Source organism: Phaseolus vulgaris, chromosome 2, assembly GCF_051622355.1.
Source record: "Phaseolus vulgaris cultivar YP4 chromosome 2, ASM5162235v1, whole genome shotgun sequence".
NCBI lineage: Eukaryota > Viridiplantae > Streptophyta > Magnoliopsida > Fabales > Fabaceae > Phaseolus > Phaseolus vulgaris.
The window spans coordinates 20,060,460-20,132,123 of NC_143499.1; the positions used below are offsets into that span (position 1 = coordinate 20,060,460).

Genomic DNA, 71,664 nt, shown 5'->3' on the forward strand with positions numbered 1-71,664 from the left:
CTTTTTTTTATTTATTTTCAAATGATTTTATTAAAATGAGCCACTTCGATTCATGCGGTTCCCTCTTATAAGAACGGTTAGTCCATTACTCTGCACACAATCGCGTCTCTCTAGCTTCTTTTCTTTCACTCTCAAACCCTCCTCCTCTTCTTCTTCTCCATCGGTACGCTCTTTCTCTTCCCTTCTCACTCATCATCGCTTCCTCATCAGAGCATTCTCTATTTGTTACGTTTTCAACAATGCTATCTTTTTTTCATTGCGACATTTCATCTGTTGTTCTTTATTTTATATATTTATCGTATCATTTTTATCATGCGTTTGTGGATATTCTTCCGCAGTTCTTCGTGTTCCGATCAGACTATACAGTTGTTGTTGTTGTTTGTTTAACAGGATTTTATTTTATTTATTTTTGTTTAGAAACGAAAAACTAGAAAAAAAAAATTAGGTCTGGTTGGTTTGATCATATTGGATATATTTTGTTGTGATGGAAGCGAATGTGCATGTGCCTCGTTCTTCTTTTAAGTATTATCAAATAGATTGCTGGTTAGTTCTTAAGGAGGAGTTTATTGTGTGTCGATCATTGTAATTTTAACTGTAGAGTTTGACAGTTATGGTTGTCATTTGAACTTTCTAAATACTGGTTGATGTATGAAGTTTAAAACGCTTTTGTTATGTGTGACTATATTTACACAATGCAGACACTGCTGTTTATTTTCTAATGTGACAGCGTAGTATAGTAAACATATATTCTCATGGGATTGAACAATAAGCGCAACAATGCTGATGGGAAAGACCCGGATTTTGGAGTAATCTTTATTTCAAATAGTGAGACTAAAATAGAATGCTTCAAGAAGGGAATATTTGGCCTCCCATCAACTGAAATCCAGTTTGTAGAGCAGATTAAAGCTGGAATGATTTTATTCTTATATGAGTATGACAAGAGACAACTTCATGGTGTGTTCAAGGCTTCCTGTGATGGAGGTATCAATATTATACCTAATGCCTTTGCGAAAGCCGGGAATCGATTTCCTGCTCAGGTAACAATTCAATAACCTCATTTTATAAATTTCTCCTTGCACCAGCAATGAACAATGCATTGTTCTGATTCTGAGTGCGCCAGTTAATTTTTTCTTACTTTGATTAATGATCGATATGATGGCCACACTTTCTCAATGATCTGATGTAGGTTAAGTTTGATCCAATTTGGTTCTGTAAGCCACTTCCAGAGAAATTATTCCGTGATGCAATCAGAGAAAATTACTTTTCAGCTAACAAGTTTAACTTTGGGCTATCTGAAAATCAGGTCTGCTCTTGGTTGAACATGATTAGTTTTAAAAATAATGAGGATGATTTGCTTAAAAATTTTCAATCAATCTTTTGTGTAGGTCTATAAACTTATATATTTGTTCAGCAAGAGAAAGATAGAACCAGAGCCCCCTGGGAGACAGTTGGGCAGAACTGAAAGGTCCCCTTTAGGCAATGTTGGAAGATCTATTGATCATGGAATGCAATTTGAAAGAGATCAAAGTGGGCAAGGTTTGGGTGGTAACATATCACCTGTCATAATGCATAAACACCAAGGTAATTTGGATTACAATGGTGAATTTGAATATACTGGATTAAATGCAAGTATTAAGCGAGGAAGGGCTGCTCAGTTTGCTGCAGTGGATAATGCAACTGAGTATGTTTGTGACTATTCGGGATTAAAGGATGAACGTAGGTTTATTGCATATGAGAATGAGGATTATATGGATATCTGTCCCAGGCCAAACATCATTGGTGGATACCCCAAAAGTCTATGTGATGAAATTAGAATTCATGGTGAGGGAAACTTGTCAATTAGTGATAGACTCATGAATAATTCCCTTCCAGAGACGGATCAGAGGATGGTATTTTCAAATGATGTTCCTGGTCTACATAATTCCCATATCAACCCGTCTGGTTTTTACAGCAAGCCTATTTTGGAGCATAGTTCTTCGGTTCAAAATCAGCTTAGGCCAACTTCAACTATGATTCACCCAATGGCGACACAGCTCTTAAATAATACATGTGCAACACAAGGAAGTGCTAATTCTAAGAGGACATCCCTTCTATATGATCAAGATGTTCCTGGTTTAAATTTTAGCCAGGCATCATCTTTTGGAGTTAGTGATGGTTCTGAGCCAATAATAGAAAGGATTACTCCGTCAAACAACTTCGGAAGGAATTCCCTGAGCAGTCAACCGTATCTCATCCATAATAATGAACTGAAAGGCATGAACAGGTGGCACCCTGTTGACCTTCAAAATTCTGTTTTGTATAGTAGCAACAGGGATTACATACCTCTCAACACGGTTCAAAATTCTGACCAGTTGGCAGCAGAATCTGTTGTTTCTGAGGCTTGCAATGACGTTCCCTCCTTGAAGTCTTTGTCATCCCCTATCCCTCCAGATACTCGAAAGAGTAGCTGCAGTCTACATGAGCCCTTTTCTTCCTTGTTCCATAATCACCAGCCAATGTTAGGCAACAAATTTCATTCCACAACTTTGCAAGAAAACCCAAATCATGAGATAACACTACAGAAAAGCAACGAAACATTTACTCATGATATTTCATGGGCAATTGAGGGTCATTTCGAAGAGGGTGATCCACTAGTCTATGAATATGATATTGGAAGTTATGGCGGTACTCAAAATAATAATTCTGGTTATCCAAAACAAAAAAGTAGTGTTTTTTCTCGATTATCTTTTATGCAGGATATCAACAAACAAGATGGACACAATGATTTCCATACTTCAGTTGATGAAGTGATGGAAAGGGTTCGGCAGAGTCACAACAAGTGGATGACAAAAAGAAAGCTCAAGTGCCACAAAGCTGAAAGTTTGAGAATGAAAGAGGGTGATTTCTTTGAAAATACCTTGAATGATCGAATTATGGATTTAACTGATGCAACTGCAGGCAATACTATCAAAACAGCCGAAAACACATGTTTTGTGGATTTCAAGCGGCGTAGCAAAGTCAGGAAACTTAATGCTGTAAATGAGAATTCGGTGCTTGGGCAACAAAGGAGAAGAAAGTTGATCCGCCCAAATTTCAGCAAGAGTTTAACTTCTGGTGATAAGGGCATTGACCTCGATGCTTCTAAAAACTTACAACTTGGAAGTTGTAATGTCGAGGATGTTAAGGAAAGCTGCTGTGCATTGGTTCAAACTGAGGTTAACACTAAGGCAGATGCTGAACTAAGAAACATTATTAGTGAAACACATTCTGAAGACAAGAATAGTAGTCATGCTAGGGGATATGCCCACAGTGATGGAGGAGAAAGCGCATCCGATAGTGCACTTGCTGTATTTAATGATAAGTCAGAATGTCTGGATAGCATTAAAGATATTAATGTACAAAACATTATTAGTGGAACACATTCTGAAGATAAGAAAACTAGTCATGCCATGGGATATGTCTGCGGTGAAGGAGGAGAAAAATCCACCGATGGTGCTCTTACTGCATATAGTGATGAATCAAAATGTCTGGAGAACGTGACCCACAATGTTTTTGCTTCAGCCTCTTGCAAAGGCAATAGTTGTCAATATCAAGAAAGGTTTATGTAAGATGGATAGTATAAGTTCAGTATCTCTGAACTTAGAGTCTTCGCGTTCAATTTGTCAAGAGCATCACTTGCATAAGATTGTATGTGCTGGCAGAGGTACTAATACTGAGAAAGAAATGCGACAGGACTGCGGCTCCTCCTTTACTATTGAACTTAAAGATGGATCTGAAAAGCTTGTAATCGAAATTTCTGCTCCTATAAAGGAAGGTACAGACTCACTGCATTCAATATGTCAAGAGCATGATACTGGGAAGATCACATCCACTGGCAGAGGAAGTAATTGTAAAGAACAAATGTCAAAAGGTAGCAGCTCCTTTGTTGGTGGAGTTGAAGATGGATTTGACTGTTTACAGAACCCCAACCATGAAAATGGTTCAATTGTACCTTCTTTTTTCAAGGAAGGCTTATCTATGAGTGAGAGTCAAAAGTCAGTATGCTCAGAGTCAGAATCAGAATCAGAATCACTGCCTTCTATTTGTCTAGAATGTCGTGTTGACAAGGGAAGATGTGCTGGCAGGGCTATTAACACTGAAAATTGTAGATCCTCCGTTACTACTGAAGTTAAAGATGAATCGGACGGTTCACAGAAAGATGATTTGAGCCGATTGAAACCTCATTTCTAAGATGGGGCTCCTTCCTTCAGTGGGATTCATGTTTATAAGGAGTAAATCAAGTCGCTGATATTTTGTTGCATATCATGGTTTGAGTTTGCAAGCCATAGAGATGATCTTCTATGTTCCGGGACATTGAAGAGTTGGTTTTTGTTAGCTGAGACAGCGTTGGGAATTTTCTTTTCCATGCGTTTCTAGCTTTTCTTTTCAATTTCCGTTGTTCACCAAAAAAATGATGGCTTTAGTATCATCATTCACACGTACTATTCTCTATGATGGCAGTTTGTAAGTTCTGAAACATCTGTAGGATGTTCTGAGACTTACTGTAGACCTTATTTTGGGAAGCCTGCATTTAGAAAAGTCGAAGAGATATGCCTACGCTTTTGGTTTCCTTAAACAGATGTTGAAATATCAAAATTTCATTTTAGAACAATTTGCTTTTCGCCTTGGAATACATTAAATTTATGAGTTTTTATTAATCCAGAAACTAATTGGAATAATTAAAAAAAATTATAAATGGTTGTACATTACTTTTTATAAATTTAAGCACTTGTTTAAGATAAGTTGGGCGATAATTTTGCTATACCTTTTTAAAGCGTAACGATAGACATTAATGATCTGTATAGGAAGCTGCATCATCAAGAAACCTTCACAGCCAAGCCAGCATTCTTGTGAAGGTAGGAGATGGTTTTGCACCTTTCTTGTGGGAAAGAGATGTCTTTTTAATTAATGGTGAGCATGCTTTCTTGTTTAATTCTCCATTCTATCCCTTATTTCAGATTTTTGTCTTTCCTTCATCTCTGCAACCGGCGCTCCCCATCCGTCTTCATTCACTCTCTTTCACGGGCGATGTTAGGGTTTGCACAAAAATCTTTGAGCGACAGTCCACAAAATTGTAGAATCTTGAAGTTGTCAGCCAGGGGGGAAGAAAGAGCGTCCGTCGCTGAGTTTACGATGAAGAAGGAAAAAAGAAAAAGAATCTGAAACGGAAGGTAACTATAGAGATAAAAAAGAAGAAACATAACTGTTAATTCAAAAATATATATTCTAAACGTTTCCCCTTTTAAATTTAATAGAGAACCAATTTAAATGAAATTATGTTCAAATTATTTATAGTAATGAACGTTGCAAATTAAAAATAAAATAAATAATAATTATGTTTTCAACTTATTTTATAAAATCCTAACAAACTTTTAAACTACCAAATAACAATTTATTAGGTAGTTAACATTTTAAAAAGATTTTGTTAAAATTATTTAATTGCAGAATGCAATACAAAAAATCTATGGCAATAACATTTTTTTTACTTACTTTATAAAAGCTCTAAAATAGTTTTAACCCACCAATAATAATTATTAGGAAATTAGTATTATTTTAAAATTGTTAAAATTATTTAAAGTACCCGTTGGTTTATACTTAAAGGGAACTTTAGAATTTGATATTATGTACAACCAGGACAAAGAAGGATACCAGTTGGTTTATGCTGATAAAAAAAAAAAAACTTATTCAGAAAATGACTATATTGAAGATACTGATGGCATGAAAACACTTCAAGTATGTTTTCATGCTTACGTCAGGTGTTCTGTCATGGTCATGTAAAAAGAAATAAGAAGCAACCTGTTGACTTTATTCATTACAATATCAGGGAGAGTCCTTAAAGGAGTTCTTGAACAGGTTTGGAGTCCAGTTGGGGAGGCTCAAGCTCACAGATGAGGCCATGACGATGCACGCCTTCACTAAGGGAATGCTGTCAGGGCCGTTCAGTGAATCACTTTTCAGGTTCTACCCAAAGACGTTATGCGAGATCAGGCGTCGAGCGTTGGCGTACATCGTCGTAGAAGATCGAGTCACAGAAGCGTAGCTTCGTCAGTCCTGTCCGACCTCGAGCAGCAGGTTGACCTCAACCTATGAGGGTTGGAGCACGTGCGCGGAGAGACCCGCCCCTAAGCACAATTTTCATGTAGAGCTCAAGGAGCTGATCGCTATTCCTAACATAGCGGCAAGATTGAGGATGCCTCCGAAAACAGACAAAAAGATGGGGCCCAACAAGAACGCTTGGTGTGAATTCCATCAGACATATGGCCACTCTATACACAACTGCTTGGCCTTGGCACACCAAATGGACAAGCTAGTGAAAAACGGCTTCTTGAAGAACTACCTCCAGGAGCCGCAGGAAGATCAGGCATTGGTGGCTGTAGGAATAGATCAGGGGCACGAGGTGCCCATGGTGAAATCAACACCATCTCTGGAAGATTCTCAAGAGGAGGATGCTATGCCTCCCAACGGAAGAAGTACGAGCAAGAGGTGATGGCAGTAGAGGTGCATGAGGCAGATGACCTCGTCTTCACGATCGGCAGGATGTTGTCTCGCACGACAACAACCCAGTTGTGATTTCGGTAGTAACAGTAAAGAAGAGGGTGCATTGAGTCCTCGTGGACCAGGGAAGTTCAACCGATGTGATATTCTGGTCGACCTTCAACAAGTTACAGTTGTCTTCAGACCAGTTGAGGTCTTATATTGGTTGCTTGTATGGTTTTGCTGGAGACTAGGTGGAGGTGCGTGGACACATAGAGCTGAGAATGACCTTTACGGATGGCACAACCTCGCGTACTGTAAGCATCAAGTACCTCGTTGTTAACGCTCCATCAGCCTATAATATACTTTTGGGCAAACCTACTTTGAACAGGATTGGAGCGGTGGCCTCTACGAGGCACATGAAGATGAAGCTGTCTTCCCTTGAGGGTACGGTGATCACCATCAAGTCTGATTAGAAAGAGGCTAAGAAGTGTTACGAAAATAGTCTCAAGACGAAGAGAAGAGTGTTCGCCCTTACCACTCAGCCTCCAAGGGAAGAAGGGGTCACCCGTGCAGAGATCGCCCGAGAAAGACGACCCAAACCTGCCGAAGATGTGTTAGAGAGAGAGATCAGCAGGAAGATGTTCAAACTTGGCAAATCCTTAGGTCAGAAGACGCAGGATCAGATCACCAAGGTCATAGCGCGACACCTTGATGCTTTAGCATGGTCTGCCTCAGACATGCCTGACATAGATCCTGACTTGTGTCATCGTCTCGCAATGGACCCCCAGGTCCGACCTGTTCGCCAGAAAAGACGAAAGTTTAACGAAGAGAGGCGACAAGTCGTCAGAAAAGAGACAGAAAAACTACTAAAGGCCGGACACATAAGGGAGATTTAGTACCCTGAGTGGCTGGTAAATGTGGTGCTAGTAAAGAAGGTCAGTGAGAAATGGAGGATGTGCGTTGACTTCACAGACCTCAACAAGGCTTGTCCGAAAGACTCCTACCCGCTGTCCAGTATTGATGCTTTGATGGACAGTGCGTTTGGTTGCAGACTACTTAGTTTCCTGGATGCCTTTTCTGGTTACAACCAGATCATGATGCACCCCAGGAACAAGTGCAAGACAACGTTCATGACAGAGCTGTCTTGTTACTGTTATAAGGTGATACCCTTTAGGCTTAAAAATGCATGGGCGACGTACCAAAGGCTGATGGACAAAGTGTTAGCGCCCATGCTAGGGCGGATTCCAAGCGTATGTAGATGACATGGTGGTCACCTCCCAACAGAGAGAGCAGCATGTAACAGACCTTGAAGAGCTATTCACCACAATAACCAAGTACAAGTTGAAGCTGAACCCAAAGAATTGTGTGTTCAGGGTAGAGGCAGGCAAGTTCATGGGGTTCCTACTCACTGAGCGTGGGATATAGGCGAATCTTGAGAAGTGTGTTGCGATAATAGCAATGAGGAGCCCGATCTCAGTTAAGGAGGTGCAGCAGTTGACGGGGCGCATGGCCGCTCTGTCCAGATCCGTGTCGGCAGGAGGAGATAAGGGGCATCCTTATTTCCAGTGCCTGAAGAGAAACAGGTTCGTATGGACCAGAGAGTGCGAAGAGGCGTTCTTAAAACTAAAAGAGTACCTAGCCAATCCACCAGTGTTGTGCAAGCCACAACGGGGTACTCCACTCTGCCTGTACTTCGCGGTTACAGAAAAGGCGATTAGTTTGGTTCTGCTGCAAGAGCATAACCAGGTGCAGAAGCCGATCTTCTTTGTTAGCAAAGTATTGCAAGAGCCAGAGGTGAGATACCAGGCCATAGAGAAAGCAGTTCTGGCAGTAGTGTTCTCAGCGCGAAGACTTCGCCACTACTTCCAGAGCTTCACCGTAATAGTGATGACAAACCTTCCCATTCGCAAGGTCTTACAGAAGCCAGATGTGGCAGGAAGGATGGTACGATAGGTGGTAGAACTATCATAGTTTGATGTGCAGTTCGAGCCCAGAGGCCCTAATAAAGGCCAGGTTTATACTGACTTCATGGTAGAGCTCTCCTCGGCAGCCACACACCAAGAAGGAGCTGGTTTCAGATGGGTACTATTTGTAGATGGTTCCTCCAACCAACATGGTAGCGGGGCTGGAGTGATCTTGGAAGGGCCAGATGGGTTGCTAGTTGAGCAGGCCATGCGGTTCGCTTTCAAGGCCAGTAACAACCAGGCAGAGTATGAGGCCCTGATCGCTGGAATGCTGCTAGTTAAGGAGATGGGTGCGAAAGGTTTGCTGGCGAAAAGTGACTCCTTGTTAGTCACAGGACAGGTCAAGGGGAATACCATGCTAAAGACCCTCAGATGGCTGCATATCTAGAGTATGTCCAGGTTCTGAGGGAGATGTTTGAGGTGTTCGAGTTAGTCCACGTACCCAGATAACAGAATGCCGGAGCTGACTTACACAATTTCAAAGACTGAAACTACTTTATACACTTAGTGTTTCTTTGCCCTAATACTGACTTGAGCGTTGGAGTGCAAACGACCGTCAAGACGCCCTTTGTCTTTGCAGGTGAAAGATTCTTCGATCAAGGAAATTCGATTCTTAAGTGGAGATAGGAGGGCCAAAGGCTGCCGTTCGAGTCAACTGGCGAAGCGAGTCAACCGGCAGGAACAATAAACTAATTTCTTTATTTGTAATTTCAGTAGAGTAGAATACATTTAGCATAATAGGGAGTGTATTTATCAGTTTGGCTTGAGCCTAGGCCCTTTAGGGTAGGAATGTAACCCTACATTCTAGAAACCTAGCCAAGAGGTGGCATTGACCTAGGTCAACACGCTAGATTGCTCCTTTCATGTCTCTTTTCTACCCCTCCACCTTCTTGTTTTCCAAGGCACTTGCACCTATATATAGGGATGTTTGACTCATGCTTTGTAAGATCAATTTTATGAGTAAAATGCTGCCAAATATTGCAAGCTTCTATTCCCTTGTCTAGTCTCTCTAGGTTAGATACTTTGATCTCCAAGTGATATGATCACTCTCCATACGTTTCATGCACCTTCAAGAAACCCATAACTCTATATAAGCTCTCCTTGATCCATCACATCCATTGCTTCTGCCACCCTTTTCAAATCTCCAAGAAGAACAATCGGTCATGAAGTGCAAACCCATCATTTGGTATCAAGAGTTTTGGTTCTTCAAGAGATAAATGTTTTTCTCTTCATTTAATTTTTTTGTTTTCTTCATTTCCGTGTTGTCATATGCTGTCTTGAATGTCTTGCTATTTTTAGTTTCATTTTGAAGTTGTGTTGCTGTTTGGAAAATTTCAATTGATGCATTTGGTTCAACTTGATCTTGAACTTTCGTTTTCAAATTGTTATTAGGTTACATTGTGTTGGCTGTTTTGTTTTTCTTTTATTTCAGTTTTCTTGTGATTTTAATCCGTACAAAGTGTTTGTGGTTGAGTCATTTTGATTTTTGAATCCATACAAGTTTTGTGAAAGTCATGTTCATCCTACAATGTCATCAATTCTAAGTGGTACCTTTTGTTGTTGATTTGGTTGCTAGATTTTGTTTTGAGTTCAGTTTATAATCCTGTTTTGAAGCCTTGGTGCCTTTTATATTTTCAGATTTGAGTTCATACTTGTGTGTTAGCTCCATACAAGTTCATTTCCATCTAATTTCATTGTATTTTTGAAGTTTCATTATTTTTTTTTAATTCCAGTTTAGGATTTCTCTGTTTTCACTGGTTCTGTGCTGCTGGAATCGTTTTCAGAAATTATTTCTGTTGGTGAAAAATTATGAAATTCTAGATTTGAGTAGTTTGATGTGTTGAGAAAAAGTGAAAAAAGAAACATAGCAAAATTCAAAATATAAAAAAAAAGTGATAAATGAAATACGAATCGAGTGTAAAATTTCTGACTCTGAAAAAAAAAGTGAAGTGGCAGTGATCTTGAAAAAATTATTACAATTTTTTGGCTCACCAGTGCCTAGTTTTAGCTTAAACCTTGAAGTTTACGTGGTTAAAATTCCAAGTTCAATTTTGAAGTATTCTGGCCGACATAAATCTTACAAGTCATGAAAATTTACTAAAAAATAAAATAAAATTATGCAGTGTTGCTTTTGGTTTTATTCATCTATTCTAGTTCCATTCACTGGGATTCCACTTTGTGTGCTACCTTTTCTTGTGTGCCTTAATTTTTTGCTTGTCAATTTTATTGAATATTCTTTCAAGTCATGTCAAATATCAATTCCCTTTACTATACTCTTATTTTTTAAATTAAGTTTTGTTGTTTTAAACTTGTTTGACCTCTCTTTGGTGGAAGTGACCTAAAAGATGCTTTGGTGAGTAGTGGAGCTAAAATTTGTTTTGGTGAGAGCTATATCACTAAAGAGGAGTTGAATTAAAGATTTAAGGTTGAATAACCTAAGGAGACAAAGCAAGGAACAAGAACCACCTCTTTGCAAAAGCATACACAAATATACACAAAGGAGCTACAAGTGAAGGAGTGCATAGAAGAAGACTTTAATTTGTGCATCCAAATTTGTTGACCTAATTTTTTTTGTGATTCTTTGAGTTTTAATTTTGAATACTCTTATTAATTAGTGGATTAATGCGCTTTAGTCGGTGAGTGTGTATTCAAGGTTCAAAGTGTCAAGAAGCCTCACCTTAGGATTCGACTAGTTTACAAGCTTTCTAGTTAGTAATTTCTTTCAATTGCTCTATTGCTTTGCATAGTTTTCTTGCATAAAATTTTTTTGTTTTTATCTTTGATTGTGCTCTAAGTAAATTGCTTAGAGAAAGGTTTGTGAAAGTGTTGTGGGATAGTATCTACACATAAGTGATCTATCTCCCTTTTCTGGGAAATTACCTACTTCACTTCACCTATTTTTCTTATTGAAAATTACTTTTATCATATAACCCTAAACATGTCTACTCATTCTTCAAGTCATAGTGAAAGTGATAGAAAATCCACAAAATCTCTTTTGAAACAATTGGCTAGAGATTTTCAATCATTATCACTTAGACAATTACAACATGAGACTCAAATTTTGGAAGATTAAAAAGAAAGAGATGTTCATCTTGCCATTTTGGAAGAGGAGTTGAAGATTGTTAGAGCAAAAAATGAATACATTAGAAAATTAAAAAAACCACATGCATCACATGCATCTAGTTCTAGGTCGAGTGACTCACATGCTGAGGGGAGTCTGAGAGTTATGATTATTATCAACCTCGACCTAGAAGAACTAGAAGGGAATACCCAAAAGAGACTAGGGGAGACTTTACTTATTTTTATGGGAAGGAAAGTGTTGAAACCTATATAGATTGGGTATGAAGATAGATCAACTTTTTGTTTGCCATCATGTTAGTAAAGAGAGAAAAGTACCCTTAGCCACCTTAAGTTTCCAAGGAAATGCTATGTATTGGTGGACAACCTTAGAGAGAGATAAGCGCCTCCACAAGGACCCTCCCATAGAATATTGGAATGACCTTAGGGGAGACTTAAGACGCCGCCATATTCCTTCATATTACAATAGGGATTTAATGAACAAGCTTCAAAGACTTCAACAAAAGAGCATGAATGTAGAGGAGTATAGGCAGAAAATGGAGTTGTACATGATGAAAGCCTTTATTAGGGAGGAAGAAACCACAACCATAGGTAGGTTCCTAAGTGGTCTTAATCTTGAGATAAGGGAAAAAGTGGAACTCTTGCCTTATAGGGACTTGAATGACTTGATCCAACTTTGTGTAAAAGTTGAGCAACAAAATTTGAGAAAGGGATCAAGTCGCAAGAAAAGTTCTTACTCTAACTCTTATCCCAAGAAAGAGTATAGAAGAGAAAGGGAGGATAGTCTTTCAAAAGATAAACCCAAAGAAACTTTCAAAAGTGTAGGAAAAGATGTGTCAACCTCACAACCCCGCACTAGAGATATATAGTGCTTTAAGTGTCTTGGTAGAGGCCATATAACATCCCAATGCTCAAATAGGTAAACCATGATCTTAAGAGGGAGGGATGAGTATAACAACCAAGATGAAGAGTCTAGTGGAGAAGAAGAGAAAGAAGATAGTGAGGGGGCAAATCCTTGTGAGGGAGAACTAATGATGATCAGAAGAACCCTCAACAATCACCCTAGTGTGAACCGTGAAACAAAAAGAGAACATATTTCATACAAGATGCAAAATTTTAGAAAACACTTGTTCTCTCATTGTGGATAGTGGTTCTTGCTGCAATTGCTGTAGCACTAGGATGGTTGAAAAGCTTAATCTACAATTAATACCTCATTTAAAACCTTACAAACTTCAATGGATCAATGAAGATGGAGAACTAACTATAGACAAGCGAGTAAAAGTCAGTCTTTTGGTGGGGAACTATAAAGACGAGATTTTATGTGATGTAGTACCCATAAAAACCTGTCATATATTATTGGGAAGACCATGACAATTTGATAAAAAAGTTATGCATAATGGTTTTTCCAACGAGATTACTTTTTCTCGTAAGAAAATAAGTTTGTACTTTATCCTTTAACACGCTCATAAGTGGTAAAAGACCAAGTACAAATGAAACAAAAAAGAGAAAACGAGAAAAAAAAAGAAAATAGAAAAACCAGAAAAATACCTTAGAGAGAAAGCTGAGGCGTGGGAGAAGAGTGTTCCTTCCCACAAGGTCATTCAGAAAGAAGAAAAAATTGAAAATAAAATTGAAAATATACTTCTATCTGAACAACCTTTAGGCCTCCTTCTTTGTAAAGGAACATTTGCATGCACTGCCACACTTTCTGAAGTTTGTGAGCTACCTCCTCAAGTCCAAAAACTTTTAAAAGAATTTGGTGATGTGTTCCCTAAAGAAGGACCCATTGGACTTCCACCTTTTAGGGGTGTAAAACACCAAATAGATTTAGTTCCGGGAGCTGCTAGTCTACTAAATAGTCCGACTTATAGAACTAATCCTGAGGAGACTAAGAAGATATAGTCACAAGTTCAGGAATGTTTGGAGAAATGCTGGGTTCAAAAGAATCTAAGTCCTTGTGTTGTACCTGTCTTGTTGATGCCAAAGAAAGAGGGCAAGTGGAGAGTATGTTGTGATTGTAGGACCATCAACAATATCACCATCAAATACGGGCATCCAATTCCTAGACTTGATGATAACCTTGATGAATTGCATGGGTCCATTATATTTTATAAAATTGATCTTAAAAGCGAATATTACCAAATAAGAATCAAGGAGGGTGATGAGTGAAAAACTGCTTTTAAGACCAAATTTGGATTATATGAGTGGTTAGTGATGCCTTTTGGACTCACTAATGCACCTAGCACTTTCATGAGGCTTATGAATCATGTCCGTAGGGATTGCATAGGTTAATATGTAGTAGTTTATTTTGATGATATATTAGTATATAGTCAAAGTCTAGGGTCCCACCTAAGTCACCTTAAGGAGGTTCTTTTAGTTCTTAGGAAAAATAGTTTGTTTGTTAATATAGATAAGTGCACGTTTTGTGTAGATAATGTAGTGTTTTTAGGTTTTATAGTAAACAAAAATGGGGTAGATGTTGACCCCGAGAAAATCAAAGCCATCCAAGAGTAGCCAACCCCACAAAATGTAGGAGATGTTAAGAGCTTTCATGATCTAGCAAGTTTCTATAGGAGATTTGTTCCTAACTTCTCAAGTTTAGCTTCACCACTCAATGAGTTAGTGAAGAAAGACACTCCATTTTGTTGGACAGAGTGATCATGAGTCTTTGAAATATTTGGGTCAACACAAGTTGAACAAAAGACATGCAAAGTGGATGAAATTTCTTGAGCAATTTCAATATGTTATCAAATACAAGAAGGACAATACAAATATTGTGGCAGATGCTCTATCAAAGAGACATGCCCTCTTTTCTAAACTTGGAGCCCAAATTTTTGGATTTGAAAACATACCTGAACTTTATAAAGAAGATCAAGATTTTGCACCCACTTTTGCTGAGTGCCAACACAGAGCACAAGGAGGTTTTTATATTTCCGAGGGGTATTTATTTAAAGAAGGAAAACTTTACATATCCCAAAGAACACGTAGAAAACTCTTTGTTAAAGAAGCACATGAAGGAGGAGTCATGGGCCATTTTGGAGTTGATAAAACTAATGAGCTTTTTAAAAAGAAAATTCTTTTGGTCACACATGAGGAAAGATGTCCAAAGACATTTTCATAGATGCATTTCATGTTTAATAGCTAAGTCTAAGACAATACCTCACGTACTCTACACTCCTTTACCTTTTGCAAGTGCTCATTGGAAATATATAAGCATTAATTTCATATTAGGACTTCTTAGGACATAAAGAGGTTTTGATTCCATCTTTGTGGTAGTGAATAGGTTTAGTAAGATGGGTCATTTCATACCTTGCCATAAAGTGGATGATGCTAGCAACATCTCTAAGCTCTTCTTTAGAGAAATGGTTAGACTACATGGTTTACCTAAGACCATAGTTTCAGATAGAGATCCTAAATTTGTAAGCTATTTCTGGAGAACTCTTTGGGAAAGGCTTGGAACTAAGTTGAATTTCTCAACTTCTTGTCATCCTCAAACGAATGGACAAACTGAAGTTGTAAATATATCTCTTTCCACTATGCTTAGGTCAATCATGAAAGGAAACCACAAATCTTGCGATGAGTGCCTTTCTCATATTGAATTTGCATATAATAGAGTAGTTCATAAAACTACTAACATTTCTCCATTTGAGGCTGTGTATGAGTTCAATCCTCTTACTCTTTTGAATTTGTTACCTCTACCTAATCCACAAGATTTTGTGCACAAGGAAGGAGTAACAAAGGCTGAATTTGTAAAGAAAATGCATAAGAGGATTAAGAACAAAATAAAGCAACAAATAGAGAAATACATGGAACATAACAATAAGGGGAAGAAAGAGGCGATTTTTTAGGAGGGAGATTGGGTTTGACTTCACCTTAGAAAAGACAGATTCCCTAATCAGAGGAAGATAAATTCCCTAATGGTTAGAACGAACAAGGAGGGCTCTAATGGAGCTATGGTTTCCTTGAAAGTGCATGATTGGTAAGGAGAGTGATTGGTTAGGCTATATCACTTGGAGAAGGAGAAGGAGAAGAAGAAGATTAAGGTGTTATCCTAAAGAGGCAAGACAAGAGAGTGAAATAGCATGTAATCTTGGCAACAATTCACTCATTCATTAATCTTGAAATTTCATGAGCCAAGAAACTCTTTATATATAGTCTAGAGGTCAGACCATTGTACAAAGAAATTGGTGGGAAATTGAAATGCAACGGGTTTGGATATTGGCGCCTATTTTGGAGTCACAAGGCAAGCATGATCAAGGTGTGCTTCATGTGCCGTTTTTTAGGTTTAGAACAGGCCTAGGTTAATTTAGGAGTCTTCTAGAAATCCCAATTTAACATAAGTTGGTTTTTAGGTGCCTAATCCAACCTTAATTACAATTAATAAAAAATACAAGTAAAATAAATTCTAGTCTACACTAGGTTTATGGCATTTGAAGCTCAGACACTCCTCTTATATGGCGTGTCGGTGTCCGATTATCGGACACTGACACTCGTACCTGTAGGACATGTATTTGTGAAGTGTCCAATTCAAAAAATATTTGTTAGATTTCTGATAATTCTAATACGGTTCTAACACAATTTTAAAAAAGAAAAATACATTAATTTTCTAAAAATTCAAACTTTATTGTATAAATTGTTATTATGATTATAGAAATAAGAAACAAATCCTTGTGAACCAGTCATGAAAAACATATTTCTGCTCCAAAAAATAATATGGAAAATACTTGTGCACATAAATCTTTATGGTCAATTTATATAATTCATAATTATATAATATATAAATTTGTGTCCCCGTGTCCAACATTTTAGAGATTTTATGTATCTCCGTGTCCGTGTCCATGTCGTATCAATGTCCGTGTCAGTGTTTGTGCCATTAGTAGCAGAGTTCCAGTCTTCTTGTATCTTCCTTGCAATGGACCTAGTAGTTGGGCCTGAACTTGGCCTTCTTCCATCATCCCCTCCCTCTTGATGAAGATTTGTCTTCAAAGCACATGCTTCTGCCTCTTCATCTTCATTACCTGCAAAAAGTGTTAGATCCATAACATTGAAGGTAGTATGTACTCCGTATTCCTTAGGCAGGTCAATTTGATATGCATTATTATTAATTCTTTTGAGGACTTGGAAATGACCATCTCCCCAGGGACTAAGCTTAGACTTCCTTTGATTAGGGAATCTATCTTTTCTAAGGAGAAGCCAAACCCAGTCTACCTCCTAAAAAATCACCTTTCTCTTCCTCGTATTGCTATGTTTCATGTATTTTTTTGTTTATTGCTGTATTTGATTTTTAATCCTCTCATGCATTTTCTTTACAAATACGGCTTTTGTTACTCCTTCCTTATGCACAAATTCTTGTAGATTAGGTAGAGGTAACAAATCCAAAGGAGTAAGAGGATTAAATCCATACACAACCTCAAATGGAGAAATATTAGTAGTTTTATGAACTACTCTATTATATGCAAACAAAATATGAGGAAGGTACTCATCCCAAGATTTGTGGTTTCCCTTCATGATTGATCTAAGCATAGTGGAAAGAGATCTATTGACAACTTCAGTTTGTCCATTCGTTTGAGGATGACAAGAAGTTGAGAAGTTCAACTTAGTTCCTAGCCTTTCCCAAAGAGTTCTCCAGAAATGACCCACAAATTTAGGATCTCTATTTGATACTATGGTCTTAGGAAAACCATGTAGTCTTACCATTTCTCTAAAGAAGAGCCTAGAGATGTTGTTAGCATCATCCATTTTATGGCAGGGTATAAAATGAACCTTCTTGCTAAACTTATCCACTACAACAAAGTTGGAATGAAAACCTCTTTGTGTCCTATGAAGTCCTAATATGAAATTCATGCTTATGTCTTGCCAATGAGCACTTGCAAAAGGTAAAGAAGTGTAGAGTACATGAGGCATTGTCTTAAACTTAGCTATTAAACATGAGATGCATCTATGACAATGTATTTGGACATTTTTCCTCATGTGTGGCCAAAAGAATTTTCCTTTTAAAAGCTTAAGAGTTTTATCAACTCCAAAATGGTCCATGAGTTTTCCTTCATGTGATTCTTTTACAAGGAGTTTCTATGTCTTCCTTGAGGTATGCAAAGTTTTCCTTATTTAAATAAGTACCCCTTAGAAACATAAAAATCTATTTGTGCTCTATGTTGGCACTTAGCAAAAGTTGGTTCAAAATTTTGATCTTCTTTATAAAGTTCAAGTATGTTTTCAAATCCAAGAATTTGGACTCCAAGTTTAGAAAAGAGGGCATGTCTTCTTGATAGAGCATCCACCACAATTTTTGTATTGTCCTTCTTGTATTTGATAACATATGGAAATTGCTCAAGAAATTCCATCCACTTTGCATGTCTTTTTTTCAACTTGTGTTGACCCTTCAAATATTTTAAAGACTCATGATCACTATGTATGACAAATTCTTTTGAGACTAGATAGTGTTCCCAAGTCTGCAGGGCCCTCACAATTCCATAAAGCTTTTTGTCATAGGTGGGGTAGTTAAGGGTTGCACCATGAAGTTTTTCACTAAAATATGCAATTGGGTGTCCACCTTGCAACAACACAACACTTATTCTTACTCCCGATGCATCACACTCTAGCTTAAAAGTTTTTGAAAAGTTTGGTATAGCTAGAATGGGTGCATTGGTGAGTTGAACTTTCAACCTTTTGAAGGCTTGCTCATGCTTATCCGTCCAACAAAATTGAGTCTATTTCTTCACTAACTCATTGAGTGCTGAACTAAACTTGAGAAGTTAGGGACAAATCTCCTATTAAAACTTGTTAATCCATGAAAGCTCCTAACATCTTGTACATTTTGTGGGGTTGGCCATTCTTGGATGACTTTGATTTTCTTAGGGTCAACATGTACCCCATTTTCGTTAACTATAAAACCTAAAAACACAACACTGTCTACAAAAAATGTGCATTTTTCTATATAAGCAAACAAACTATTGTTCCTAAGAACTAAAAGAACCTCTTTAAGGTGATTTAGGTGAGACTCTAAGCTTTGACTATAAACTAATATATCATCAAAATAAACTACTACGTATTTACCTATGCAATCCGTAAGGATATGATTCATAAGCCTCATGAAAGTGCAAGGGGCATTAGTGAGTCCAAAAGGCATCACTAACCACTCTTATAGTCCAAATTTTGTCTTAAAAGCAGTTTTCCACTCATCACCTTCTCTAATTCTTATTTGGTGATATCCACTTTTAAGATCAATCTTGGAAAATATAATGGACCCATTTAATTCATCAAGCATATCATCAAGTCTAGGAATTGGATGCCTATATTTGATGGTGATGTTATTGATGGCTCTACAATCACAACACATTTTCACTTTCCATCTTTCTTAGGCACCAACAAAATAGATGCAACACAAAGACTTAGACTGTTTTGAACCCAACCATTCTCTAACAATTCCTGAACTTGTGATTCTAAATCCTTAGTGTCCTCATGATTAGTTTTATAAGTTGGTCTATTTGGTAAAATAGCTCCCGGAACTAATCTATTTGGTGTTCTATACCCCTAAAAGGTGGAAGTCCAATGGATCCTTCCTTAGTGCATACATCACCAAATATTTTTAAAATTCTTTTGACTTGAGGAGGTAGCTCACAAACTTCAAAATATGTGGCAGTGCATGCAAGTGTTCCTTTAAAAGGAGGAGACTAGAAGGTTGTTCAGATAGAAGTATGTTTTCAACTTTATTTTTTCTTCTATTTGAATGACCTTGTGGGAAAGGACTCTCTTCTTGCATGCTTCAACATTGTCCCTAAAGGACTTTCTCTTGATTTTTTATTTTATTTATTTTTCTCATTTTCTCTTTTTTGTTTCAATTACTTGGTCCTTTATCACTTTTAGGGTGTTAAAGGATAAAATACAAACTTCTTTTCCTTATGTGTAAAAGTAATCTCGTTGGTAAGACCATTATGGATAGTTTTATTGTCAAATTGTCATGGTTTTCCCAATAAGATGTGGCATGCTTCCATGGGTACTACATCACATAAAATTTATTTTTTATAATTCCCCACAGAAAGAATGACTTTTACTCGCTCATCTACAGTTAAATCCCCATCTTCATTCAGGCATTGAAGTTTGTAAGGTTTTGGGTAAAGTATAACTTGTAGATTAAGCTTTTCAACCATCCTAGTGCTACAACAATTGCATCAAGATCCACTATCCACAATGAGAGAACAAATGTTTTTTAAAACTTTACATCTTGTATGAAAGATGTTCTATCTTCGTGTTTCATGGTTCAGACTAGGTTGATTGTTGAGGGTTCTTCTAATCATCATTAATTCCCCTCACATGGATATGCCCTCTCACACTTCTTTTTTTTCTTCTCCCCTGCTAGACTCATCATCTTGGATGCTATACTTATCCCTCCCTCTTAATATCATGGTTCTCCTATTTGGGCATTGAGATGCTATATATCCTCTACCAAGACACTTAAAGCATTGGATGTCTCTACTACGGATTTGTAGGGTAGACACATCTTTTCTTATATTTTTTGGAGTTTCTTCAGATTTATCTTTTGACAAACTATCCTCCCTTTTTTTCTTGTACTCTTTCTTGGGATAAAAGTTAGAGTATGAACTCTCATTGAGACTTGACCTTTTCTCAAAATTTATTGTTCAACTTTTATACAAAGTTGGATCAAGTCATTCAAGTCCATGTTTGGTAAGAGTTCTACACTATCTCTTATCTCAAGATTAAGACCAATAAGGAACCTTACTATGGTGGTGGGTTCTTCCTCCCTAATAGAGGCTCTCATCATGTAAAGCTCCATCTTTTGCCTATACTTCGTTACACTAATGTTCTTTGTTGGAGTCTATGGAGCTTGTCCATCAACTCCCTATTGTAGTAAGAAGGAATATGACGACATTTTAAGACTCCCCTAAGGCCATTCTAATATTCAATGGGAGGGTCCTTGTGAAGGTGCCTATCTCTCTTTAGGGTTATCCACCAATGCATAGCATTTCCTTCAAAGCTTAAAGTGGCTAAGGGTACCTTCCTCTCCTCACTAACACGATGGAAAGCAAAAAGTTGTTCTACTTTCATCTCCCAATCTAGGCGAGTTTCAACATTTCCCTTTCCATAAAAATATGGAAAGTCTACCCTAGTCTCTTTTTGGCTTTCCCTTCTAGTTCTTCTAGGTGGAGGTTGATAATATTCATTCACTCTAAGACTCCCCAAGCATGTGAGTCACTCGACCTAGAACTAGATGCATGTGAAGATTTTTTTTAATTTTCTTATGTATTCATCTTTTTCTCTAACAATTTTCAACCCTTCTTCCTATATTATAAGTTGGGCATCTCTTTCTTTCTTATCTTCCAAAATTTGAGTCTCATGTTGCAATTATCTAAGAGATAGTGATTGAAAATCTCTAGCCAATGGTTTCAAAATACATTATGTGAATTTTATATCACTTTCATTATGACTTGAAGAACGAGTAGACATGTTAGAGTTATGTGATAAAAGTAATTTCAAAAAAGAAAGATAGATGGAGTGAAGTCGGTGAATTACTAGGATCTCATTAGTACCCAGCCTTTTCTTGCCAGATACTATCCTACAACATTTTCACAAACCTTTCTCTAAGGAATTTACTTAGAGCACAATCAAAGATGAAAACAAAATTTTGATTTAAGAAATATCCAAAGCAATAAAAGACACAATTGAAAATTGCTATCTAGAAAGCTTTTAAAATTAGACGTTTCCTAAGGTGAGGCTTCTTGACACTTTGAACCTTGAAGACACCCTCACCGACTAAGACAAATTTAATCGACTAATTAATCAAAGTCTTGCAAATTACAACTCAAAGAAATACAAAGAAAATTAGGTCAACAAATTTTTATGCACAAAAAAATTAATGACCTATTCCATGCACTCCTTCACTTGTAGCTCCTTTTGGTATTTGTGTGAGCTTGCTTACACAAAAAAATTTCAGCTACACAACTCACCAAAACACAATAGGTCACTTCCACCAAAAGAGGTCAAACAATTTCAAAGAAATAAAACTCATTTAAAATTAACGACTACTTCAAATGGAATTGGTAATTGACATGACTTGAAAAAGTGGTCAAGAAATTGGCAATTATGAAATTAAAGTTCACAAGAAAAATGTAGCACATAAAATGGAATCTTAGTGAATGGAACTAGAATAGATAAATAAAACAAAAACAACACTACCAAATTTTTGTGTAAATTTTCTTTTAACTTGTCGAATTTATGTTGGACAGATTACTCCAAAATTGAATTCGAAATTTTAATCACAGAAACTTCATTGTTTAAGCTCAATGTAGGCGCTGGAATTTCAAAAAAACTGTGCGCCAAATAATTGAAATAATTTTTTCAAATTCATTGATTCAAATTTTCCAAAGTCAGATTTATTTGCATCTTGTTTGTTTTTCATTTATCATTTTTTTCTATTTTGAATTTTTATATACTTCTTTTTTTTCACTTTTTCTTAACACATCAAACTGCTCAAATTTAGAATTTCAAAAATTTTCACCAACATAATTAATTTTGATAAATGTTTTCAGCCTGCACAAAAACTTTGAAACAGAGGAAAACCTATACAAGAATTAAAAAAAGCATTGGAAACTTCAAAAACATAATATAATTGGATGAAAAGTTATTTTGTATGGAACTAACAAGTATGAACTCAAATCTGGAAAAAAAATAAAAAGGCCCCAAAACTCAAATTTAGAATATAACTTGTACTCAAATTAAAATCAAACAATCAAAATTAACAACAAAAGTACTATCAAGCTTGACCATTTTACATTCTTCATTGGTCCATTGAGACCAAGGTTTTGGAATCAAAGAACCATTTTTTTTAAACTTTGGAATGAAAAGACCATTTTCGATTGAATCCCAAATTCCTTGATCAATAGATTCCACAAAGATTTTCATTCTGGCCTCCCAATACTTGTAATTCAATCCACAGAATAAAGGTGGTTTGTAGATTGAAGCACCTTCCTCAAAAGATAGTTTTCCAGCCATAGACAAAGATTTTCGGATCAAACTTGATTAAATTTCAAGTACCAAGCTCTTTGATACCAATTGTTAGAATGTATAGCTTTAAACTAGAGGGGCGGTGAATGGTTTAAAGAGGGTTTTCACAAACTTTTAAGCCAAGAATGAAATTACTTCGAGAATAACTTGATAAAGAAATCAATTTGCTAAAACACAAAGCAAAAAGCACAGCACCAGAAAAACAATCGGTTGTTTATACCAGTTCACAAAAATAAAATTGAAATTAAAGAGTTAAGGGATAGAGAGAATGCACACAAAGGTTTATACTGGTTCACTCTAAACCCAAAGCTACATCCAGTCTTCCCAGAAACCACTGGGGAATCCACTAAGCAATCAACCCTAGATTACTTACAACACAACCAAAGAAGTGACCTTGATCCCCTCAAGACACACACTTCCTTTGGTCAAGCACAACAACACTAAGAATGTTGATCTTGATCCCCTCAAGAACACACATCACTTCTCAGCAATACACACAAAGTCTCTTTCAAAGATACAAATGATTACACTTGTTACAGAACAAATCTGAAATCAATACAAGATGAAAATTCTATCTCACGCTCTTTGATCAATGCAATCTCTAAGCAATTCTCAACTTTTCAAAATCTCAAATCAATTGAAAAACTCAAATCTGTTTTTCTGTATATAATCAAAGTTGTTGTTTGTTACAAAATTTTAACAAACTATTCATTGCATTTAAATATTGGTCAAAACATTAAAAACTGGAGCGTAAACAGTTAGAAAATCATTTAATGCTCAGTCAAAGCACAAAACAGTTTTCTGTTATGGTTCCAAAACAAACAATCGGTTGTTTCCACGATTCAATCGGTTGTTTTGGTTTGACAGCAAGTCAACCATTTAAAAACAGTTTTCAATCTTTCTAAAAACACCTAAGTATAAAACAATTGGTTGTTTCGACAAAACAACAGGTTGTTTTTCACTTAGTTTGAAAAACACTTTTCTTTTAAAAGGATTGAGAATGCTTATGCTTTGGATTCAATCAATAGTGGATTATACATAAAGTCTACCCCATATCCTATCTAAAAGACAACACAGCAACAACAAGCTCAACCAGCCTTTCATCAACCTTCAAAGGGTTTGGATTCTTCAAAGCTTGAACAAACTTGGTTCAACAAATCCTAGTTTTCTTATATCTTCCTTGCCATGGACTTAGTAGTTTGGCTTGAAATTTGACCTGAACTTGCCTTTCTTCCATGACTTTGTTTTCTACAAGTGTAGCTTAATGTTAAACAATAGATTGAGATCTTAGAATTAAAATATTTTTAGGTTTTACAATTCTACTGTAACAATTCACCCTCTTTAAATTGTTATACAAATAGCATGCAATATATAGAGATGAAAAAGAGTGTTTACATGATATTTTTATACTAGTTCTTTTGTTTAATAGACTATGTCTAATTCTTGACTAGCCAGTCAAGTTCCACTAAGCACTATCGCTGCAAAGTGCAAGTGAGTACTTTAATCAAGATACTTATGGATAGCACTAAGTATTCTTGAAACAAACTATTCATGGCTATTAACTAAGTATTCTTGACACAAGTCACTCTTGATTTATTTGAGTATTTTGGACACAAGTTACTTCTAGCTTAACTATTAAGTATTCTTTACTTAAATTACTTCTCGTTGACCACTAAGTATTCTTTCACAAGCTACTTCTAGCTTAAGACAGTTACAAAGTTCGAGTGATCAATAAATCACTATTTTCGCTCACTAGATAGGGCATCGTCTTTCAACGTGTACAATATTTAAGTTTTCTCTACTAGTATACTGGAATGAACACATGTTGTGTTCTTACAAAGCTTTTAGGGTGCAAAATATTTTAGCAAAGTTTCAACATTTGCAAATTATGGTTATCTTCTGTGTTCTTCTCTTCTAAACATGTCTTCTTATATAGGCTTGTAAAAATTAGTCATTGTTTTCCCTTTTCTAGTTGTTGAGTAGCTTTGACCTCTATTCATTGTCTTCTTCTTCTTCTTCTATGGTCTAATGAGCTTTTACATTGAGAAACAAATGCATGACATGCAACATTAATTTTTGTTTTATTCTTTACACAATCTCTCTAATAATTGACAATATTTATTTTTTTTCAGTAATAAAATATTTTTCACCAAATAATAGTTAAAAGTGCATGTCGTACAAAATAGATAGCTAGCTAGATTAGAGTTTAAAATAGCTTATATTAGAAGTGTTGACAAATGCTGTGTGTAGCTTTTAACTTTATATGTTAATGGTTGAATCACTTAATCAAAATAATATTAGGATATTAAAGGTTTGTTCAAACCTTTTATTGTTTTTATTATTTTGTGTTTAGTGGATGTAGGGGTGAGTGATGTGCTACAGAAGTGTCCTATTGTCTTTCTAATTTATCGATTCCTAAGAAAGCACAAAGGGTGTTCAATGAGAGGTGATTCCTATTCAAAAATGGTGGAAACATCAGCAGAGCATGAGCATGAGCATCTCCACCAACACTTGGTTCTAAAATCTGCAATATGTTCCAGACTCCTCCTCCTCGCCATGATCATCCTCTTTCGCACTATTCTCTCACCCTACGACACATCCGCTTCCTTAAACCCTCCGTGCCTCTCCACCCCCAACGCCACGCTCTCTTCCCCCCTCCAAAACGCCGTCGTCTGGGACTCCGTCTACTTCCTCCGCATAGCTCAATGCGGCTACGAGTACGAGCAAACCTTCGCTTTCCTCCCCCTCCTTCCCCTCTCTCTTTCCCTCCTCTCCTTCCTCCCCACACAAACACCCCTCTTCATTCTCTCCGCTTACCTCATCAACAACCTCGCCTTCGTTCTCGCTGCTCTCTACTTCTACAGACTCTCCTTAACCCTATTGAAGGACCCCCAAACTGCGTTAAGGGCTACTCTTTTGTTCTGCTTCAACCCCGCCTCTGTCTTTTATTCCTCCATGTAAATATTCTTTTTTTCGCTCCTGTTTCTGGATTTCTTGCCTCTGTGTTTGATTTCTCCTGAGATGGCAGATACTCCGAGAGTTTGTACGCTCTTATGTGTTTTGGAGGGATGTATCACTTCGTCTGCGGCGGAAACAATTTGGCCGTTCTTTTCTTCGCCCTCTCCGGTTGTGCAAGGTCTAATGGCGTGCTTAATGCTGGCTATCTCTGTTTTCAGACTATGCATCGCTCTTTTCACGCCCTGTTTCACCAAAAGCGTCTTCCTGTTGGTTCCTTCCCACCCTTTTGGATAATCTTTTCTCTTAAATCTGTTTGCTTTAATTTTCTTTACTTATCGCTGTCGGATAATTATACCATTAGTATAGGCGAAGCATTGGGGCCTTGAATTTTTTTTTATGAAAATCCAGTACAATTTGAGACATAGAAAACAGGTGTTATGCATAGTTAGCAATGTAGAAGCATTGTCTCTTGATGAACTAAAATGGATTTTGTTTTCCTCTTTGTGGACGATGTCAAGAAAGGAATGAGATTCATTATGGCTATTCCTATTTGTAGGTAGTAGAAAGAAATTTATCATGATTTTGTCTTTAGTAATTTCAAGAGGTGTTTCTTAGTTTAGGTTTGCAGAATTACAATCATGTTTTATGAATTTGTATACGTGTCTAGATGTGTATCTTAACAATGCTGTATACTATATATTTTTAGAATAACTTTGTATCTCATTCATGTGTCAGATCTTTGTGTCATAGGTTACAGGACAATGAAATAGGAAGCTAAAATGAATTTATGCTCTTAATTTTGTAGATGCTTTCTTATCTGACATCTTGATATGCGTAAATTGATTTTAACCCATAGGAGAAATTCAATTCATTTTTCCTTTTTTATCTTCTTTTTCTGCAAGTGTTTACTGGGAAATTTATCCAAATAAGATCTTAATAAATTATTTGCGAGTCTGAGTGGAAAATGTCATTTGCATTCAGTCTCACATGACTGCCTTTGTATTGATTAACGATGAAACTTTTTTCTGTGTCTGGGAATTCGATGCAACCATGTTAAGCACTTGCAAAATTAGGAATGTGGTTGCTGATATGTGATGGAGAAAGAGAGGTGAATTCAATGAACTTGGCTGTTAGCCTGAAGAAATATATTGCTTTTTCAATATGTGGAGAGTTTGATGGCTAATTTTACTATAAATGACCATAGATGATTATAATATTCAGTGTGGAAGATAGGGGATGCAAAGTGGTAGGGGTGTGATATTGTATGCTGCAAAACAAAACAAAAAAATTGTGGGATTTTTGTAGTAGTGGATATTTCATGTGATAGGTCATAAAGTAGAAAGTATGTGTCCTGAACTAATAATTTTCTTTCCTTGCTTAATTTGTGTTCTTGACTATGTGCTTGATACAAGGTCCCTCATTAGGAAAATGTATGTAGAAATAAAGATAGTAACTAACTCACAGTGTTAAGTAGTTATAACTAACTCAAACACAAATAAAGTTGTAACTAACTCAGAGCAGTTAGAGTACTTATAATTAACCACTCTGTCACTGCTAGAATAAATAGGAGGTTGGTCTGAGAGGAGAGGGAAGGGGAATTGTTTGTAGTGTTTACTGGGAGAGTTTCTAGGCACTCTTGAATTGCCCTGTGTTGCACATAATTTTATATTGCCTGATATGGATGAAGGATCCTTTAATAAAATCCTTTTTTTTCTGTATTTTTGCTTTGAATCCCTAAATCTTTCCCCTCACCACCATTCTATCAGTGCTAAAGAAACATTTGTAAACTGAGGTATAGATGTAGCTCAAGTAGTTAGGGTGTTTTAGGATTGATTTCCATTTCAACTGAAAAGAAAAAGGTTTTCAATCATTGCTAGCTTGAATTATAAACTGAAATACTTCATTGATTCTTTGTCCTTTTGCCAGTTGGCTTTGCAGATTATTTTTGTTGGAGCTTTACGCACTGCATGTATTTTCGCTCCATTTTTAGCTTTCCAGGCTTATGGCTATTACAATATCTGTGTTGGTCGTTCCCGTGACGAAATAAGGCCCTGGTGCAAGGCAAGGATACCGTTACTTTACAGTTACATTCAAAGTAAATATTGGTATGTTCACTGTTAAGTTCCAAACGTACTGTTGATTTATTTTGCTAATCCTATGCTATTGGCTGAATAATTATTCTCTATTCTGTGTCTCTATGCAATTTATTATGATGTATTTTCTATGTAGTGTAGAATGTTGGAACTTGGATATTTAAATAGTCAGTTTTCCAGTTGAAGATTGTTAAGTTCTGATTGTCCAGGGGTGTAGGTTTCTTGAGATATTTTCAGCTGAAACAGTTGCCTAACTTTCTTCTTGCATCCCCAATACTGTCTCTGGCACTGTGCTCAATTGTCCATTATGCCAAGTCAAGGCCTCAGACCTTTTTCTCATTGGGTTTTTTAGCTCCAATGGAAGAAAAGAGCTGTGGAGTTGTGTTTTTGTCAGCTGATCTCTCAAGGTCCAAAGAAGCTGGAAGTGTGGGGAAGTCCTCCTCTGTTAGGGTAGAAGGTATGATTCTCAAATATACAATTGTGTTTTGTAATTACTTTGCACACTTGGAAGTACATTGCTCTGTGAGGAATGGTGATAGTTAATTCACTGACTTGGTATAACAATTTAATCATCTGCTTTGACAGTTGACAGTTCTTATGTCGTTATGTATTCTTTTCATTCTCTCCCATGCGGTTTGGCCTTTTTGTTGTTTATCTGGTATTCTTGTCATTCCTTTCTGCTGTATATGTACAGAGCTACAAGCTATACATAATTGCTTCATCCATTGTTGTTCTGTACATCATATAAGCATGCCTACATAATCTTGTGACTTTGAATATTTAATCAGGCTTTATATCTTACCGTCGCAACCATAACATTACTCACTCCTGCAACAGAACACTTAAACCTTAGGAGAAGAAAGAATGTGATCAAGGGAGATGTTGCTACTGTTCCCATAGAATCCGAGTCAGCAGAAGCATGGCCAGGATACTTATCTGCATCTGTGCTCCCATTCCTGTTACACTTGGGATTCATGGCATGTACTGCTTTCTTTGTCATGCATGTACAGGTTAGTGTCAACTATCATGTTTTTTTATTCTGCTCTTGTCCTTCATATTAAGAGAACTAGTCAATCTAAACTCGAACTTTTGCTAATCATCATATTTTAAGACCTGGTCCTTGGTGAAAAATGGGGTAATGAAAATCGACACGAACTTGTTGCAACACACTTCTCTACCAGGAGGACTTCCAGAAGACAAAAATAAAAAGAAAAAAAAATGATTTTTTTTCCTTAAGTTAAAATTAGTTTGTTTACAAGTTAAAAAAACAAGGTTTAGAAAGATTACGAATGAAACTTTTAGAAATTAGCTTATGCATAAACTAATTTTAATCTTTAGATAAACTTTTTGTATTTTATTTTTTTAGTTTTCTCTTAGAAGTTCTTGTGGAGAAGTTTTCTAAATTGTATTTGAGTACAAGAAAAGTATTACAGGCATCCTTGATAACTTTTGGTAATTGACATTTAACAGGTAGCTACTCGTTTCTTGTCTGCCAGCCCTCCTCTTTATTGGTTTGCTGCGTATATAATGGCATATCCCACAAAATACTATAGATGGGGATACGTGATCTGGGCATACTCTATAACATATATATTTCTTGGTAGTTTGTTGTTTTCAAACTTCTATCCTTTTACTTAATGAGAACAATGGAAACATGGTTCTCCTTGAAAGCTTTTGGTCTTTTGTTCCATGCAATGCAACTCCCACCATCAATCATTGCTGATAAATTTTAGATTTCTGTTGGTTGCTTTGATTCAACTAATACTCCACTTTTTTTCTTCTCTTTTTGTAATTTCCACTTTGTTTATTGTTTTTTTCTTTCTGTTCGATATTTATATTTGAAGTTCAACATCCCCTAATTTCCAACTAGTGTTATATTATGTTTATGCCATAAAGTGATTTTATCTTAGAAACACTACTAGAAATGAAACAGGCTTTCCTCCACCTCTGAATTGATTTTATTCTTTAAACTATGAACTATGTTAAGCCACATATTAACACTTATAGTAAGACAAACATGGTTGTTTTTTTAGGTCCTAATAAATTATTTGGCCGTTAATATTTTCTATTCTATTTTGATTTCCTATGTTTTTATTTTATTTTGGTCCCAAACATTTTATTTACGTAATTTTAGTTCCGTAAAGTCATTAAGTCAGCGACCGAATAAAATTTATTTTTAAAATTTATCTTTTTGAAGAAAATAATTAATGTAATGTGAATAATGTTTTTTTTTCTTTTAGTTTAGGATTTGTATCTTTTATTCCTTTAATTATTTTGTATTAAAAATGTGAAATACATCGAGGATGAAGATAGATAATTATAAAAAAAGGTATTTCTATTTTTATTTATCTTCTTTGAGTTTCATCATTAAAAAATGAATGTTAAAAGAAAGAAAAAACTAACTAAAGGGAAACACTATTTGCATAGCATTTATTTGCATTACATTGATTGTTTTTCTTCCTTTAAACATAGCTACTTAAAAAAAATACATGTTTGGATTCTACTCACATCCTCTTTGGGTCTCATATTTGAATATGAAAAATTGAAAGAAATGGATATTGTAAAGTACAATTAAAGGCAAATAACATTATTTGCAGCACATTAATTTCTTTCCCTTCAAACAATTACATCCATTAGTTATAACATTTTGAACTCTTATTTATAGTATTAGGTAGAAAAATAACTTAATACCTTTTAAACTCAAATTCAGAATGTCTTTAATTAAAGAAAATTTGTTAGCTATTTTTGTTTTTGCTTTGCTCATCAATATTATGTAGAAAATCAATTTGGAGTTGGTTTTTTTGGCACAATTCGTCCAACTCTTCCAAATTTGTTCAACCTCTTTCAATCCACTCTGGCCTTTAAAATTCATGTAGCGAATTTTACACCTCAAAATATAAGCAAAAATATTATATTTTCTTAGAAAATTCATTGTCCCTCAGCTAATATAGTTTGTTAAAAAACATCCTAATTTCAGAATTTGCTACCAGGAATGAATTCAATTAGTGAAATTATGGTGGTGACAAAGAGATTTTTAACAATCTACTTAGTAATTTGGATTTTTCTTTAACATATTGACTTTTGCAAAGGAAGTATATATAGTCTTAAATTGTTTTATTTTCTAATTTTGAGTGAAACGTAGTTAAGGATAGAGAGAAGTCTAAGTTTTTTTATTACATAAGGCACAAATATAACCAGTTTCTTCCTTTATCTATCTTTTCTTGTGTTCTTGTCATTTCTCCTCTTTAAGTTCTATCAAATTATTTTCTATTTAGGTGAGTGATTCTCCTATCTCAATTTTTTATCCTCTTTGTGGTATAATATGTGTGACCTAGGAACAATCTAGGGTCATGAGTTGTGAAACACTAATCCATGAATTTTTGTAAAGAATGATGTTGTCTTTTGAACAATCACTTGAGTATTTCTAAAATCATGCATTTCTTAATAGTAGCCTATATATAGATATTTTTAGTTTAATATATTTTTATTAGTTATTTGAGAAAAAATTGTAAACTATTTTTGTTACTTAAAGAATACTCAAATCTTCATCATTCAATGATGAAGACTTAAGAGTATATGAGAGTACTTTATTTTGAATTCTCTAAAAGGTAAATATCATAATTCATAAATAAGAGAGACATCTTTAAGAATGTTTAAATTCAACTTTAGGTTAATAGGATATTAACATAAAAGTTAAAGAGTACAGTGAAGCACATTAATTTCATGAGTTTTATTAAGATATTTTCTTAAATTTGAAATATGATTTCCATATTACTTTTGAAATACTGTTATGAAACATATTATTGATCAATTATTAACTATTTTACTTTACTATTTATCATGTTAATCTCACTTAATTATGTATTCTAGATAAACACATAAACACGTTTGGAAGTAGTTGTTAGAGTAAAGTTCAACACACCCTTATTAATTTTGATTAAGTGATGTTAAACAACAAAATGCAAGTATGCTTATGTTTCATATGTAAGATAATAATTTTTAAACAAATCACGCGAGATGCAAAGTGTTTTATCTAACAAACAATATAACATGTGTTCTCTTGCTTTGTTTGATAAACAAAGTTTTTGTTAGATAATGCACATAGTTTTGAGTTAAGGTTGTACCTAACAAAATTCTTTACGAGCTTATTCTATGTTGCATAAAAGGTTTTCATTTTCATGTCTACCAAGAAGATCTCACTAAGCACATGTCAACATAAAAAAATCTCTTCAAAGATGTGCTAAAGTTGTTTCACGTCAACACACATTTTGATATGCCTTATGTCAATTATGAAAAGGTTAGCACATTTTGATCCTATGCTTTTCTCCAGTTTGGTTGAAAGCTCTCTGACCTAGACCTAATAATTTATGTCAGCTACAAAAATGTTGCTTAAAGAAGAGATAAATATTTGATATTGCATGAAACACATTTAATGCATGTCTATGTTCTTGTGTGAACAAACGAATGTTTGATGAAGTTTTTTCAATGAACATAAAAGGATTTACAATGACTCTTTTCTGAACTCCTTATTTAAAGAAATATTCCAAGTTGTAGAAAAATAACAAGTGATCAAGAGTTGTCAAAACCCTATCATTTTTGTTGTTCAAAGTTTTATGTGCCCTAATATTCTCAAGAACAATGTCCATGTTCATTTTAGAAAACTAGTATAGTGTTCAAATATGCTATTTGTTAAAAGATGTGTTTCTCTATCTAGTAAGCAAAACATATATCACTTCCTTTCTTTGTGAAACCCTTAGTTAGAAGTGTCTACTTTCCAAGTAATACTCAAGTATAATCAAGAGTGATTGCGTTCCAAACAATATTCTAAGTTATCTAACCAATAGTGACTATTATTTCAAGAAATACTTAGGTTTTAGCCAATAATGATTGTTTTCCAAATAATACTTAATACTTAAATGTTTAGTTAGAAGTAAAACTTATTCAAATAGTCTTTACCATTAAACCAATTTAAAAACTTAGAATGTAAACATCGTTTTCTTTAAGTTTGTTTAAACTAGATGTTATATAAACTACAATCTACAATGAGAAACTTTTCAAACATGAAGCCTTTATAAACATTTTTAACAAATCGCGTGTCATATTAAAAACTTTCTTTATATGAGAATTAAAAAACAAAATTAATTCACCATAATCCATCCAACTCCTTCAATTCTCGAGCGAAATCTTTATATAGCTTTGTGTATATTAATATATATATAAATATACATAGTTGAGTATGATAAAATGGTTGTATATAATACTTCTCTATAATAATTTATCATTTTAATTTTATAGCGTCAATGAATTTCAATCTATATAAAATTTTATGTGACGTAAATATTTATTTATTGTAAAATTTATTATTCTTGCATGTTATGTCCATGTCCCTTTGGATGTTATATCGATTTAAAAGAATAAAAAAGAGTGAGAGAAAATTTAAATTTTGGTTATAAGAGTGAGTGAATAAACGACGTTGAAGTGATTGCTTTGGTTGCCACTTGAAGGTGAAGAAGGGAGATTAGAATCCTAAATGTGCATGGGAGTGTCCAAGTAGAGAAGAAGAAGAGAAGAAGAAGAGAAGAAGAAGAATAGAAGAAGAAGAGAAGACATTTAGACTAGAATAGAGTCAAACAAGAATGTGGTTTTTCCTTCGCATTTGACATAGATCGCGGAATTCAGTCAAATGCTACGATCTCGGCGCCGTTCCCCTTACGGCGCCTACCTCTGCGCCGTCATCTCCGCGGTGCTCCTCCTCCTCTCCGTCTCCCTCCTCTACTCCCGCCTATCCCGCTCCCACCCTCACTCCAACCACCTCCCCCGCCCCTCCCTCTCCCACTCCGCCGACCTCTTCGCCGCCGATGACCCCATCGACGAGGTTGACTTCGTTGACGAAACCCTAGACCCTCCTATCCTCCCACTCAACCCTTCTCCCGATTACTACTTCGACCCCCTCACCGCCTCCATTCGCCGGTCCTTCCTCTCCCCTCCCTCCCTCCGCCAATCGCACACCGACAACAACTTACCCCTCCGATCCGTCCCCGACCATGACCCCTCCAAGGCCGCCTTCGCCTCCGACGATGTCCCCGTCGATGACGCCACCAGGACCATGGTCACGCGCGTCGCCACAATGGAGGACGCGCTGCTCCTCAAAAACTCTCCCCTCAGGGACGGCTGGGGCGAATGGTTCGACAAGAAAAGCGTGTTTCTCAGGAAAGATAGAATGTTCAGATCCAACTTCGAAGTGTTGAATCCCCTGAACAACCCCTTGCTTCAGGATCCCGACGCTGTCGGCGCCACTGGGCTCACCAGAGGCGACCGCATGGTCCAAAAGTGGTGGATCCACGAGTTCAAGAAAGTCCCCTTCCCTGGTACAAAGAAGGTTCCACTTAACATCAATGTACTACCCACTCCCGTCACCAAAGTAGGCGCAGAACGCAGAACCTTGAATCATAACACCATCAACAACAACAATAATAATGAACACGAGATTATTCAGGAAGTTATGAATTCAGGTATCAATGGTGGTGAATCAAGCATTCAGAATGATGCTAATGTCATTGGTGCTAGGTCTCAGTCTAAGAAGAATCATATATATGCGGATGGGGATACTTGGGGTTACTATCCTGGGCTGCCGTTGCGATTGCCATTCAACACCTTCATGGATGCGTTTTTCAGGGTGGGAAAATGTGTTACCAGGGTGTTTATCGTGTGGAATTCACCTCCTTGGATGTACACTGTTCGGCATCAGCGTGGCCTCGAGAGTTTGCTGTTTCATCACCCTGCTGCTTGTGTTGTTGTGTTCTCTGAGATGGTTGAGCTTGATTTCTTCAAAGATAGCTTTGTTAAGGATGGGTAACTGTTGCTTCTCTTGGTCTAGCTTTTGCTTCCTTGCCGTGCAAGTTACTGTGTTTTTGAATTTTAAGGACTTACTTTTACCAGTTACAAAGTTGCTGTTGCTATGCCAAATCTCGACGAGTTGCTGAAGGATACGCCTGCTCACATTTTTGCTTCTGTGTGGTTTGAATGGAAGAAGACGGAGTTCTATTCCACTCATTACAGCGAGCTTATCCGCCTAGCTGCTCTGTACAAGTAGGTTTTCATGGTTGTCTTGGCTAGTAGGTGGCTAGCTATATGCTTATATTTGTATAATAATTTGGTGAAGTGCTCGACATGCTGATTGTGTTTAGTTCAGTTTTGCTCTGTGTGTTTGTGTGTAATATATATATGTAGAAAGAGATAGAGATAGATAGATAGTTATATAGATATATGTTGGAGTAGGCTGTGAGCTGATCGTTTCGGATGTTTTTTTTATTGGAAATAAATGTAAGGTTCAATTATGCCAATGCCATTTTTTTTTCCTGTTTTATCAGGTACGGTGGGATCTATCTAGACTCAGATATCATTGTTTTGAAGCCAATTTCTCTTCTTAATAATTGTGTTGGTATGGAGGATCGTGGTGCTGGAAGAGCTTTGAATGGTGCTGTAATGGCTTTTCAAAAGCACAGGTATTGTTTCCATGCTCTATATTTCCAGAATATTTTCATTTTCTAAACATGATTTTCAAGGAAGCTACTGAAGTGAGGGTCATTTCATGAATGTCCTAATTCTATTCTGTCATGGACTGGCTACATTAATTCAAGAGTTGTGGTTTTGTTTGTTCTCTTGCGTCTCAACAGGATAAGAGTTGGTTGTTGTTGGGTACTCTTTCCATAATATTTTTGTGTTAAGTTGGTTTTTATTTATTTTATATTCCTTATGAGAATTTCTTGAGAATGTGACAATTATGCATGAGTATGAGAAATCATAACATGTGAACATTTCTATCTTGTTCAATTTTGTTGTTGCCACCATAACTGTCATATGGAGAAGCACAACTTTATCTTTTGTCGATGTCTCTTTTATTTTTGAGTGCCTTTTTTTTTTCTGATTGCAGCACTTGTGTTTCCTTCCGTGCATAGGCATGGGGAGCAATCCCCTATGGAAATAGAGAAAAGAAAAGGATTATTTTACTGAAAATGAGCAGAACAATGTTTTCCCTTTTACAACTATGGCATTTGCTTGGTCGATTCACACAAAATACAATGTCCTATATACCCTTGTTTCCCCTTATTTATTTAACTAAGTTATCTTGTTGCTGAAGTCTTAACTTCTCTCCTGGCTTTCGAAATGCTCACTTGGGCTTTCCACTGATTCCTATCAACCAAGGCTGCATGTGCGTTCACTTCCATTTAACTGTTTGCTGTTGGCAGTTCACTTCCATTTAACTTCCTTTAACTAGCTCCCTAAAGTAGAATTCTGTTTATTATCATTAATACGGGGTTGAATGGAAGATGCAAATCTTGTATTAGGAATAGTAATGCGGGATATCTTGAACTTTTAGATACTACCACAAATTTCATTACAAGTATGGTTACATTTCAAATATCATGACTAAATTTTTTTATTAATTTGTAGACATTCTGATTGAAATGTGTTTCTCTATCCTTTTGTAATCATATAGAATGAGAGTGATAGATAGGTGCAAATGCAATTAATTTAGTGTTGGTCGTACTTTAAGATTGACCGTTTGTTATGCAGTTTGTTCATAAAGGAGTGCTTAGAAGAGTTCTATATGACGTACGATGATACCAGTCTGAGAGGGAATGGTGCTGATCTGTTGACGAGAGTTGCACGGAAATATTTGGCAGAGGAGAATAAATCTGTCAACAACTTGAAGTTGAAAGTAGAACCCTCTTATATTTTCTTCCCTGTTAGTTCTCTGAACATATCAAGGTAAATTGACATTTGCTTCCATGGATTAGTACTGAATAATAAAATTACACGTGTTTGCATTTTCACTAGCTGGCTTTATTGCTAGAATCTAATTAGGAGAGTAATACTGCCTTGGTTTTTTGTTTACTTTATTGTGTTTGTGTACCTTATTTTAATTAAACTGTAAACAGGTACTTTATTGCACCGACAACAGAGACTGATAAAGCTCAACAAGATGTGCTGCTTGAAAATATCCTGCACAAATCATTGACATTCCATTTCTGGAACAGCTTGACATTTTCTCTCATCCCTGAACCAGATAGCCTTGTGTCTAGACTTTTTAATCATGCATGTATCCGATGTTTGGAGTTACTATGAATGTCAACCTCCACCAATTTTGTCTCGAGATTCCACTCAGATTACAGTCCAGAAAACATCGGCAGGGTCTTGTTCATGCAGTTGTACAATTTTATTGTGTTAGTGAAGAAGCACTGGGTTGAAGTCCACCTCTAAAAGATAGCTAAGATATACAGAAAAATTTGTAAAGCAAAACTAGCATTATATAATGATAATGTATTAGTATCTGAGTTTATATTAGTCTGTGAGAGCATGTTATTTATCATTTCTTCATTTTTTAATAAATTATTAATTTCTTCATGTGATGTTCAATACACTGGAACTATCTTTAGCTCTCTAGTTACCAACAAAGCAAACCTACTTGTTTGAGGAGAAACTCTATCATTAGGTGATTTCACGTGGGTTCTACATAAAAAAGAGAATGAGCAAATTTTTTAAGCTAGACTGCAGTGAAATTTGTTTAATAATGAAATCGTCCAATTAGCGTTATTTAACACTGTCCTGTCATTAACTCGGTTAGCGTGGTGGTTTATGTTACTTATGAATTATTAGGTCTTTTAAGTTTGAAATTTCATCATAGGTTCATTTGCGCTAAAACGATGATTATAGTTTTTCATGTCCTTCATACTTATCTATACCTTCAAAATGTCAGATTGCTCATAGCTGTAACATAGAACGCACTGAAGATTCCATCCTTTTGAAAGGAAATAGAAAATGTTTTTGAAGACAAAATATGTATCCTTATACATTTTGAAGACATTGATTCGTAACAGACTAACCGTTTTGGACCTCTGCAAGGAATGAGGCCAGGTTACTGGATGGTCACTGGAATACTGAAAGTTCTCCTGAAAAATTACATGTTCAGTCAGCTTTACATTTGGCATATAATATGTTCTAAAATTAATGGATTTTTGTTCAGTTTAATCTAAAGTAATTATTGCTTGACAGTTTCTAAGAGCTTTTTTGTTAGAAAATAATTTTTGAAACAATAATTAACTAGTAAAGAATGGGTAGTTTTTTTATTTTTTATGATAGTGTTGTTATCAAGCCATCATCATTCATAATATCATTCATTTCATTAGTGACAACATTATGAATGATGGTACCAATTAGGAAAAGTTTTAAGTGGTAGTTTTATTTATTTTTTCTTCCCTCGTATCAGGAGTTGCAGTGCTATCATATGGAAACTGTACGGTACTAATGAATGCACGAAAAATAAGGTTTAAAGCAGATTTTATACCTACCCATGGTTTCAAGATGTACTCTCTTTCACATTTGTTTTGCTTGAGGTTGTCCCCGTGGTTCTTTCTCTTCTCAGCTAATATCTTTCTTCAAAATCCTAGTTTCACTTTCATACTCCTTCTATTCAGGTTGCTGTTCACTTTCTACGTGAAGCTTCTCAGTATTTGCAATCAAAAGAGGTCTGACCCCGCACTTCTTAACAATGTCCAACCGTTGAGATGGACCCTTAAATTTAAAGATTACTCTCAGTCTTGGGTTATTGGCATCATAGTACAAGCTTAAATCCTTGATGTCTTGCGGTATAGAGGCATTAAAAGTGGGATAGTAGCATATAAATATATGATCTGAATTAAAACCTCTTGGCACCTGCATTACAGTTGTGCAATGGCCAAGAAAGGGAACACTGGGGCCAGAGTAGGAGGCAGATTTTACAAAGTGATAACAATTGATATCTGGATCATACCCTTCATAACTGTTCTGTTGGAAACCACCAATTACAAGGCACAGAGCAAAACCTAAGAACATCGAGTCAACAAACCACTCTAGAGGAATTTCCATGTCCAGTGAAGAACTTGTTGATTGGTAGCTGAACCAGTCTGGGATTTCAGTTCCTGGCAAACAAATAGAAATAAGAGGACCAAGAGGTGTTCTTTCTTTCAAAGAAGTATATGCTGCCTCAAAGGGCGAATCTGCAATGATATTGTTGCGCGACTTTTGGTCTAAGTTTATGCAATTATAATAGAATGCATATCTATCTTCTATTAAGATATTCTTTGTACTTTGAACAATCGTGAGTGATCTGCAGTCAGCTACACACAATGATTGCAGGCATTGTGGGAGCTCTGGTAGAGCCTTGAGCTTCTTGCACTCAATTAAGGTGATCTTTCGCAGACGAACTAGATATTTGATGCTTATGGGCAAGCTTTCAATGTCACATCCACTTACAAACAAATCTTCCAAAGTTGGCGGAAGCTCTGGTAAACACTGAAGCCTCGTGCACTTTGTTAAGGCTAGTTTCCTCAGATGTGAAAGATATTTAATGCTTTCAGGTATGCACTTAATATTGCTTTCACTTAGTGAAAATTCTTCCAAGAATGGTGGAAGCTCTGGTAGAGAATGAAAGCTTTTCCACTTAACCTGAGGAAACTTCTGTAGTTGAGAAAGACCTTTCATGCTCACAAGATGTGGATCGACTTTAATTTCATTCAAAGATGGTGGATGATCCTGTGGAGACAAAAACTTCTTGTGGTTCATTAGGGCAAGTTTTCTCAAATGAGAAAGATCTTTGATACTTACAGGTAAGCACACAATATTACTTTCATCTAAGGATAAGTCTTCTAAGGATGGTGGAAGGCTTGGTAAGGACCGCAGCTTCGTGCACTCAGTCAAGGTAAGTTTTTTTAGACTAGGAAGATCTTTGATGCTTGCAGGTAAATTTTCAATAGTGCTTCCTTTTAGTGATAAATCTGCTAAGGATGACAAAGTCCATAGTTCATCCATATTTGGCCTTTCAGAGGAGGATACGAGAGGTAAATCCTCAAGTTTTGGTCTTTCAGGAAAATTCACCAGTTTTTTACAGGAATGAAGAACCAAAGTATAAAGCTTGTTATTGCGCCAAACTGATGTTGGCAATTCTTTTATTGATGTGCCTCTCAAATTCAAGTATTCCATGTTCTCCGAAGTCACAGAAAACTCTTCAAGAATTGAACAATCTCTCATATTGAGAATTTGAAGAGATTTTAAGTGAATCTTGCTTGTAAGATTCTTGAGTTTGTTGCAGGATTCCAGATTCAAGTAAACAAGCTTGTTCAGATGCTGCCAAACAGACTCTGGGAAATCTGCTATTGCTGTTTCTCTCAAGTCTAGGCGTGTCATGTTCTCTGAAGTCAATGGAAACTCATCAAGACTAGAACAGCGTCTCAGAATGAACATTTCAAGAGAAGATAAGTGAATGTTTCTTGGATGACTCTTGAGACTCTTGCAGGATTCCAAGTTAAACAGAAGAAGCCTCTTGACATGTTGGATAGATAAGGGAATATGAAGCAGACTAGTGCAATAGGAAACATCTATAGTTTCAAGATTTGGTGCCTGAGATAAATCTGGGAGCTTAGTTAAATTTTTGCTGGCACGGAGGTTGAGCTCTTTCAAGCTTGGAAGACTCTGCAGCAACAAAGAGTGAAAAAAAAGGCTTTAATAGCACAATCATGCAACTTGACCTGTTGTAAAGTGAAATAAATTACCTTGATTCCATCCCAAAGTTTCTCAACGTGGCTTTCCATCATGGAAAGCACAACAAGGTTGTCAGGACAAAAAGTTGATGGCAGAGACTTAGAAGGGTATCCATCCCATTGTAGGTACATTAATTTATTAGGCAAGGATTCGAGACCTGAAGGAAGGTGCAAATTGCATTTCCTACCCCTCCCCATATAGAATTTGAGAAATCTCATATTCACCATCCTTGAGAAGGTCTCATAGTTCAGTAGCAGGACTCTTACTTGAGACACATCTAAGATTATGCCTTCAACTGCTTCAGTTCCCTGACAAACAAGAATTACAATTAATAAAAAGTGTCACACCTAACCAGATTTGCAGCATTTTTCAAAAAGGGGAGTCAGTATATCTTTCTTACCCTGTTATTTTTCAATACATCATAGACTTCTTTAAGATCCCACAATCGGCTACGCCTTCCAGGATCATTGATAGATTCCTGATGAACAATTTCCCAACCCATTTCTTGTATCAATTCATGCATACACACGTTACCTTCATCAGAAAATGTTATAAGACCTTTTTCTAGAAGCACTTTTATACCAATATATGCATAGAAACCACAAATATCGAGTAGCCTTATAACATTTTCTTTATTTTCTCCTCGGAAAAAGCATGCAATGTCCAGGAACATGTTTTTTTGTTCATAATCTAATCTATCATAACTCCATCTCAAGACATTCTGAATTTCTGCATTAGGAACCTTCTTGAATTTTCTCAGAGCATTGTCCCATTGCTGCTCATTTCTGGAATGAAGAACTGAACCTAAAACTTTTAAAGCCAGTGGATTTCCATTTGCATGATCAACCGCCTGTTTAGATAGCATTTCAAAGCCCCTTTCAGGATAAGTTTTGCCGAAGGAATTTAAACTAAAAAGCCTAACAGCATGATGAAGGGACAATCCCTTAACCTCATAGATTGCATCTACCCCTCTGCTAAGGACATGCTTGTCTCTTGTAGTGACAATGACTCTACTACCAGATCCCAAGCAATCATGTTGTGCAGCAAGATATTCCAGTTTCTTTGGATCGTCCACATCATCAAGCACTATCAAAACCTTTTTTTGTCTAAGCCTCTTCATAACAAACGTAGTTCTCACTTTGGAAGTGCTTATATGGGGATTCACATCTTCTAATATCTCAGAAAGAAGTTTATTGCGTAAATAATCAAGTCCTTGCTTTTCATGTTCTTCCTTCACATTTGCCAAGAAGCAACTAGCTTCAAATTGAGATGATAATTTGGCAAATAAAGCGCCCGCAATGGTTGTCTTGCCTAATCCACCCATACCCCAAATTCCAATTATGCGAACTTCTTTTGACCTTATTCTTAATAAAGATTCAATAGGAGCAAGATTTTGATCAATTCCAACAAGTGTTTCTTTTACTTCAGTGGGATACATATGGTTTAGTTTTTGCATAACGTCTTTGACAATTTCCCCAATGAGTTCATACTCCGTCCTAATATGCATAAAAAGAATATATGTAAGGTGAAATGCGCATCACAACATGAAACAATCACAAGTGCTTTACAGTATTTTCAGAAGTGAAAAGATGTAATTCATCTTCCCATAATATTGATTTGACCATCCAATTACCTTTTCAAAAATTTAAGGACTTTGTTACTGTTACTGAAATCTCTCTTCCACTATTTGTCCAAACTCGTACACTTATTGATTTATCTGGTTAGCATAGTAACTCTAAATATGAATGTCTTTCAAGAAAGAAAATAAGACTGGGGATTTCTAAAGGAAAAAAGTATATATGTTACCTAAAATTCTTTAATTCCCACCCAACTATATCGGCCACTTCAGTGAGAGCAGCTTTCCATTTCTGCAACATGGCCATGTTTTGTTTAACATCTCTTTGATATTTTTGAAACGCCATCCCGTAAGTTCCAGTCTGCTTCCGTACATGGGAAGGATCAATCTTATAGAAAACAGGTATCACAGTGTGTCCTCCACGTTTCTTGAGTTCAAGTATTTTGGCAAGTTCACGCAAGCACCAGGTGGAGGAAGCATAGTACTTGGAGAGAACAACCAGAGATAGGTTGGAGTGTTTGATGGCTTCAAAAATAGAGGGAGAGATCTCTTCCCCTTTGTGAAGCCTGTTATCTATGAAGGCTTGGATCTTGTTGTGCTGAAAGGCTGCATAGAGATGGCTTGTGAAGCCGCTGCGCGTGTCCTCACCTCTAAAACTGATGAAAACATCGTGTCTTTTAAGAGGTGCTGTAGAAGAGAAAGAGGAAGAAGAAGGCTCAGGTGAAATTTTAACCATTCTGGGTGGACATGAGCATGATGATGATTGTCTAAGTCTGGTGCTGCTTTTGATACCCCCATCTAGCATACTGCTGTTTGAACAAGGTAAGGTTGCACCAGTTCTGTGATTGTTATCTTCCAATATGGGCGTGTCAATGAGGTAAACAAAATTTACTTCTTCTCACTGTGATCTTTGAATGAGTTGTTATTTTTGCAGCCACATTCTGCATGTTAAAAAAGAACATGTAATTAACAGGAAACGGAAGAGCTTCATTAGGTCAAGTCAACTATAGCATTTCAATTTGGAAACAAAACTACACTTTCCGAGTTCAAACTTTCCGGTGTGCTTGTTGTATTGTTATATTATTTGAAAAGTTAATATTTCTATTTAATTAAATATAAAAAAAATATTTAACATTAATTCAGTGTATATAAAAACAAAATATTTACAAATCAGCATTGAGTTTTACGTAAGATATGACAATCAATCTTTATATGCTTTATTATTTCATGAAACACTTGATTTTAGGGATAGCAGAATTGTTGTCTCGGTATAAAATGATTGGTTTCGTATAGGGAACTTGAAGATCTTAAAGGAGATAGTTTGTTCTTTCTTGGATGGAAAAATCAATAACAAACTTTCTTGTTTAAGGGCAGGTGGCTCAATCATAATCACTATAAGCTTTTAATAGAATAAAATTATTATCGTGGAAGAAGATACCAGATCTAGGGGCATTATTTAAGTATTTAAGTATGCGGAAAGTTGTTTGTTAGAGATCCTTGGTGGGTGCTAAGACGAATTGACTAAGATTGTTGACACAAAAAGCAATGTCAAGTCTTGTATTAGTGAGATATAGCAGTAATCCAATAAGTCTGCGATAGACGAATGATTCTTCTTCATTCAGTTTGACTCCTTTGTTAGCTGAGAGATGAGAAAAATGCACCATTGGAGTTAGCACACAAGCATAATCTAACATTCTAGTTTCTTGAAGAAGATCTAAAGTATGTTTTCTTTGGATGAGATGAAATACAGTTTTGTTCTGAGCCACTTCAAGACCGAGAAAATAGGTGAGATCACCTAAATTCTAGATCCGAAAGTCACTACAAGAAAATCATTAAATAGAAACCAATTTGAGAGACAAAAAATAATTAGTTGTTATATTGACTAATTAGATACTATTTTAGAGACTAAAATAATTATTGGTATATAAATTAGTTTCTATTATTCATAAATAGTTTCTAAATTGGTATCTAATTAACTACCAAGGTTTTAGCTACCAACTTTAGAATCTAAATAATTTGTAGCTAAAACCTAGGTAGCTAGTTAGACACCAATTTAAAAACTATTTATCAATAATAAAAATTAATTTAGGTATCAATTTTTTTAGTCTCTAAAATAATATATAATTTAGTCAAAATATCAACTAATTTTTTTTTGTCTCTAAAATTTGTTTCTATTTAATGATTTTCTAGTAGTGAGTGTTGATCCAATAAGTGAGTTATGTGATTGATCATCATAGGGTTGTTTATAGTGAGCACAATGTCATCCACATAAACAAGAAGAGCAGTTGTTGTGTTGCCATCAAGTTTCAAGAATAAAGAATGGCCAACCGAACAAATGACATCATTGTGTAAAAGTAAAGTATTTGATAGCTTGCATACCTTTGGCGTCCAACTTGTTGCAACCGATAAATCTCTGATGTTTACAGACGTTGTCACCACTTGGAACAACAAGACCAGGTGGAGGCTTCATATATACTTGTTCAAGGAGATACCCATGAAAAAAAAATTATTAACATGTAACTGTTTTAATATCCAATTATTGGTAGCAGCAAGGGCTAACAACATACGCATGGTGGTTAACTTGGCCACTGGAGCAAAAGTATCCATGAAGTCCAAACCTTCAAATTGTGTGTTTCTTTTTGCAACCAATCTAACCTTATATCTCTCCATAGATCCATCATATTTGTGTTAGTATACCCAACGATAGGCAATAGGAACTTTTCTAGAAGGAAGAGAAGTAATTTTCTAAGTTTGGTTTGCTTCTAGGCTTGTATTTCTTCCTTCATGTCTTGAGTCTAGCAAGAATGCTTAGAAGCCTTTGCATAATTGTGTAGTTCCATATCTGATGATATAGATAAAATAGTGTTTTTAAAATGATAGGATAAAACACTGTAAGAAAGAAATGATTGTATACGGTAAATGGAACTCACACTGTTTGTAATTTGAAAATCCTCAAGGTATGTTGGTGGTCTTCTCTTGCAAGTAGACCGTCTAGGAGGGGTGTCTAAAATCTCATTGGGAGTTTTTTCCTCCACATTGTCACAAACAACAACATCACATTGTTAAGGTTGCAAGACAAAATTATCATAGTTTTATTCATAATTTTTCGAAATAGGTAGAGATAAATTGTTGAAACTCTTGCAAGCATCAACATTCAATTTATATTGAAATTGATTCTCATAAAATATTACATGTCTTGACCTCAACTTTGTGATTTTTAAGATTAAGAAAATATAACCTTTAGTATATGATTGAAAACCAAGAAAAATACCAGGAACAACATGACTATCAAGCTTTTTTCTATTTGCAATAATAGTGCTAGAATAACATAAACACCCAAAAACACGTATCATGAAAATGTCACAAAGTTTGCCATAGATTAGGTATACAATTTATTAAAAAGGTTGCATGTTGAGAAGGAAAATTCTAGAAAAGAGAGGGCATATTAGCTTGGAAAAGTAAGACACATGTAACATTTAGAAGGTATTGGTGTTTTCATACAACTATTCCTTTGGTTGACAAGAAATTTTTCATACCAAACTTAATTCCATTATCAGTCTAAATGGTTTGAACAATAGTTTTGAAATGATTTTCTACATATGTAACAAAATTAATAAGATTATTTATGAACTTAGATTTTGCATGCATAGGAAAAAAAAAATCTTGTAAAATGAGAATAATTATCTATAACAGTTAAGATTATTTGTTATTAAAATGCATAGCTCCAGAAAGATTGATAAATACATTATGACCATTAGGCAATTTTATGTGAATAGGTTTAATGCGGTGATAAGACGAAAATTCAGATAAAGAGATTCAAGCATGATCAATGACACCATAATTTAATATTCAAAGATATATAAAAGTCTTTAAAGAGTGAAGATTAGGAATATTACCATTTAGTAATAGATCAAATATCTGGTTATTTGTGTTGAGAAAAAAAGATCTAACTTGATTCACTTGTGCCGAATTTCAAGGAATATTGTTGATAGTCTACTTGAAGAGTTCAGAGAGAATTTGATACTGATGTGGTGTAAGAAGAACATCTCAAGGTTCAATTCCATTTTGATTCCTCTTGGGTAGATTCTCACCAGGGACAATTATGTTATTAATTTGTGAAGACTTCCCAATGTAGAACTTATGGTCTCGAGGATAACCATGTTTCTTGTAGCAAGAGTCTATTATATGCACATTCCTCCCACAATGAGTATAATTTTTTTTATTAATTATCTTTTTAGAGAACTTATTGTCTTGATTAGTAAAACCATTTTTTCGATAACAGACTGACTCAATGTGTCCATTCTTCCCATAATATGACCAGGTAACATGAATAACATTGTAACTAACCTTTTTGAAATTGAAGCATTGTTAGCTAATTGTCTTTCTTGTTGAGCCACAAAATAAAAGAGAATTCGTTATAAGAGGTAAAAGTTCCATAAAAAGAACATGTGATCTAATGTTATGTTATTGGTAATTCAAGCCACAAAGAAATTGCATGACTTGATCATCTTGTTTTCTTTGACAAATAATGAAAGAAACAGAACAAGAACATTTCATCTGACAGTTCAATTCGGATCAAGTCTAAAGTTTTCAAGTTTGTCCCAAATGGTTCTTAGTTTTGTGAAATACTCAGTGATTTTGAGATCACCTTGACTTAAGGAGGTGACCTCCATTTGTAAATCTAAAATACGCGAAAGGTCTCCTTGGGAGTACCATGTTTTCAAATTGTTCCAAATATATGACGCCATATCAATCAAAATGATACTTTGTCTAATAGGAACAAATACAAGTAGACTAACCATGAGTCAATCATATTTTTGCAGCGACTCTAAAAAGAAAAATTTGGATCTTTCTTTGTTGGTCTAGGGTTTGTACCAAGAATACATTCGATTTTGTTCTTCGCACTTAGAGTCGTAACCATCAATCTACTCCAAGAATGGTAGTTTGAAGAATCAAACTGACGAGACAAGAGGTGTGATCGGATTTTCATTAGGATGAAGGTCGAGAAAACTTTATGTCAATTGTTCTTCAACCATATCTAAATGTCAGAAACATAACTCTTCAAAATAATAACTCTAATACCATAACAAAAACTATTGTGGACGATCTAACAACAACAATGTGGAAACTGAAACACTCAAAGAAGATAAGTGTCTATGTTGCATAGACAAGTACATAACTTGCACCCAAGATTTTGAGTAAGCAAGAAAAAGAAAGAAAAAGAAAGAAAAGAAACATCTTGTAGATGAAAGAAGAAGAATATTCATTATAGAAAATTATGCTTACTCATAAAGGAGTTGTCCATATAAAAAGGAAAGCCGAAAAGGAAAAAGGGGGCATTAAACAAACACAATAGACCCAGAGGAAAAGAAGTCTAAAAACAATTTAACAAGACTATCAAAAGGCTAACATAATAGTCTATAGTACCATAAAAAATCTAAGAAGACCGTCTATCAGGACCATTAAACAGTTTAATGAGACCATCAAACGATCTAACTAGACCGTCTAATCACAGTCTATCAACACCATCTAATGGTCTAACATGACTGTCTACTAGTGCTAAGAAACGGGTCTAAGAGAACTATCTCAAAAAAAAAAAAAAAATACTTTATCAATAATTATTATTATTTGTTATATGATTTATAGAAGTTTATTGGTCAACACAACTCTCAAACCACTACTCTTGTCCATCATTAAATGTGTGATCTTGTCCATCATTAAATGTGTGAAGAAGTTGGAGATTAATCAATCTGTAATTGTGGACCACCAGAACAATATTTTAGTCATGACTTGGAAGTTTGAGACAATTTTTACTAGGTATGCTTATATTTTTCAATTTATTATTGAAAATTAATTCAGCTCTGTATAGAATCAAAATTGATTAAGATTATAAACGCGTCCCTCTCTTGCTATGTACAAATTTCTCCTAGAAAACGCGTTTTTCCAAGAAGGATGTTAGTGTCTCAAAACTTGACTTTGAGAAGTCTTCCAACATGAAGCTCGATTGCTAAAAAATGCATAACTGCTTATTAAATTATTTTTCTGAAGAAAACAACATGTTGAATTTTATGCAAACATGCGCGTATATGCTGAATCAGTTTTGACAAATATTTGTTAGGATTTACATACTACTTTCTTAGAAAGCCAGATTAATAGTGTTCTTTGTTCTTCAGTATTAAGGAGATGATGAAAATAAATAAGAATTCATCATCAATTGATCATAATTTTCAAGCTAATTATTGTAAAATAGAAATATTGCAACTTAACTCTCTGAATGATCTCATCTCTAATTTTAAAATAAACATTTACCCTTTTTACAATGTGTTTGGATAAACAAATTTATAGCTGTTGGAAGATTAATGCGGTGAATTTGGATTATTTTCATTTTAAATTATTTCACTTTTGAAATGGTTTCTTTAAATTTATTAAATTTTTAATTTTTCTAAAGTATTTAATTATCACTAAATATAAACATTTACGTTGATAAGGGTTTTTTATGGTTCACATCGGTTAATGTATTTTTAGTTAATGTTGAACCTAATTATTTCAGTTGATATAGATCATATTTACTTATTCCACGTTATTATATAAGATTTTTTTTATTGAATCTTTAATTGATGATGTAAACTGAAAAATTATCTTGGCAGATATTGATATTAGATATATTTTAATAGCAAAAATAAAAAAATAAAAAAACACAATAATTATAAAAATAAAATATTAGATGTATAATAATAAAAATAAAATATAGATATACATTAAAAATAAAAATAAAAAATACGGATACACGAGAGCGCGGTGTTCCCCTAGTATATATAATATTCATATAAAAAATAATACCGCTAATATTGATCAAGATCCAAAATAATGTTGATTGAAAAATAATCTTAATTTGTATCAGCAAAAGAATAATGACAACCAAAACATAACAATTATAAATATTAATTGAAAAATATTTAACTACATCCATTGAAAAATAGTTTCACTGTTATCTGTAAAAAGATTCTAACTAATATTGAATCATAAAGTATTGTAAATGCTAACCGAGGAAATCCGAACTAACGTTAATCAAGAAATAGCCTTGACTTGCATGAAAAAGTAACTCGGGATGATGTTAAAAAAAAAAAAAAAAACTTGTGAAAATAATATAAGTTGTTATTAAGAAAAATAATTTTTTGACATCATTTATGTTGACAAAAAAAAAACTAGTAAATGTTAGTAAAGAAATAACATTAGTCTACAAATATTTTTTGGCAATGTTAGTTGAAAAATAACCACGCTCAACTTTAACCTAAAAAGAACTCATGTCAAAAGGATTAATGTTGTCTTGTCAAGAAATAAATGATCTCTCAACTTTAGGCACACATGTAGCTTAGATGATACAAAAGGTTATCATTTACTTAGGAGTGTTAAATGTGTATTTTACTTAGGAGTGTTAAACATGAAATACATAGAGTCAATGGAAAACCATTTGATGTAAATAATGATGAAATTAGTTTGTTGAAGAAAGATAAGAGGAGCTTAATGAAACAAAAACAAGAATCATGATAAAGAAAGATAAAGAAGAAGAAATAAGAGGGAGATTCCAATGACACTAACTAGAGAAAGACTCAAGGCTTTGGAAGAAGAGATTACAGGATTATTTATGAGTAGTTCTTAATTTTTAGGGGAACTTGAGAGAGGTTAGAACTTGATGGTTGACACTTTAGGAAACTTGGACGAAATCCATTAGAGCTAGGAGTGTATTTTGGAGCTTGTAAACTATCACATGTCACTTTCATGTGCACATAGACTCTTCAACATTTTGAGAGTCTTTTTTATCCATTTAAACTTCTCATAATGTGTAATATGCACTTCTCCAAGTCATCATTCTTTTTGACATGTAATAATTACATTTCCCTAATTTCAAGGAATACTCATGTGCACTCCCTAATTTCAAGGGGTTAAGATGTTTTAATCATGTTTAGTGGAGTTATCTCTTGATTAGAATAGTCAACTCCATTTTCTTGTCCATTCTTTTTCTTTTTGGCCAAGATCCTCCCTTATAAATAGGAGTCTCTTTAATTTTTAAAACAAACATTAAAGATTGAATGAAATTTTCCTCTGCGAGTTTGTGAGAGTTTAAGAGTTTTCTACTCTTGTTTTGGTTCTTATCTTGAGAAGATTTCTCAAGTGGTGAATTTTCTTGCACTTATCTTTTAGTACTTGGATTAAGGGTTAATTTGAAAAACAACTAAATAAAAATTTCTCAACTTTTAAGAAAACATTTCTTTCAAGAGATGAAGATTCAAATGAGTTTGGATCATTTCAAGGAGTGAATTAACAAGTTAAAAACTACTAGACAACACACACACACAACACCAAGATCTTCAAGCTTTCCACACAGATTTGGAGGCATCGAAGCATCTTGCTTAACAATTTCCCCCTATTTGATGAAGAAAAACTCCTGGTTTGTTTGTGTTGTAGTTTTTGAACTTGAAAGGTCCTGCAAAACAGAATTTGTACACATACAAAGCAAGTATAGCTGCAGGATATAACAATTGTACCAAGCACACTCAAAACCAGTTTTGACAGCAGCAGAATCACTGTTTTGTGCAGCAGAAACATGGTGTATCAGAGTGTAGTGCAACAGTTTTAATTAGAATTAAAAAACACCATAGTGTAGCCAAAATTATAACCAAGAAATCACTAATTTCTCCCTTATTTTTCTTCACAAATAAACAAAGAGAATGGATACATAAGCATAAAACATAATAAAAAGAAACAACAGAAAAAAAATGAAAGGAAACAATTCAACAACATAAAAAGAAACATAAATTGATACACTAAACTCTCAATCATCCTTGCCATGCTGGAATTCAAAGAGCTGGGTCTGCACAACTTCAATTTGCTCATCAAGATGTTGGAACTTGACAACACAAAACTCATAGTGGTTCCTTTGATCATTGGCCATGTTGTCCAAGCGGTTGATCATCAACCTTTCAAATTGTGGCATAGGAATCCCACAATCAATGGGTGGCTCACAACCCACAAGTGCCATAGCATATTCATCTTCATTTCTAGCACTTGGACCAACTTTATAGGTTTCATCAGCAGCTTGTTCATTTGGATTCTCAGTGTCTTGATCATCTTGTTCAGCTTGTTGATCTTCACAAGAAGGACCCACTTGTTCTCCCTCTTTGCTAACCAGTTTGTTACCAACCTTGATGAATCCCATCTTTCTAAGAGACCCATTGTTAATTTCATGAGATGGCTTCACCAACTCAGATAATTCTTCCTCAAGGTCAACTTCAAAATATTGAAAGAATTTAGATATAAGAACAACATAAGGGAAATGATAATCACTTAACCTCATAGATTTTTGCATATGCTCCTTGAAGACATGGATCCAATTGACTTTGATGTTTTTCATTATGCAGTAGATTAGAACAAGATCTTCTCCCGTGAAGACAAAATGATTACTCCCTTTGGAGTTAGCATCCATGAGACAATGAAGGCAATGATCCTCTCATTCAATTTTAAGTCACCTACAGAAAAATCCTTCACTTTCAAGTGATGATTTTTTAGGCAACTCTCATAATATTGCATTTTGTTGAAGTCCTCTACCACACCTATGTTCCCTTTGTTGATCCTCAATTCAGTGTATTTTAGCCCCGTGATAGCAATCCATACAGTAGGAGCGATCTCCATATCCACCCCTTTGACATTTGACTACATGTTCTATTCAACAATAAGTAGATTTGTGTAAAATACCTTTATAAGATCTGGATAAGTGTTCACAAACATCTCAAGAAACCTTCTTAGCTTATGATCTTTCAAGACCTTCCTCACATCCTTGAGATTCTGCTCATTGAGCCAGTTGAAGGATATCAATTTTGGGTTATTGATGGCTTTTAAGCTTGAATCATACATATTTTTTTCAATTTTCTCATTGTTGTTAGAATGTATGTCTTTAAACTAGAGGGGGGGGGGTGAATGGTTTAAAGACAGATTTCGAAAACTTTTAAGTCTTGAATGAAATTACTTCGAGAATATCTTGATTAAGAACTCAGTTTTTCAAAACACAAAGCAAAAAGCACAACACCAAAAAACAATTGGTTGTTTATACCAGCAACAAAATATTAAAACTGAATTTAAAGAGTTAAGGGATAGAGAAAATGCACACAGAGATTTATACTGGTTCACTCCAAACCCAGAGCTACATCCAGTCTTCTCAGATACCACTAAGGAATTCCACTAAGCAATCACACCTAGATCACTTACAACACAACCAAGAAAGTGACCTTGATCCCCTCAAGACACACACTTCTCTTAGCCAACACACCAACACTAAGAATGTTGATCTTGATCCCCTCAAGAAGAACACACGACACTTCTCAGCAAACACACAAAGGTTTCTTTCAACAGATACAAGGATTACACTTGTTACAGAAGCAAATATGAAATCAATACAAGAGAAAATCCTAGCTCACACTCTTTGATCAATCTCAATCTCTAAGCAATCTCAACTTTTCAAAAACTCAAAATCTATGAAAAACTTAAATCTATTTTTCTGTATATATCAAAGTTTGTTGTTTGTTATCAAATCTTAACAAACTGTTAATTGCCTTTAAAGATTGGTCAAAACATTAAAAACTGGAGCGTAAACAGTTAGAAAATCATTTAATGCTCAGTCAAACCAAAAAGCATTTTTCTGTTATGGTACCAAAACAAACAATAGGATGTTTCCTCGAAGCAATCGGTTGTTTTGGTTTTGACAGTTCAACCACTTGAAAAACAGTTTTCAACCTTTTCTAAAAACACCTAAGTATAAAACAATCGGTTGTTTCAACAAAACAATCGGTTGTTTCAACAAAACAATCGGTTGTTTCAACAAAACAATCGGTTGTTTCAACAAAACAATCGGTTGTTTCAACAAAACAATCGGTTGTTTCAACAAAACAATCGGTTGTTTCAACAAAACAATCGGTTGTTTTTCACTTAGTTTGAAAAACATTTTTCTTTTAAAAAGATTGAGAATGCGTATGCTTTGGATTCAATCAAGAGTGGATTACAAAACTCAATCTACCTCAGATCCTATCTAAGACAGCTCAGCAACAACAAGCACAACCTTCAAAGGGTTTTGGATTCTTCAAAGCTTGAACACCACTTGGTTCAACAATCTCCCCCTATTTGATGAAGACAAATCCCTGGTGCTTGTGTTTGATCTGATTGAATCTGAAGCAATACCTGCAAAAAAAAAAAAAAAACATATATACCATCCAATGCTTCTTACAGCAACATGTTAGATTTTCACACATTGAAAGCATAAACAATCGGTTGTTTACTCGAAAAAATCGGTTGTTTCTATCAGCAACAGCAGAAACCAGTTTTATATCAGAGATTTTAACAGAATTAAACAGTTTCTGATAAGGATACACAAGCCCAAATTATTCTCCCCCTATTTGTCTTCACAAATAGACTTTAACAATAACAAAACAGATTTAGGAGAGATTATTAAGATGAAGGATACCTAACTCATTTCTTAGGAAGAAAAACCTCTCTTTTGGTAGTGGTTTCGTGAAGATGTCAGCTAACTGCAGTTTGTGTTAGAATATATGGCCTTAAACGAGAGGGGAGGGGGGGTGAATTGTTTAAGAGGGATTTTCGCAAACTTTGAAGGTATAATGAAAATCAATGCTGAATTACAGAGAAAGAAATCAAAGAAACAAAGAACCAAAACTGTTTCAAGATGATATCAGAAAAACAATTGGTTGTTTTTATCAGCAGTTTATAAAAACAACTTAAAAACAGAATTTAAAGAGTTAAGGGTAAGAGATAAGCAAGCAAGCAATTTATACTAGTTCACTCTTACACCAAGAGCTACATCCAGTCCCCAGAAACCACTGGGTATTCCACTATGCAATCAAAACCAGATTACAAACTCCATACACCAAAGTAGTGACCTTGAACCCCTCAAAAAACACACTACCTTTGGCAAACCACACCAAGAACGTTGATCTTGAACCCCTCAAGAACACACAACACTCTTTGGCAACACAAATACAGAAATACAGTAATCAAGGAAGAAGGGAATAGAATGCACCTGGGTATTACAAAGATTAAAGTTCAGAATTACAACCCAATCCTATTCCACACACTTAAGAATGATCCAAAGCTCATTCAAATCTTGGAAAAACTGTTTTGATAAAGTCTTTTTGTTACACCAAGATTAGGAGCGTAAAACTACCTTTATATAGACCCACCAAGTGGTCAAAAGCATTTAATAAAGGAGCCAAGTTAGTTAGGATCATTTAAAACATATTAAAACCGCTTAACAAAATTCTGTTAAGGTTTGCAGGAAAACAATCGGTTGTTTTGTCGAAACAATCGATTCTTTTGGTTTGACAGCAAAGTCAACCAAGTTTTTCAAAAACAGCTAAGGCAAAACAACCTGTTGTTAGGTAAAACAACCTGTTGAATTTTTGACAGCTTTTTAGAAAACACATCTTTTCAAAAGGTTAAAGATTCAAATGAACTTGGATCATCTTAAGAAGTGAATTAACAAGTTTCAAACAACTAGACAACACACACACACCCAACAGCAAGGTCTTCAAGCTTTCCTCTTGGATTTGGAGACATCAAAGCATCTTGTTCAACAGTTTGGTCTCCACAAACTTCACTTCACAGTTCCCATTATTTACATGACCCCTGATGAAATGATGACTTATCTCAATATGTTTGGTCCTTGAGTGGTGAATTTGATTTTTGGTAAGATTGATGGCACTTGTGTTATCACACATCAAAGGGACTTTGCTGATCTTCAATCCAAAGTCTGCAAGTTGTTATTTGAGCCACATAATCTGTGCACAACAGCTTCCAGCAGCAATATACTCAACCTCAGCAGTAGAGAGAGCAACACAAGCTTGCTTCTTGCTATGCCATGAGATTTGGCTTGAGCCAAGAAGGTGGCAAGCACCACTTGTGCTCTTTCTATCTAGCTTGCAACCTGCAAAGTCAGAATCTGAATAACCAATTAAATGAATTGGAGAGTGAGAAGGATACCAAACCCAACAGATGATGTTCCTTTGAGATATTTCATAATTCTTTTTGCAGCGTTGAAGTGTGACTCTTTAGGATTTGCTTGATATCTAGCACATAACACACCGCAAACATGATGTCTGGCCTACTACCTGTTAGATAAAACAAAGAGCCAATCAATCCTCTGTATTTGGTTTGATCTACACTCTGTCCAGCAGTATCAACATCCATGAAGCAGCTTGATGGCATTGGAGTGCTTGCTTCTTTGCAATTCTCCATTTCAAATTTCTTGAGAATCTCCTTGCAATACTTTGATTGACATAGAAAGATCCCATCCTTTGTTTGCTTAACCTGCAATCCAAGAAAGAAAGACAATTCTCCCATCATAGACATTTCAAACTCACCTTTCATTGCAACCACAAATTCTTCACACAAACTATCTTGTGTAGCACCAAAGATGATGTCATCAACATAGATTTGCACAATAATTATTTCTGAATTTGACTTCTTGATGAAGAGAGTCTTGTCTACTATTCCCCTTTCATAACCATGAGATAGCAGAAAGTTGCTAAGCCTCTCATACCATTGCCTTGGAGCTTGCTTCAGTCCATACAAAGCTTTCTTCAACTTGAAGACATGGTTGGGATGCTTATGATTTTCAAAACCCGATGGTTGATCTACATAAACTTCCTCATTGATGTAGCCATTCAAGAAGGCACTCTTGACATCCATTTGGAAGAGTTTGAAACCACTCATACAAGCAAAAGCCAGCAGCAGCCTCATAGCCTCCAACCTTGCAACAGGGGCAAAGGTTTCACCATAATCTATGTCCTCCTCTTGATTGTAGCCTTTGGCAACTAGACTTGCTTTGTTTCTTATGATCACACCGTCTTCATCCAACTTGTTCCTGAAAACCCACTTCGAACCTATAATGTTCATTTCATCTATTCTAGGGACAAGAAACCATACCTCATTCCTTGCAAACTGATTCAACTCTTCATGCATAGCTTCAACCAACTTCTCATCAATTTGTGAGACGAAAGTTGTGTGCCTGCAGAAGTTTGAGATGGAGCTTCGTGTGGAGACACCTTCCTTTATCTGCCCTATGATGTTTTCCACTGACAGATCTCTAGGAATCCTCCACTCTTTGGGCAACTCACTCTGTTGCAGAATTTCAATCAGTTGTTTCTACGAATCAACCGGTTGTTTTTCTGCACAGATTTCCAGTTTCTCCAAACTGATGTTCTGTTCATCCTTTTCAGCTCTGGTCTTCGGGATTTGGATGTTTCTGTGATCTACCTCATCAAAGAAAATGTGAACTGATTCTTCTACAGTCATCAACCTCTTATTGTAAATTCTATATGCATGACTTGTGAGAGAATACCCTATGAAGATGCCAAGATCCGTTTTCTCATCAAACTTCCCCATGTTTTCCTTTCCATTGTTCAGAACGAAACAACTACAGCCAAAAACTCTGAGATGGTTGATGTTAGGCTTCCTTCCATTGAAGAGTTCATATGGAGTCTTCTTCAAAATAGGCCTAATAAGCACTCTATTCATAACATAACAAGAAGTGGTCACTGCATCCGTCCAAAAGTACTTAGGAAGAGATTGTTAGAATGCATGGCTTTAAACTAGAGGGGGGGTGAATGGTTTAAAGAGGGATTTCGAAAACTTTTAAGCCTTGAATGAAATTGCTTCAAGAATATAATGACAAAGAAATTAGTTTTTCAAAACACAAAGCAAAAAGCACAGCACTAGAAAAACAATCGGTTGTTTCGCAAAAACAATCAGTTGTTTATACCAGTTTGCAAATATTAAAAACTAAATTTAAAGAGATTAAGGAGAGAGAGAATGCACACAGATGTTTATACTGGTTCACTCTAAACCTAGAGCTACATCCAGTCTTCTCAGAAACCACTGAGAAATTTCACTAAGCAATCAAACCTAGATCACTTACAACACAACCAAGAAAGTGACCTTGAACCCTTCAAGACACATACTTCTCTTGGTCAACACACCAACACTAAGAATGCTGATCTTGATCGCCTCAAGAACACACAACATTTCTCAGCAAACACACAAAGTTTTGTTCAACAGATACAAGGATTACACTTGTTACAGAAGCAAATCTGAAATCAATACAAGCAGAAATCCTAGCTCACACTCTTTGATCAATCTCTAACTCTTAGCAATCTCATCTCTTTCAAAACTCAAAATCTATGTAAAACTCAAATTTGTTTTTCTGTATATATCAAAGTTGTTGTTTGTTATCAAATCTTAACAAACTATTAATTGCCTTTAAAGATTGGTCAAAGCATTAAAAACTGGAGCGTAAGACTGAGGGGCTTGTGTACTAGCCAAGAGTGCTTGGGATCTCGGTCCAAGCATTTAGGTACGGCCAACTCGGTTGTGCAAGTTATGCCCAGCCTAGGCCAATTATGGGCCCAAAAGTGTGTTACGAGGTTAGCCTAGGTTTTCTAGTAAGTTTAGGTGGAAAAGATAATTAAAAATAGCATAAGAAATAATTGAATTGGTTAAGGTATACAGGGGTAACTAAATTGGTTTAAGTATATTATTAAATGCAAGTAAAAGTAGTTAACAATATTTGTACATGAAAGTAACAGGTACAGGGTGAACAAATTATTGTTGAATGATATTATTGTTGTTGAATATTATATTTTGGATGTTGAGATTATATTCTCTTTGATGAAAATTGTTGAAGGAATGTCTATAAAAGGGGTTTGAGACCCCGAGTAAAGGTACACTTTTCTGAATACTCTAGACTGAAGCAATTTTATAGTTTGAATGCTCTCATTGACTTCATTGTTGGAGTGTGATCAACAGGTAGAGCCCCCTTTGTCCCAGTGGAGTAGCGTTTCGAAGCACCAAGTGGAAACTAGTCAAAACGGAGCTCAACTCGGAGATCGATCGAAGTCAGCAGGTGAGAACAGTGGCAACTAGTGAAAAGAATGCAAAGGCTAGAGAAGGCTCAAGAGAGACAAGTTAGAGAAAGGAGATGGAGCCTAGAAAAGCTACTAGAAATTACATGCACCACAGAAGTCAAGAAGAAGAACAAGATTGGAGTGTGCACAATTTTGAAGAAAGGCGTCATCAACACCAACCACCAAAGACTTTTTTTCCTTTTGTAAAGTTACCTAGTTTTAGTGGGGATAGTGACCCAAATGCATATTTAGGATGGCAAGGTAAAGTAGCACAAATATTTAATGTGTATGAGGTCGAAGAGAACCAAAAAAGTTAAGTTAACTTCCCTAGAATTTTTAGACTATGACATGCAATGGTTGCATCAAACTGTAATGGACATTGGGCTAAACAAGAGGTTAGTTGTGGTCTCTTGGTATGTTTTAAAGGAATGCATGCACGTGCGATTTGTTCCTCCTCATTATAGGAAGGAACTCTTGTTGAACTCCAACGGCTTCATCAAGGACCTAGGAGTGTAGATGAATACTTCAAAGATTTAGAAGTAAATTTGACAAAGATTAATATGCAAGAAATTGAAGAGGCAAAGTTTTTTAGATTTGTGAGTGGATTAATAAGAGAAATTCAAAATGTTGTAGAACTTTATGAGTGTACATCCTTAGAAAAATTGGTTCACCTAGCCATCAAGGTTGAATCACAACTATTAAAGAAAACATCTTTCAAACATACTCTTAATGATGGCTTCTATAACTCATCTTGGAAGGGTAAAAATAAATTTTCAAAACAAGATAATCCTTCTAACTCCTCTAAAGAATCCACCCCACAAACTTCTAAAGACCATCATTCTCCTTCTAGGACTAAATCGTCAACAAAATCCTCAAGTACAAAATGTTTTAAATGTTTAGGTTTTGGCCACATACCTGTCAATTATCCAACCAAAAGAACAATGATGGTAAAATGGGGGTTGTAGTAAGTGACCGTAGTTCTCAATCTTCAAGGTCTAGCTCCCCTACCTCTTCAAGAAGCCATAGTGAGCAAGTGATACAAACTGACAGATGATTAAGGACACAACTAGCACTTCCCAAAAGGGTCAGTCATCTCAAGATACAAAGTCAGGCTCCACCAAGCCTCAAGAAAGAATCAGCAAAAGAAGAATAAGCTATAAACCAAATATCAGACGTTCTTCCTGCTGGTCTTTTTAAATGATTACAAATATGTTGTAAATAATTGAGCTCACTTTAGGGGTCCAAATTGCAAATATAGGTTACAATAAAGTACATTTAGCATAATAGGGGGTGTGTAGCATTTTAGCTTGTTCCTAGCCCATTTGAAGGCATTTTGACCTAGTTTCTAGAAGGACAAGCCTACGATGCGGGATTGACTTAGTCAAACCCTAAGGCTGCCCATTTTTTCCCTTTTCCCATCCTACCCCTTTAGCTTATTCTCCAAGGCTCCTTCACCTATAAATAGGAGGCCTACCTACTGTATTTTACAAGTTCATGAAAGGAATTCAAAACAATTTTGCATGGTCAAATCATTAGAGATAGTTTTAGATGCAACTCTTTTGCCAACAATAGACAATGAGCCTTTTTCTTGTAGCAAATCTCCTTACTCCAACGAGGGCATAGTAAAAATATCATCCGAACTCAGTCCCTATATCATCAATAGGGTTAGCAACAATAGATAAATCTTTATTGACTTTCTGAACAACAACAATAGTAGCAACATAAGCTACAATAGTATCCTTAACAGATTCAACAACATCATAATTTAGAACATTCTCAACAGATTGTAAATCGGCTTGTCCCCCATTTCTCTCTTTTGAGAAACTTCTTCCTATTGACTATTAGAGATGTTACCTGTATTAGTCTCCACTTGTCTCCTACATTTAGATAAATCATGACCAATCATTTAGATAACATGTCAATATCAACTAGAACCCTAGCAAAAAAATCCTCTAGATTTATTCATTGTGTAATCATCAAGGGTTAGTGGAGTACCAACCCCTCTAGCAATATTAAAAAATAGCTTCTAGCCGCCAATATTTTTTTAATTTTTTGGTTTCTATTTTTAATTTTATTGTTTCAATTTGTATTCTTAATTTCTATTGTTTTTAATTTCTATTTATTTTTAGCAATTTTATTTTTATTTTTGTTGTCTTTTTTCTTATTTTCAACTTAAACTTTAATTTTGTTTCTTTTTAATTTTTAAGTCTTCATGACAAATTAGGATGTCATCTCTTTAGGTGACTTTCTTTCGGTCCTTAGAGATTTTCTACATACATATGGAAAACCTTTTTGAAGTTTTTTTTACAATGGAAATTTGTGAAAGCAGTTCAGGAAAGATTCTAAGTAGGAAAGACTTAGTGCATAAGCGTGTTCAATTATGACTCACGTCTCTTTTTTAGGAGTTTATTTGGTAAACTTGCAACACCTTTTCTTTTACAAATTTCTTTTGTTTGAATTTTCTATTTTGTAATAATTTGTCGTTTTTAATTTTGTAGTTTTTTTTTCTTCTTTTCTTTTGAATATTTTTATTTATGGATATGGGTTTAGTTTCTATGATTAACCAACTTTCATATGGAAATTATTTTTCACTTCAATATGATCAACAAAATAATTATGAAATGCAATGTGAGTGCTACTTTCAACAACTACTTTAATATTTTATGAACCATATTTTCATAAACCTTGTTATAATGAATGTGAGAAAAGTTAACCATCCTTTCAACAAATAACATCTTTAGAGGAACTTATTAGAAAATTGATTAAAAATAACATAAAATTTTAATAACATATGGAGGTTACACTTTTAAGATTGGGAGAGCAAGTTGAATAGCTTGTCTTACAATTAAAGGAAACTTCTGAAGACATGGGAGACTACACTATGACTGAAATTTTTGCTAAGCAAGAATTGAATACACTTCATGATCCAAAATTTTAGAATTTGATATAAGTTGTATTTGTGATTTTGATATGTGTGATGCGATTAATTTTTTTATACCACAAGTTTTCGTTTCAATCACAAGTACAAACCCTCATTGAAGTCTAGTACTTAATTCAACACAAATCATAAGCTTCCAATTATCATGTCTAACGATCGTCTTGAGGATCAGAAGACCCTAGACACTATGAAACATCCTATTAAAGATTTATGTGTATCATATTGATATTGAGGATGATAGCATGTTTGAGTTTCTAGGAGATTTTAATCTAATTGACTATACAAATCTAAAGATAGATAAGTTTATATTGTCTAATATGTAGATTGTTATAACAGTTGTAATGCAAGTTTTGAAACTAATACATCGACAAAGATTATTATGCCAGAATACTTAGGCTCAATTATAGAAACTACAAACATGACTAATCCATCAGATTTGAAGGATGTTGAAGTTTCTCTCAACACTAGACTAACATCTTTTACAATCTAGTCACCATCACTAAAAATAAAGGCACTCCCTTCCCAACTGCTATGGAAGTCCATCTTTTCCCCTTATATTACAAATGCAAACACATAACCTAGGCATGCAAACGACTCTTCATGCAACCAAATCAAAAAAGGATAAAGAGAAATTTACTCTAAAAGAATCTTATCAATAATTTTTGTTACAATTTCTACTAGTTTAAGTAAGATTGACTCATATCTTGAAAATGACTTATGAATAACTCAAAAGTCTAAAGAGAAGACAATTTTTTTTATAATAATTATATTATTTGAAAGATATAAATATACAATAATATTATAATTTAAATAATTAATACTTACGAATTAAATTTTAATTATTAATTATAATGGAATAATTTAATATATAAAGATAATAATAATTTGAATTTATTCAATTAAAAAAAATTAATCAATTAAAAACTTAAGAAAGATTTATATAATTAAGTATTTATCTAATTAATTAATATATATATATATATATTTATAAATAAATATTGGGTGAAAGTTAGTGGGTGAAAAAAAAAATGACAAGGAAACAAGGGAAACTTTTATTAACAAACAATATAAGAAAATCATTAAATAAAAACTAATTTAGAAATCAAACTAATTAGTTACTCTATTCACTAAATTAAAGACCATTTTATACACTAAAAAATTATGGGTATCTAAAGTAGTTTCTATTGTTAATAAAAATTTACAAAGTAGTTTCTAAATTTGTATCTAACTATTAACTACCAAACTTTTAGCTATTAGTTATTTTATATTTATATTCTAAATTAGTATTTATTAATCGTTTAAAGACTAATTTAAAATCTAAAATATTAGCAACCAAAACCTTAATAACTAATTTAGATATCAATATAGAAACTACTTTATAATTTTTTATTAATAATAAAAATCATTCTAGATATCAATAATTTTTAATAAAAGGACATCCATCTCTTTTATGTTTTAATAATCTGTTACTTATTTTTCTTACTTTATTTCAAAATGATATATTAACTAAAGTTTATTTTAAAATATTAGAAATTGAAAAAATTTAAAAATAAAAATTCAATGATTTATTTATCCAAAAAAATTATATTAATCTCTTACCAATTTTTTCTAAATGGAATTTCTATTTTTCTGGTTTTAAAATGAAAAATTGCCTATATTCTTGATGTTATTAATAAAATAACACTTTTTCTTCTTTACTTTATTTATACTTATACATTTACACATGTTAATATTTGTATTAAAATCATATTTGCATATAATAATAAGTTAATAAGTTTAATAAAATATTTTATAAGTATTTATTAATTTTTTTATTAAAATACTTTCTCAAAAATATAATTTTTATATGGAAATTTATAATTGAGTGAGAATGTAATGCTTTAGATATTGTTAATAGAATAATTAAATTGTTATTTTTTATAAAAAAATATTTAATTTCTATTCTTTAACACTTTAATTATTCAATTTCATAATTTTTGTTAAAGTTTTGAGTTATTATTTTACTTCATAAATAAAATAAAAAGAAAAATATTATTTTATTTAAAACATAAGAAAAGATTAATATTTTCTTAAAAATATATAAGATATATAACTGCTGTTTTGGTAAAAGTTTAAGAAATGTGAGTATCTATTCTAAAACTAGAGAAATATAATATAACCTTACATTAGAGAAAAGTGAAGGATTTTTAGTTTGAAATAGAGAAAGGTAGTTTTGGTATTTCAAAAGTTAAGAAAACAGAGGGTGAAGAAAAAGAAAGAGGGGTGTTTCTTCCTGCACCCTTATATTTTACTTCTTGCACCCCTACATTTTACTTCTTGCACCCATTATAAATATGAATTGACAAAATTAATCCTTGGTGGTTTTAATAATCCAAGCACATCATGTCCTTCTTCTATGTCATTTTCATTGTCACTATTAGGAGCAAGCGACAGTAAACATTCTGGACGATTTTAGTGTGTCTTCAGTGGATATAGATAGACATGTGTACTTTCGTACGACATTGTGGAGGTTATTGGGTGGTTTTGGAAGTGTTCTTCGTTGAAGAAGAAAAATAAGAACTTTTTTTTTCTTTCAAAATTGGTAATCCAAAATGAAATAAGGAAATGCGTGCATTTTGGAAAGAACAATCCATAACATATTCTCAGAAAAGATAGTGGTTAAGAATTTTGGAATATCTTTTTAGGACACATTATATATGAATTTTGGATTTACGTAAAAAAATGTTTTTTGAAAGTAAAAAATTTATTCTATAAATGTTATTCTATGAATTTCCTATTGCATTAACATTTTTTTAAACAAATATTATCTACTATTTTCTCTCTTACCAACAAGGAAAAATGTCCATAAAAATAGGAAAATGTTGATTTCTATATTACTTCCACAAATTTAACTTTTAATTGTATTGAAAAAATTATTTTTAAAAGTGTGTTTAACATATTTTAGAATTAAGAATTTGAATACGTTTTTAAACTCTTTTCAAAGTTAAATTCTAAAACATACGTAAAAAAAGATATCACAATTAAGAAGAAGAAAAAAGTGGCTTAAACAATTTATTGTACTTTAGGTTATCATTGTAATGTCCAGCGTGCAAGGTTGCTTCGGACCAAAGGTAAAAACAAAAACAAACCGAAACGTTGCTTCGTGGATACTTTTATAGAGTAATTATTTGAATTGATTTTGATTATTTTTTCATGGGTTCAGTTTCTGCACACTCGTTCGCATAGATCATTAATATACCATTACAAACAATGTTTTAAGATGAGTTTCAAAATGCAGAAGCCATTATTGAAAGTTCCATATCTAAATAATCTTTTGGTCTATTATTTTATTGTTAGTGTTTGTCATTTGCATCACCAAATGCATGAATTCATTGAATTATGCTGTCTCAGTTCACTGCCACGCTTCAAAAGCACTTTTCCTCTCTCTGACTTTTGTTACAAATACTAGCACTACAAGCTACCTTTCATCAAACCAACCTCACTTTTCCTCTTCATTTTAGGTATGCAATAGTCATGGTGGGAATTATTGTGAGTCAAAACTGTTGATTCTTCTAAAAACTATCTGTCTATTGTTTATGCTATTTATTTTGTCTACCAACAATTTTCTTACACAGGATTAGCAAATTAGTTTGTTGAAGAAAAGATCATTCTTACTACTGTGGTGTATGCTTATTTGTGGATTTCAAATCCTTTACGTATGTGTATGTGGAATGATGCATGAATTGCAACGAATTTCTTGTTGAACTAAATTTATTTGCTCCATTCTTTACTTCGAGGATTTGTTGCTGTTTGTGATTGGTTCGTAAAATATATTCTGCTTAGCATCTAGTTGGGATGGCACGATCTTCAATGGATGAGATATCAAACTCTGGAGCATTTGTGAGATCTGCTTCCACTTTCAGAAACTGGATTTCAAGGGACCCGAATTCGCAATTTCCACCAGAATCAGGGAGGTATCATCTCTATGTATCATATGCTTGCCCTTGGGCTTCCAGGTGCCTTGCTTACTTGAATATCAAAGGACTTAACAAAGCCATCAGTTTCTCGGTTAGTTAGTAGCCTTCATGCTGTGTTTTTCTTTTTCAACTAGAAAGAATACCTGCTTAGGTCATTACGCGATTTCATATCCTGCGTGCTCAATGAACAGGCAGTCAAACCCATCTTTGAGAGAACTAAAGAATCAGATGAGTATAAGGGGTGGGTTTTTCCTGATTCAGAAACAGAGGTGCCTGGAGCTGAACCTGATAGGTTGAATGGAGCAAAGAGTATTAGGGAGCTTTATGAAATTGCAAGTGCAAACTACACTGGAAAGTACACTGTTCCTGTACGAAGATACACTGGCTTCTTTCGTGATTTTTATGATTTGCTCTGCTGGGTAGATGCTTATTTTATTGCCAACTGATGAATTTTGATCTTCACAGGTGTTGTGGGATAAGAAACTCAAGACAATTGTTAACAACGAGAGCTCAGAGATAATCCGCATGTTAAATACTGAATTCAACAATATTGCAGAAAACCCCTCCTTTGACTTGTATCCCGCTGATTTAAAAGCCCTAATTGATGAAACTAATGAGTGGGTATACGATAGTATAAATAATGGTGTTTATAAGTGTGGTTTTGCTAAGAAGCAAGAACCACACAATGAGGTATGAAGCTATTTTTAACCTTTTTCTAGGAACTGTTGGTACTTTAATTTTTGCACTTGTTGAATGTACTCAGGTGATTGAGAATTTTTATCTGATGCTTCCTTTCTGCAGGCTGCAAGACAATTGTTTGGAGCTTTGGACAAATGTGAGAATATATTAAGCAAGCAACGCTATATATGTGGCAACACACTCACTGAAGCAGACATTCGCTTGTTTGTCACTCTTATCAGATTTGATGAGGTAACGTCTGCGTGTGGGTATTTATTTTAGACATTTGGCAATATCTTATATGTTTTCCTGTTACTTGTATCATGCAATTCATTGCTGGTACAACACAAGAACTAAAACAGAAGAAAAGAAACAAATTAACTTGATCCGTGGTCTTGCAATAAAGGAATTAATTTCCACACCCTTTTTGTTCTTCTAAGTGATACTAATTGGACATGAAATGCTCAGTCTTTGCATGAAAAAACAGGATCATTTGATATTCCAATTGCAACTTGATTATCTGCATGAGTCTGTGTTGGCTCATTTTGCTTCACATTTATATTTGTTAGTGATTTGATCCAAATTGTTTGATTACTATATCATTTTCTCCTATATATTAAGATTGTCTAATTTTACCTATGACACTTCAAAATTGCCACGCTTTCTACAGCCACAGTTCATTTACCCTTGATTTAAATGAAATCACAAGTTCCAATCCAATTTATACTTTCGAAACAATAGTTTTCTTATCCCTGCGAAGAGCTTTTGGTCATTGGTCATGTGGTATGTGCAGCCAATGTAAATCTGCCATGAATATGGGAACTATTAAGTGCTCTATGCTTCCAAGTTTACCACAGGTTCCACACTCAACATTAGGCCTCCACCAACTCCTTAAAGGAAAACAGAAACAAAAAGAACATATTTTATGTTTAAAGAGTGAGGAAGAGAAACTTCACCAATTCCTTGGGAAGCTACTTTACTATCCATGGACTTTGACTTTCCAAAGATTGTGAAATGCAAGTTGTTGACAAGCTAGAAGTTGTAGATGATTTCGCTAGGCTGTTAGATTTCAACCTTAAATATTCCTAATATTCTTCATTAGAGAACTTTGACTCATAACCTTTAGATTTGGAAATATTGACTACCTTGTTAAGAAAGGTATGTAAAGAGTAATAGTTTTCTTGAGTGTGGCCTAGTCTTTTATAATAAGTGCATTTAGGATGTTCTCTATCACCACACCCTCCTCTAGTGTCATGACTTCCTTTTTCATGAGTAGAAATCATTGCAGAAGACTCAGTTGAATCTTGACACAATCCAATAATGCAATAGAGAAGAGTAGTAGGCAACTTAAGGGTTTCTAGAGAGAGAAACGTAGGGTTTCAAGTGAGAGAAACCATGTTCAACACTAGAAGACTCACCAAATGGTCCTAGAATGAAGAATAGAGGGTGGAAACAGGCTTAGAACTCCAACGAGTCAAATGTGGTTAAGGAAGATTCCAACTATTGGAAGGTGTCACGTGAGACACACACACCTAGGACAACACAACGAATGGATAGCACGACTCGTCTGTCAGAATCTATGAGTGATCATCGAGGTTGGGTCGCGCTCCTCAAGGAACACTGGACCCAAGCGTTCGAGGATAAAACTCCTACGAACTTCAACAAACGGTGCAGATAATGACTAATAGACAATTCATGTTTCGGACAGAGACAGGAAAAGCGGGATTGACCCACTCTGATACCAACTTGAGAAAAATACAAAAGAGTTAGAATGAATTTGAGAGAGTGAATTTCCCTCTCTTAGAATCTCGTATTTATAATAACTTTAGATACATCCGATACAATGTATTAGAGGGAAGAGAAGAGAATATCAGAGGGAAGAGGAAAGAATATGAAAAGATATATTTAGGAACTAAGTACTACACAAAGCACATAATACCTTTACAATAAATTCTTATTGAAGACTATTTATTTTAACACGTTCAACATATAAGAATATCATTAATATATAGTGGTTGAGACAGAAATATTTTACCAAGAGGGCCAAATAGGGGAGTGGAATGGCCATCATCCATCACCATCCTTAGCCAAACAGAAAAGGATAGGGGATAAAAGGTCCCCTTGCCTGACTCTAAGTTTGCAACTAATAAAACCAACAGTTTTACCATTGAAAAGAAGAGAAATTTTAGCTAAAATATAGTTTGATTCCAACCACAGAAAATGCTCACAGAATCCAAACTTCTTGAGCACCTAAATCAAGAAATTCCAACTAAGAGTATCAAAAGATTTTTAATATCAATTTTGAAAACTATATTACTAGTATTAAGAAGTGGACTTTAAACCTAACTTAACCTTACAAAATCAGCTCAAAATGTAAGGTTTGCACCCACTTATATACTATGAAATGTCCTTATCTCTAGTCTATGTGGGATCTCCAACACACCCCCTCACACTGAGGTTGTCAACTCGTGCGTAGGACTATATATTTATGGGTGGTCTGATAGCGGTTCGATAGTGGGTGGTCTGATAAGCCCAATAAACTCTCGCTAGGATAAACTTTAAATGACTCTGATACCATATTAAGAAATAGACTTTAAGCCTAATTCAACCTTACAAAATTGGCTCATAAGGTGACATTTGCAACCACCATACTATGAAATGTATTTATCTCTACTCGATGTAGGATCTCCAACAACTAGCAAAACATTTTTTGTTCAATAGATTCACAACTTCATAAGCAAGACACATACAATCAATTATTTTCCTTTCGTGAATGAATCCTTTTCTATTGTCTTAAATCACCTTTAGAGCAAGAATTGCTATTTTGTCTGCCATAACCTTGGTTAGAATTGTTAGCTTGAAGTTGGCTTAAACAATTTTCTGGGCAAATTGCTCCTTGTGGATAAGAACTACCAAATTTGAATAATAATTTTGAGTAATTGATGGAAACCTCTTGTTAAAGGAAGTGGAGCTTATGATATGATGAAAGAAGTGGAGCTTATGATCTTGAGAAGTACGACCAAACCCACAAGGACGATGCCTTGTGAGTAGCTGGATTTAGGTAAATTTTCCTAAGGAGACTCAATGACAAGTGAAATGTCATTTTAGCATAATAACTTTATCCATTCTAAAGTGAGAAATACATGGAGAGGAGGTCCTATTTATAAAAAGAGTGGTCAGCTATGAGAAGGAGTGGATGGTGGGGGGAAATTCAAATTTCAATTTTCCCCCATGTGATCCTATATTCACGGTGCTAGAAGTGGATCTAGTGCACTTCTAGAAGCATCAACCACCTAGATTCTTAATTTGTGCTTAATGAGTCTAATTTAAACCATAACATAACCCTAGTATCTTTGTATAAGCCCTCCAAGGCAACCCTACATTACAAGGCCCAAAGAGCCTTGGCTACTTGGTCCAAATACAGCCTGCTGAAACACCATCAGTACTAGCAGTAACACTTTTATTACTTAAAGCAAAAACTGTGAGTAAACTCCTCCATAGTGGGAATCTTAGTCAGAATAACATTATCTTGATTAGAGACCAATGTGGAATCACCCATCAATCAAATTATTATCACTATATTCATTATCAGTGAAAAAGATAGGAAAAAAGTAATTAACAACATGATCCTCCAAGTCCTTGTTGTCACTGACATGTCTATCCCCATTTTGTCAAAGAAGAGATATGTTTGATTGCTTGTTTAATCTTGGCAGACTTATGAAAAAAGGTAGTGTTTTTTCACCCTCAATATGCCAAGTAGATCTAGCCTTTTCCCTCCACGTTTCATGTTGGATATCTAACTCTTCTTCTAAAGCAATCAAAGCATTTCTTCTACAAAATCAAATCATCATTTTCAGCATGAGAATCAAAATTTTCCTGAAACCTAGACAGATTATTCATAGCATTAATGACTTTGTCATTGACATTGCCAAAGACATTTCTGTTCCAATCAATAAGCTTTCTCTTAACTTTCTTCAGCTTTTGATTCAAGACATATATGGGACAGCCAAACCAGGAAGTATTCCAAGCATCAGAGACCAACTTCTCACAATCAGGGTGTTGCAGCAACATAAATCTAACTTTAAAAGGAAAAGGATTCCTTTCGGTTGATTCTGACTGGAAAAGAATAGGAAAGTGAGCAGAATAATATTTAATTATAGTATTACAAGAGATACTATTCCAGGAAGCAATTCAATCCGAAATGCAGCCGGCTCCATCAAGGCGTTTGTCAATCCTAGCAGAACCAAGTCTACCATTGGTCCAAGTGTACAAAGAGCCAATAGTGGGAAAATAATGCAGATGATTCCCATCTATCCAAGCTCCAAATTCTTTAACTGGAAGCCTAGCCACAAAATTTGAGCCTCTATGCTCTTGACTACCTAGGACCACATTGAAATCACAAATAAAAGACCAAGGACCAGGATTAGAACTCATAAGAATAGATAAATCATGCCACAAGGACGCTTGATATAAGATGTGGATGCATAGATGATAGCAATATGAGAAGTGACATTAGCTGCAAAAGAAAAGGACAGAAATTGATCGAAACAGCTAAGCAACTTAACGTTATCAGTAAAACATCGTTTATATTGGAACTTCCCTATTATTTTGTGCAAACAACTGAAAATTCAAAGATCTCCAAAAGTTGACATCAAATTATCACTGCTGACAAAGGGTTCAGCAAGAAATAGAAAACTTGGTTGTGAGATGAACAAATCCTTTCCAAAGCCACTTGGGATATCTTATTCCCAACGCCCTTAATATTCCAAAATAAAGCTTTCATTTGGGAATATTGAGATTTTCACCTATAGCATGGGTTCAATTGAGTAAAGCCTCCTTTTAGAACTCAAAATTAAATCAAATCACTGGTAGAGCTAAGTTAGTGAGCTGGAGTCTCTGTTTCATGACCATTTTTCTTGTATAAATATGAAGTTTGTCCTGTCATGGTCTTATTCCATTTCTATCGTAATATTAACTCAATTTTCTATCCCATGCTTGGAATGATCATGGTTGTGCCTCAGAGTCTCGTATTCCAAAAACATAAAGAGAAGAAATAAATTTTCTTTAGTTCAGAATAGTCTGTTTTCCCTGCTTTTTGTGTAGTATTTTACTCTGAATCAAACCAATGAAAACAAGTCATCTCAGTTAGTTCATTGTTTTATAGTGCCTATAGATGATGAAAACATAAATTTCTCAGATTTCTACTTTATAATCATTTTAGACATCGATGTCATGCATGTCATATGCTTCCTATTTTGGGGCTCCATATGGAATCCATCCATTCCAATGTTATGAAATCTGGCTGTTGAGTAATTGACCTCTATTATAATTGTAGGTTTATGCAGTTCATTTCAAGTGCAACAAGAAGCTGCTGCACGAATATCCAAATCTTTTTAATTACACTAAAGACATTTTCCAAATTCCTGGCATTAGTAGCACAGTGAACATGGAACATATAAAGTTGCATTACTATGGAAGCCATCCTTCTATCAATCCATTTGGTATTGTTCCCGTTGGACCAAATATTGATTTTTCTGCTCCTCATGACAGAGAAAGGTTTTCCGCATAGGTGGGTGGTTGTTTTGTATAATTGTAACATTTTTATTACAATTTTTCTGTATCTTTTAAGTGAATTGTTTTGTTGAAAAAGTGCAGAAACAACAATGTTTTGTTGAAAAACGTAATTTCAAAATAAACTGAGGCAGGTCTGTCTGAGTGTGAGTATACTTCTAATGTTAGAATTTATCTGTGATCGAGCTTCAATGAGTTGTTTCTCAAAACTGCTTGAATATAGCCATACATATCCCACAATTCATATTATTGTCTTATTATTAAATGGGTTGGAAAGATCTAATGTATTTGGTGTTGGGATTTGAGCTCGACAATTTAGCGTGTTGGATCTCGTGTAGGCTCAGAGTGTTTTGGGTCTAAAACAAAATTATAAAAGTGAGAGAAACTAAGGTATAGTGATAGAAACCTTTAGGAAAGCACTTGGAGAACAGAGACTCACCTGGAAACAATGTAATATGATCAAATGCTTCCTTTTGTAATCAATTGGTGTGATTTATATTTTGTTGTAGTATTCAGGGGTGTGCAAAATGTATAAACTAAATTAAACTATTGTAAAACTAAAAGAAATTTCAGAGAAAATCGATTGAGTAGAACTGTATAATTATTTACATAAACTGGACTACATTATTTTATATAAATTGAATCAAAGTAAGTTCAATGAATTGATATTGAATTTTTTTACCTATATTTGAATTATTAGCAATGGACATGTTATCTTAAAATATATTTTCAAATCTCATAAGATATAGTCCAATTTAATTTAAACAATTCAGTATTTTTATACAGTTCAATAC

The 71,664-nt window shown here is 34.7% G+C and overlaps 5 protein-coding genes across 14 annotated transcripts; 4 read left to right on the forward strand and 1 right to left on the reverse strand.

The window, feature by feature from the left end:
- The first annotated feature begins 743 nt into the window (after nt 1-743).
- LOC137810869 (DCD (Development and Cell Death) domain protein) lies at nt 744-4,209 on the forward strand. Its single transcript, XM_068612346.2, is given in 4 exon segments — nt 744-1,037; nt 1,187-1,303; nt 1,386-3,560; nt 3,562-4,209. Coding segments are annotated over 4 exon segments (3,225 nt in total). The 5' UTR covers nt 744-752.
- A 20,712-nt stretch (nt 4,210-24,921) lies between these two features.
- On the forward strand, nt 24,922-29,365 carry LOC137810868 (uncharacterized). Its single transcript, XM_068612345.2, has 6 exons — nt 24,922-25,513; nt 25,585-25,780; nt 27,441-27,619; nt 27,817-28,064; nt 28,445-28,617; nt 29,078-29,365. Exons 1-6 carry the CDS (start codon nt 24,996-24,998, stop codon nt 29,243-29,245), a joined length of 1,482 nt encoding a protein of 493 aa, XP_068468446.1. The 5' UTR covers nt 24,922-24,995; the 3' UTR covers nt 29,246-29,365.
- Nucleotides 29,366-33,045: 3,680 nt separating this feature from the next.
- On the forward strand, nt 33,046-37,015 carry LOC137810867 (alpha 1,4-glycosyltransferase family protein). Its single transcript, XM_068612344.1, has 5 exons — nt 33,046-34,459; nt 34,547-34,696; nt 34,978-35,112; nt 36,185-36,379; nt 36,550-37,015. The coding sequence occupies exons 1-5, from the start codon at nt 33,291-33,293 to the stop codon at nt 36,734-36,736; spliced, it is 1,836 nt and encodes a 611-aa protein (XP_068468445.1). The 5' UTR covers nt 33,046-33,290; the 3' UTR covers nt 36,737-37,015.
- A 337-nt stretch (nt 37,016-37,352) lies between these two features.
- LOC137810866 (disease resistance protein RML1A) lies at nt 37,353-42,692 on the reverse strand. Of its 3 annotated transcripts, none has more exons than XM_068612342.2 (5): nt 41,993-42,692; nt 40,587-41,682; nt 40,198-40,494; nt 37,960-40,117; nt 37,353-37,560 (listed from the first exon to the last, which is right to left on the reverse strand). In XM_068612342.2, exons 1-4 carry the CDS (start codon nt 42,565-42,567, stop codon nt 38,078-38,080), a joined length of 4,008 nt encoding a protein of 1,335 aa, XP_068468443.1. In that variant the 5' UTR covers nt 42,568-42,692; the 3' UTR covers nt 37,353-37,560; nt 37,960-38,077. The 3 variants fall into 3 exon arrangements, with proteins under 3 accessions (XP_068468443.1, XP_068468444.1, XP_090154465.1); XM_068612343.2 differs by having other exon boundaries at nt 37,956-40,117; XM_090298339.1 differs by lacking the exon at nt 41,993-42,692 and adding an exon at nt 41,820-41,905.
- A 21,038-nt stretch (nt 42,693-63,730) lies between these two features.
- On the forward strand, nt 63,731-71,079 carry LOC137810864 (uncharacterized). Of its 8 annotated transcripts, none has more exons than XM_068612338.2 (6): nt 63,731-63,775; nt 64,495-64,712; nt 64,813-64,989; nt 65,087-65,311; nt 65,423-65,551; nt 70,635-71,079. In XM_068612338.2, exons 2-6 carry the CDS (start codon nt 64,500-64,502, stop codon nt 70,866-70,868), a joined length of 978 nt encoding a protein of 325 aa, XP_068468439.1. In that variant the 5' UTR covers nt 63,731-63,775; nt 64,495-64,499; the 3' UTR covers nt 70,869-71,079. The 8 variants fall into 8 exon arrangements, with proteins under 8 accessions (XP_068468439.1, XP_068468434.1, XP_068468440.1 ...); XM_068612333.2 differs by having other exon boundaries at nt 63,734-63,775; nt 64,488-64,712; XM_068612339.2 differs by lacking the exon at nt 63,731-63,775 and adding an exon at nt 63,951-64,165 and having other exon boundaries at nt 64,488-64,712.
- The last annotated feature ends 585 nt before the right edge of the window (nt 71,080-71,664 follow it).

Coding starts and splice junctions, on each gene's coding strand:
- LOC137810864 (XM_068612333.2), top strand. CDS start 63,743: ATGTCCAGCGTGCAAGGTTGCTTCGGACCAAAG. Junction 63,776..64,487: donor AAGGTTGCTTCGGACCAAAG/GTAAAAACAAAA, acceptor TATTCTGCTTAG/CATCTAGTTGGGATGGCACG. Junction 64,990..65,086: donor CTGGAAAGTACACTGTTCCT/GTACGAAGATAC, acceptor TGATCTTCACAG/GTGTTGTGGGATAAGAAACT.
- LOC137810866 (XM_068612342.2), bottom strand. CDS start 42,567: ATGCTAGATGGGGGTATCAAAAGCAGCACCAGACTTAGACAATCATCA. Junction 40,495..40,586: donor ATGTATTGAAAAATAACAGG/GTAAGAAAGATA, acceptor CTTGTTTGTCAG/GGAACTGAAGCAGTTGAAGG. Junction 40,118..40,197: donor AACTTTGGGATGGAATCAAG/GTAATTTATTTC, acceptor TTGTTGCTGCAG/AGTCTTCCAAGCTTGAAAGA.
- LOC137810868 (XM_068612345.2), top strand. CDS start 24,996: ATGAGAGGTGATTCCTATTCAAAAATGGTGGAAACATCAGCAGAGCAT. Junction 25,781..27,440: donor TTCACCAAAAGCGTCTTCCT/GTTGGTTCCTTC, acceptor TCCTTTTGCCAG/TTGGCTTTGCAGATTATTTT. Junction 28,618..29,077: donor TCTTTGTCATGCATGTACAG/GTTAGTGTCAAC, acceptor GACATTTAACAG/GTAGCTACTCGTTTCTTGTC.
- LOC137810867 (XM_068612344.1), top strand. CDS start 33,291: ATGCTACGATCTCGGCGCCGTTCCCCTTACGGCGCCTACCTCTGCGCC. Junction 34,460..34,546: donor GATAGCTTTGTTAAGGATGG/GTAACTGTTGCT, acceptor TACTTTTACCAG/TTACAAAGTTGCTGTTGCTA. Junction 34,697..34,977: donor CGCCTAGCTGCTCTGTACAA/GTAGGTTTTCAT, acceptor CTGTTTTATCAG/GTACGGTGGGATCTATCTAG.